The sequence below is a fragment of the Homo sapiens genome, chromosome 2 (genome assembly GCF_000001405.40).
Source record: "Homo sapiens chromosome 2, GRCh38.p14 Primary Assembly".
Lineage (NCBI taxonomy): Eukaryota > Metazoa > Chordata > Mammalia > Primates > Hominidae > Homo > Homo sapiens.
The window spans coordinates 35,359,606-35,431,694 of NC_000002.12; the positions used below are offsets into that span (position 1 = coordinate 35,359,606).

A 72,089-nucleotide genomic window follows, 5' to 3' on the forward strand; every position below is an offset into this window, starting at 1 on the left:
TGAAAATATTTGTTCATGCCAAAACATATACATGTATATTTACAGCAGCTTTACTTATCATTTCTAGAAGTTGGAAACAACCCAAATGACCTTTAAAGGGTCATTTGTATAAACAAATTCTGGTATATCTATACCATGGGACACTATTCAGCAATGAAAAGAAACAAACTGTGGTCACAGGCAGAAATTTGGAAGAATATTAAGAACATTGTGATGAGAGAAATCTGTCCCCAAATTTGAGAGTATCAAGGAAGCAAGTACTATTAAAGACAGCATAGGTTGTGGGGGAAGAGAGGGGGGTGTGTTTGGGAAGAAGCATATGGGGTAGGAATTCTGGGGTGGCTGGCAAAGTTTTTTCTTGACCAATATGATGGTTGCAAAATTATTTGACTTGAAACAGTTTATTAAGGTATGAATTGTGGATTTGTTCTTTTCAGTTCAGTGAGTTTTGCTTTATATATTTTATAGCTTTTTTGTTCTATTATACACATTTAGGATTACTACATTTTGGCAGATTGATCTTTATTGTTATGTAATATCTCTCCCTTTTCTTGGTAATTTTCTTTGAAGTCCACCTTATATGATATTAATATAGCCTCTATAACTTCCTTTTGATCAATTTTCCATGATATGTATTTTTACATTCTTTTGATTTCAAAATATCTATATCAAAATATTTGAAGTGAGATTCTTGAAACAATACATACTTAGTTGTTAAGTGGATTTCTTGATCCACTCTGCCAATCTCTGTATTTTAATTGAGCAGTTAGGCCATTAATATTTAATGTAATTACTGATTTGTTAAGATTTAAATCTTCCCTTGTATGTTTGGTTTGCCGATTGTTCTCTCTTAAATTTTCTGTTATGGAATTCTAATAATTTCTTTACATGCCATAACCTCTGAGAACATTCACCTCACATTATTAGTATATGAGTAACATGGTTAGTGACTATAAAGGAGAAGAAAGCTCAGGATTACATAGACTTTTTCACATTACCTGGTGTGGAGGGGAGAAAGAGTGCAACATGCAGGGGTTTCTGTTGCACAGCTAAGACAAACCAAGACAAAAGGCTGTAATGTTACTTAATTCTTAACTGCTAGGACTCCAAAATATTTTCTAGTGAGAATGAATATGATACTTCGATTCTGAATAAACTGACCTCACATCAACTATATATCTAGTGCTAATTCTGTGGCCCTCCACCTAGAAATATTAAGATGTTGTTGCTCATTCAGAGACCAGTATATGGTTTAGACTTCCTCTTTCATAGGAGGCTCATAAATGTGTCAGACAGAGGGAGGCACCTGATTTAAAGTAGCCAATCAATAATAAGGTTATTTGTTTATAATAGCCTTAGAATGAGAAGATGAATTAGCCCAATTAGATTTTATTTCTTTGAAATCTAAATATAGTGATTAAGAAAAGAAAATAGAAACACAAAGTTATGAAAGTTAATTAACTTTAATGAGCTTATATTAATAAACTATTTTGTATCAAAGAAATATAAGAACATGGGAAACTAAGTATAGATTAAGATTTGTTGATGATAAAAATAGGGTATAAAGCATTAAACTGCTTAAAACTAACGTGTTCTCATATCGATATATCTACAGAAAAATAATGCTATTTGGGGTCATCTTACATGTAGGATAATGAGGATATCTGCAATAAACATGAGTTTTCTAGACCTTCTTGAGACCACTTAACCTTCATTACTGTTCACCTCTTTTCTCCATTATGCTAATTAAGGCAGCAAATTAACTTAAAACTTTTAATATTGTATAAACTCCAAGAGTTATTTAAAAACGTATAAAATCAATCCTGGCACAGTGGCTCACGCCTGTAATCTCAACACTTTGGGAGGCTGAGGTGGGCAGATCACCTGAGGTCAGGAGTTAGAGAACAGCCTGGCCAGCATGGTGAAACCCCATCTCTACTAAAAATACAAAAATTAGCTGGGTGTGGTTGTGGGCACCTGTAATCCCAGCTACTTGGGAGGCTGAGGCAGGAGAATCACTTGAACCTGCGAGGCAGAGGTTGTAGTGAGCTGAAATTGCACCACTGGACTCCAGCCTGGGTGACAAGAGTAAAACTCCCTCTCAAAATGAATAAATAAATAAATTAATTAATTAAATGAACATATAAAATCAGTGCAAATCTGTACTATATCGTCATACACAGTTTATCTTTGACCATTAAAACCAATCTCCTCTTCAAAGATTGTATGTCTGAGGTAGAAAAGGTACAATATATTATACAAACATAAAAATGCCTATAATAAATAATACCAGTCTTTAGGGAGGATCCATTAGCTTTTCACTGTGCATGATTCTAATAAATTAATGGACTTTGTTTTCACTTATCTTTTAATAAATGCATTGCATCAACTTTGAATGTAAATATAAGAAAGTTGATCAAACGCAACTTTGCAATAAAGGTTATTTTCATTGAGCACTTGAAAATTATATTTAAATTCTTAGTCAACACTGTAGAGAAAAAGAGTTAATTGGATAATTACACTCTAAAAATATGAGAATGTAACTCTTAACATGGCACATGATTTAATTATTAATAGGCATAATATATTTAAGGAACTCAGTTTTCATTTTGAAATATTTCAGTTTTCAAGATGACTTCGCATTGTTAGCCATAGAGCGTCTCAAGTAAGAAAAATATAAATTTCCATTTCATGTATTTCTAAGGGTATATAAAAATATTACATTAAAAAAATAAGAACTTGTCAAGTGTTGTTACTTATATTTTTATAGATCTTATAAAGTGAGATATCCCTGGTTCATTTTCTCCAACGTAGAATGCATGGAACTAATTTGTTTGCATGAATAGTTATCTGTGAAATAAATATGTGGAAGACATAGGCATGAATATTTTTTCAAAAGAAGAATTTTACACTGCATAATTACTATTATATATATTAGAGCAATGAAAGCCTTTGAAGTCAAATCTCTAATCTACATAATCACAACAGCTTCAGATGATTTACATGCATATAAAAATTGATTATTTATATTATTGTATGTATTTCTAAGTAGTTGTCAATACTATAAAGCCTCCTAAATTATATTAGAAATATGCTAATATTGGTTTTATTTTTATTCATTTAGCATTCAAAAATATGCTTTGAAAATCTACTTTTTTCAAGCACAATTTTTTTTTATTTATAGAGGACAGTGTTTTGGTTCCAAATATAAATAAATATTTATTTAATATTTGCTGAGGCAGATTCTCCTTCCCACAGTTTACTCAATTAGGCTCTTTTAGGGACTATACTAAAATGTATAGAAGTAATAAGGAAGATATTTAGTAAGTCTATGTTTTAATGACATAAAACCTCTCTGGCAAAGAACCAAATAAGCAGTCTTTATGCTGCCTCAAACATCTGCATAAATGCATAGTTTCTGAGCTTTTTAATTTCTTTTTTCTGTAGCACTTTGGCAAGGTGAGTAAATAGCATAAGTTGGCATTTTTTGAGTTTAAAATAAATGTATTTCATGTAAAAATTATTTGAGAAGCTTTGAGTGTGGGACCCCCAGTTCTAAGTGAGGTAGAGAAGGCAAACTTCCTTCTCACTGAATTCAAATATAAAACCTGGACAGGGAGCTTGGAACACATAGTTGAGGACTCAAAACCATCTAGTGGATTGGAGAAGAGCAACAGAATTCAAAGTACTACCAATGCAGCTGTCCTTCCAACAGGCAAGGCCAATTCTACTGATTTTTTCTCTCTCTCTTCCCCTCCCCCACCTCCTACCTTCTCTCTCCACCATTTATCACTCATCTTACTTCTTAGCCCCAGACACAAAATGGTAATTCCATAATGTTGCTTATGAACCCATGATTTTACCTCCTTCCCATAACTTACTCAATTATGCTTCTTTAGGGACTGTACTAAAATGTATAAATTGACCTCTCTAGCTGCATATTTGTGTATTTGATCCTAATTATTATACCAAAAACTCTGGGAACTGAGCTAATGGATGGACTTCCATCTAAGTCCCAGGCTGACCAACAGGTATAAATTAGTAATAGCACTGCAAAGGCTTTGAAAGCTTAACTAGCTTTCAGTGTGGGAACCATAGAGCACAGAAGGTGGGTTGGAATTTGTAGCCAAATCTAAACAGGATAACTGGTGAATAAAACAAAAATATTAAATCATTTGTCACAACATAAAAATTTCATATGTCATTTCAGTAAACATAAATGCAATTGCAGGTCTTCTGCATTTACAAAACTATTAAGTGTTCAGAGTTGAGATGGGAACCCTTGGTCTTGCACCCTAGATAGAACAAGATGTTTTGCCAGTCAATAGCAAAGGGAACCAGGCCACTGCCTGCCTTTTATCTCACCTTGTGCTTTAAATTTAAGTTGAGCTTCTTGATGGTGATATTAATTCAATTCCTTGTGAAATATTTAAATTGGCATCATTTGATATATTGTTTCTCTATATGCAGATGATTTATTATGGTTGTTTGCATACTCAGAATTTTCTTCTGATCATTGATTTCTCAGGTCACAAATAGCTATTTTTAAAACAGAATTTACCTGTCAGTTGGAATAAAATTGAAATCCCATTGCACACTGTGTTTCTCTAATGGCTTAAACTTGTCAGAAACTTGTATATTCCACTGAATTCTTTACTGCCATTAGTTTCTCACTGGTTTGGATTCCTTCACCTCTTCTCTCTCAAAATAAAACAAGGATTTGAAATCATCTTTCATTCTCATCTCTAAGTGAAACTGTTAAAACACACATGATCAATATGTTTGGTCACATGATTTTATTAATAGGTTTTAAGATACTTTCACTTTGCAACTTTGAAATGCCACTTAGATTTACTGTCTTTCTTGGACTACATTAAAAAAAATTATGGTGCATGTTTCTTTTCCACAAGAATTCTCATTGAATTATTGCAACTTCGATGTTATTGTATCAAAACTTTCTTCACTCACTTTTTTGACCATGTATATTTGCTGGCATTAAACCCAAACTCCCAATACTCAGAATTTTTCAATGACAAAGTTGTACATTATATACACTACTTTTGCTGTACTTGCATAGTAATCATTAGATTAAACATTTGTGTCTTCTCTAAGATACATGAAAAAATTTCTTTTGGACAGAGTCCAAGATTTTTCATTTTTGTTTGCCTAGTTCACACCACAGTGCTGGTGAATAGTAGGGATTTAGTAATTGTGGCTCAACTGTAAAGGATTTAACTTACAAATATTTATCCCCTGACTCCATTTTATACTTACTTTATTTTTTCTGTTACTACTATCACAAAGTGTTCAGATATTTTAGGCAGTATTATTATAGTTATCTTTCCATTATTATATATTATACTTAAGACGATTGTTCATGAGAATATATTAAATATACAAAAATTCATTAGTACAAAAAAGAGCTACATGAGCCACCCAAATTAATCAGATTTTCTACCTAAGTAGATCCTTAGTGGTAGCACCAATTAAATATGATGTGATTATAATTCTATCAAGACATTTATGAATACTCTGCTTGTTAATGGCTCCTAAGTTTTCCCAGACTCTAGAAATGGGTAACATTCCATTTCCATTCTGCACATGGTTTCTACACACATCCCTGCATATCTTCCTCTAAACCCCTAACTAATAAAGAATGATCCCATTTTGGGCCCCAAAGAAATACTTTCTGGTATTCAGGCCACCATATAGTTACTATGGTATTGCCTCTGATGCTCTCTTAGAGATACAGTCATGGGTCCTGAGTTGTGGCAGACCAAAGTGGGCACAATCTTCTCATTGATAGATAGATTCTATGGCCCCTCTGCTTAAGTCTGGGTAGGCCCTGTCAAAACTTTGAACAATATAGTACAAGTGACTCTGTGCTACATTTTTTTTTTTTTTTTTTTTTAGACAGAGTCTTGCTCTGTCGCCAGGCTGGAGTGCAGTGTCTCCATCTTGGCTCACTGCAACCTCCGCCTCCTGAGTTCAAGCGATTCCCCTGCCTCAGCCTCCCAAGTAGCTGGGACTACAGGTGTGCACCCCCACGCCTGGGTAATTCTTTTTTCTGTATTTTAGTAGAGATGGGGTTTCACCATATTGGCCAGGCTGGTCTCAAACTCCTGACCTTGTGATCTGCCTTCCTCAGCCTCCCAAAGTGCTGGGATTACAGGCATGAGCCACTGCACCCAGCCTGTGCTACATTTTTAGATGAAGATTTAAGACTGTTAATTTCTATTTCCTGTCCTTTTGAACACTCACTCTTAGAACCCAGATGCTATGCTTTAAGAAAGCCCAAGCAGCCTCATGAAGAGGTCCACACAAAATGTAACTGAAGTCCCTAGCCTATTGCCATTACTAAACTCCCAGGAAGCACCAGTATGTTACCCGTATGAAAGAGGCCATTGTGAAAGTGAATGAAATGATTCACTCCTATTCCCATTTCCCAGCTTAAACACTAGATGGAGCAGAGGAAACCATTTCCTATTACATCCTGCTTACAGTGCAAATTTAGGGTCAAAATAAAATATTGTTGCTGGCTGCAGACATTTGCATAAGTCACGGGGAGCAAATGTTAATCACCAAGACAATGGAGAAAATGTCTCCAGGGCATGTCAGAGACCTTTGCAGCAGCCCCTCCCATCACAGGCCTGAAGGTTTAGGAGGAAAAAATAGTTTTGTGGGCTGAGCCCAGGGTCTGTCTGCTGTGTGCAGTCTAGGGACTTGGTACCCTGGATCCCAGCTTTCCCATCCATGACTAAAAGAGGTCAAAGTATGGCTAGGGCTGTTGCCTCAGAGGGTGGAAGCCCCAAGCCTTGGCAGGTCGGATGTGGTGTTGAGCCTGCAGATGCACAGAAGTCAAGAATTGAGGTTTGGGAACCTCCACCTAGATTTCAGAAGAAGTATGGAAATGGCTGGATGCCCAGGGAGAAGTTTCCTGCAGGGGCCGGGCCCTCATGGAGAACCTCTGCTAGGGCAGTGTGAAAGGGAAATGTGGGGTCAGAGCCCCTACACAGAGTCCCTACTGTAGCACTGCCTAGTGGAGCTGTGAGAAGAGGGCCACCATTCTCCAGACCCCAGAATGGTAGATCCACTGACAGCTTGCATTGTGCGCCTGGAAAAGCCACAGACACTCAATACCAGCCTGTGAAAACAGCCAGGAGGGGGGCTATAACCTGCAAAGCCACAGGGGCAGAGCTGCCCAAGTCCTAAGGAGCCCAATTCTTGCATCAGCGTGACCTGGATTTGAGACATGGAGTCAGAGGAGATAATTTTGGAGCTTTAAGATTTGACTGCCCTGATGGATTTCAGACTTGAATGGTGCCTGTAGCCCCTTTGTTTTGGCCAATTTCTCCCATTTGCAATGGCTGTATTTACCCAATACCTGTACCCCCATTGTATCTAGGAAGTAACTAACTTGCTTTTGATTCTACAGGCTGATAGGCAGAAGGGACTTGCCTTGTCTTGGATGAGACTTTGAACTGTTTTAGTTAATGTTGAAATGAGTTGAGACTTTTGGGGACTGTTGCGAAGACATGATTGGCTTTGAAATGTGAACATATGAGATTTGGGAGGGGTCAGGCGTAGAATGATATGGTTTGGCTCTGTGTCCCACTGAAATCTCATCTTGTAGCTGCCATAATTCCCACGTGTTGTGAGAGGGATCTGGTGGGAGATGATTGACTTATGGGGGCGGGTCTTTCCTGTGTTGTTCCTGTGTTTTGAATGGGTCTCATGAGATTTGATGGCTTTAAAAATGGTAGTTGCTCTGCACAAGCTCTCTTTTTGCCTGCTGCCACCCATGAAAGATGTGACTTGCTCCTCCTTGTCTTCCACCATGATTGTGAGGCCTCCCCAGCCACGTGAAACTAAGTACAATAAACCTCATTTTTGTAAATTGCCCAGTCTTGGGTATGTCTTTAACAGCAGCATGAAAATGGATGAATACACCAATGAACCTTACTTTTGCTTTAAATGCTCACTGAGAATGTTCACTGAAGGACTGAATATGTACATTGCAAAAGGTTAAGTTAGAAATTTAGGATGTTACATTCTGGGAACCTTTATCTTTTCCCATTAAAAGCAGGGTTACTATGTAAAAAATAAATAAGATTTTCATCACAGAAGGAGCCCAAATTATAAGCCTTAGGATTTTACATAATTGCTAAAGGTGGATCACATATTTGCTTCTAATCTATTTAAAAACTACTGCCAAGATATTTAGAGCTTGTCACAATGGCACATTTTTTAATACATTAGCTATTACATATATGTGTTTCTTCCAGTGGACTTAAACATCATGAGAGAAGAGGCTGTGATTCCATATTTTTACTTCCACAGGGCTTGGTTCAGAATCTGTCATATAGCAAGTATTTGCCTGATGGACTAAATAAAATTCATACTTGTATGTAGTGCATCCTATATATACCTCTCTTATTTTCAGTTTAGGAGAAATGTAATCTTACTATTATCATAGAAAGACTAAAAACAGCTTTTGCTTCATATTTTAGGGCTTGCTTTCTTTGCATATAAGTCCAGTGGATTCTTTACTTTGTAGTATGTATGTGTTCAGACACACACACACACACATACACACACATATATACACACACACAAACACATGTGTATGTGTTAATTATACATTCTTACAGAATTATTAGTACCTGGCTTGATAAGGCATTTTTGTTAGTTTCAACTCTTGCATATATTCTGCAATTTTATTCCAACATTCTGTTGTTGTTGTTGTTTTTGGAGAAAATACAGGTAATTTTAAATAAGGTTTATCTTTTGTATTTTTTGTAACAGCATATGGTAACAGAATTGATATTTTCTAGTCTCTATTCACACCTTGACCTAACACAAAGAAATTCATATCACACATTTTAACAGTCCCACATTACATGTTAATCTTAAGGTTTTACCCCCTGTAACTCACTAGTTTTAGTGACTAATGTGAAGTGCCCTGAAAACAAACCCATCATATGGTGACTGCCAATAGTGTAGCGTTATTCTCCCCTACATACCCCGTTACATTCTGTAAATTTAAAGGGAAATTCTAATGCTAATTATCTGAGCCTAGGACTTTAAATTTAACATACAAATACGTAGATACTTGTACTTGTTTTATGTGTATTCAATTACCAGGGTTCTGACTATATTAGATTTCCAACTACTATCAGTACTGAGTATTAATATGCTGAAATATAAGCTAGTATATTCTAAATTATTATCTCCTCTTATTATTGTCTTTAGAATATTGTATGGATTTTTTTTAACCATGTATATATGCTAAATTATGTAAGAATTTTATTTCAGGATAGTAAAGATAACTTTATAAAAATCGCTATAAAAGGAGGTGTAATATTTAATAAATTCCTATAAAATGAAACCTTAATTTTTTTTTCTAAAATCAAAAGAACCTGAAATTCGTCTTTTCATGACCCATTAGGCTTTGACTGCAACCTTCTCAGTCCCTGGGAGATTCGCATTGCCAAATCACATCTAATTATGTTGAACATACCTATACGTGACTATTTTTACAAGTCTTTGAGGCTTTCTTTGGCCACACTGTCCTTTGTCTCTTTGACTCCTATTGCCACTTTGTTGTTTACTTTCCCACTTCTGAATTCCTCCTTCAAGGGCTCCAGTCCAATCGCCAGTGAGACAATTAGCCTCATTTCCTTTGGCCCCGCCCATTCTGCGTTTCTTCTTGCTTTCATGTTTCTCTTCTGTTCTTTGCTATGGACTTCAAGATTATGCATATATAAATATTTAGAAGCAACAAAGATCTTATTACCTTTCTTCAAAATTCATTTCTTTCTGCTATGTTCTGGATTGCTTTTTAAAATGTTTATTTCTAGTATTTTATTTTTATTCTTTTTGTTTCGTTTACCACAACCACCATATGAAATATTAATAAATTTTATTTTTCTCCATTTATTGCTAAAAGTCCCTCCTTCATGTTTTCCTTCTTTTGAAGGTCAAGTAGCTTCCCTGTCATTGTTTTAAGAGAAGCCATCAATTCCTGTAATGCCTTTAATTTTGGCTGACTGCAGCTGCCTTTCTTGGGTAGGATTGGACTTTTTTTATTGTACACTGTTCTTTCAGATATTTTCTATAGAAATCAAAGTTACAATTATGTTCTCACAAAAACAAAATGCATTGCATTCAATTCATATCTTGGGCAACATCTGATGTGTCTTTGAAACCCTTTTATACATTACATCATATTTCCTGCCCATAAAATGAAAACACACGTCAAAACCTCAGTTAGTCTATGTATCTTGGTGAGACTCCTAGCATAACACGCTATAACTAGATTTTTTTCCAGGCAAGGGCCTGGGGGTTAAATACCCTGGGTGGATGGAGTTGGGTATCAGTCCTTCTGCTGCACTGAAATACGTTTTTTCTTAAGGATGATGTTAGTTAAATTTTTATTGTATCTATCCCCACATGGATTTATTTTCATCTCCATAATTATATGGGAGAAAGGCAGGGCTAGACATTGGCATGGAGTAAGATAGGCATGCTATTTATTTGGAGCTCCTCCTAGTCTATATTTCATAAATATTCAACATTAAAAATAGTCCAGGTGTTATATAAATAAAGAATAACAGTATTCAAGTTGTGAACTTTGTACCAGCAATTTATCTTTAGCTCCAACATGTTTATCAAAAGTGGGACGGTGAGGTGGGGAGCCCAAAACTTGGCAGTTAAGAAGATCCATCTTCACGCAAAACAGACACTCACTGTACCTCCTGCCAAAGCCAGTACTCATGCCCCTCAGTTGTGACTAACTTGGTTCCGGCTTTGTTTCTCTTAGTCAGCACAACATTCTACAAACTCTGTGATCACACCATTGTATACCTCCTTCTCTCCCCAGGTGGTTTTACCTTTATCTCTTTTCACTCCTTACCTCTAGCTATGACCATGCTGACTCCTTCGCAGCAAGCATGACCTCCTCACAGGAAGAAAGGCATACTCATCTATAAGGTAAATAAACCAGCAAATGTATTCCTATTTTGTAAATGAGTCACCTGTAGTCCAGAAATATTAATTGACTTTTGTATCAAGATAAATGACTTTAAAAGAGGAGACTAATTTCTCAGACTCTAGGCTCCTTAAAATACTCTCTTCAAAATAGTCATTTAGCCCTATGATAAGAAAATCAGGTAATCTGAAGCTCCTTCCAATAGACTGTTTTTCATTTTCTTCTTCTAGCTAGGCAATATACAGTTCATGGGTAAGCCTACTGTAAGATAGACATAAATTGTCATACATTAATTATATTGTGATTATCCAGTGTTATTGTGTGTGTGTTAATGAAAAGTGGTTGTCAACTAGACATTTCATAGAAGTTCAAAAGTGCAAAATGAATTAAATCTTCACCTACCCATTGTTCAAAGCTCCTCTATTTTCTACAGAAAAATGAAAATGTGTGTCTGGAGGAGGGATGGCCAATATATATCTGCAAAGAGATGACAACTTGAAGCATTTCTCCTGAATAATATAGAACATAGACACAAGGGACATACTTTTCAGATTATTCGGCATACAAAAACTGAGCTCATTTATTCACAGAATTATCAAATGCATATTGATTGGCTTATAGTTGTATTCCTAATGGTTTCCACCTAAAACATCCAAATTTCCTTGTAAAGATATTACAGTGAATATTAGAAAATAGCTGAGGATATGTGTATGGAAAGTAGAGTTACAAGGAGAGAAGCCAATGGGCAGTTTTCGTCTGTCATCCCTGGCCACAGTCTGTTCTGATGGGTAGGTTTCTTGATATGATATCCAGAAACTGAGAGAAGAAGCTGAATTCGGTTAAACACGGAATTATTCTCTCACTGTCCTGCAAACACAGCTTGTACATTTTCACACAGCTGCCTCCCCTTCCCCTACTCTGATTGTAATAAATTCCCTTGTGTCTTTTATTCTTCTGTATCCTGAGTGAGTATTTCAGAGATTTACCTGAGTCTTACTTCCTCCAGCAAGCATTTTCTACATTCTTTTTAGAGAATGCTCTCTAGCTGATATGGTTTGGCTCTGCGTCTCCACCCAAATCTCATGTTGGATTGTAATTCTCAGTGTTGGAGGAGGGTCCTGGTGGGAGATGATTGAGTCATGAGGCAAGACTTCTCCCTTGGTGTTCTTGTGATATAGTTAGCACGAGATCTGGTTGTTAGAAAGTGTTTAACACTTTCCTCTTCTCTCTCTCTCCTCCTGGCCATGGGAAGATGCTTCTGCTTCCTCTGTGCCTTCTGCCATAATTGTAAGTTTATTGAGCCCTCCCCAGAAGCTTGTACAGCCCATAAAAACATGAGCCGATTAAACCTCTTTTCTTTATAAATTACCCAGTCTCAGGTATGCCTTTATAGCAGTGTGAGAACAAACAAATAATAGAAAATTGGTACCAGAGAAGTGGGGCATTGCTATAAAGATACCTGAAAATGTGCAAGCAGCTTTGGAACTGGGTAATGGGCAGAGGTTGGAAGAGTTTGAAGGGCTCAGAAGAAGACAAGAAAATAAAGGAAAGTTTAGTACTTTCTAGAGACTTGTTGAATGGCTGTGACCAAAATGTTGATAGTAATATGGACAATAAAGTCCAGGCTGAGGAGTTCTCTGATGGAGATGAGTAACTTCTTGGGTGACTTAAAGGTCACTCTTGCTATGCTTTAGCAAAGAAACTGGTGGTTTTATCCCTCTGCTCTACGTATCTGTGGAACTTTGAACTTGAGAGAGATGATTTATCATATCTAGTAGAAGAAATGTCTAAGCAGCAAAGTATTAAAGATTTGGCCTGGCTGCTTCTAACAGTGTACACTCACATGTGCACAAAGAAAGTATCTCAAACTGGAACTTAACATTTAAAAGAGAAGTAAAGCATAAAAGTTTTGAAAATTTGCAGCCTGACCATGTGATATTAAAGAAAACCCATTTTCTGGGGAGGAATTCAAGCCTGCTGTAGAAATTTGCATAAGTAAGGAGGATCCAAATGTTAATAGCCAAGACAATGAAGAAAGTGCCTCTGTGGCATTTTGGAGACCTACACAGCAGCCCCTCCCATCAGAGGCCTGAAGGCCTAGAAGGGAAAAAGGGTATCATGAGCCAGGCTCAGTGTTGCACTGCTCTGTGCAGCCTCAGGACATGGCACCCTGCATCGTGGCCACTCCATTTCCAGCTGTGGCTAAAAGGGTCTAAGGTACAGCTTGGGCCATTCCTTCAGAGTGTGCAAGCCCCAAGCCTTGGTAGCTTCCATGTGGTGATAAGCCTGTGAGTTCACAGAAGGCAAAAGTTGAGACTTGGGAGTATCTGCCTAGATTTCAGAGGATGTATGAAAACATCTGGATGTCCAGGCAGAAGTCTTCTGGAGAGGCATAAGCTCTCATGGAAAACCTCTACTAGGGCAGTGTGAGGGGAAGATGTGGGGTTGGAACCCCCACAGAAAGTCCCCACTGTGGAACTGCCTAGTGTAGCTGTGAGAAGAGCCACTGTACTCTAGACCCCAGAATAGCAGATACACCAGCAGCTTGAACTGTGTACCTGGAAAAGCCACAGGCACTCAACACCAGCCTGTGAAAGCAGCATAGGGGGCTTTACCCAGCAGAGCCACAGGGGCAGAGCTGCCCAAGGCTTGGGAGCCACCCTTTGCCTTAATGTGACCTGGAAGTGAGACATAGAGTCAAATGAGATTATTTTGGAGCTTTACGATTTAGTGACTTCCCTGCTGGATTTCTGACTTGTATGGTGTCTGTAGCCCTTTTGTTTTGGCTGATTTCTCCCTTTTGGAGTGGGAGCATTTACCCAATGCCTGTACTCCCATTGTATCTTGGAAGTATCTAATTTATTTTTAATATTACAAGCTCATAAGTGGAAGGGACTTGCCTTGTTTCAGATGAGACTTTGGAGTTGGACTTTTGAGTTAATGCTGGAATGAGTTAAGACTTTGGGAGACTGTTGAGAAGGCGTGATTGTGTTTTGAAATGTGAGAAGTACATAAGATTTGGGAGGAGCCAGGAGCAGAATGATATGGTTTGGCCCTGTGTCCCTACCCAAATCTCATGTTGAATTGAAATTCCTAGTATGGGAGGAGGGGCCTGGTGGGAAGTGATTGAATTATGGAGACAGACTTACCCCTGTTCTTGTGATAGAGTTCTCATGACATCTAGTTGTTTGAAAGTATGTAGCACTCCTCACTTCTCTCTCTCTCTCTCTCTCCTTCTGGCAATTTAAAGATGTACCTGCTTTCCCTTTCACTTCCACCATGATTGTAAGTTTCCTGACACCTCCCCAGAAGTAGAAGCTTGTACATCCCACGGAATCATGAGCCGACTAAATCTCTTTTCTTTATAAATACCCAGTCTCACGTATGCCTCTATAGCAGAGCAAGAAGACACTAATACACTAACTCTTGATTCCTTTGAGATGTGAGTAGGAGGTTCTGTTAGTCTCTCTGACTGACTAGTGAGCAGTCAGGTTAAGAGTACCTACATATGATATATAAGCTCTCCTCAGTTCTAGCACATTCTTTTCAGATTGTCATTCCTTTCCTTTATTTCATGTTTTCTTTTATTTCCTTCTTCACTACCAAATCCTTCAGAAAAACAAGTCTACATTTACCATCTTCAGTAGGGAACCACCTCCTTCTGCATTCTTGGAAACGAGTTTCTATCCATTCCATCATACTGAAGCTATTTTGTAAGATAAAAATGTGTGGTGTAATGCAAGTGTGAAATGAATATGAATTCTGTATGAGATACCAGGGTTTGCCTGTTGGCTCGGCTTGTACTAAATATGCAATTTTGAGCAAGTTATTAATTCTAGATGAGCTTCAGTTCTTTTATTTATCAAAAAGGATATAGTAATAATTCCATACATATATAAAGATAGGAATGCATATATATTTCTTGCCAATATGAAGTAATCAAAATGAGGTGTACTCTCCTGCCTTAAACATTTAAAAAATTTGGACAAAATATATATGAAATAGTAGTTTCAGCACAAGGCAGTGATCTGCAAGAGAAAAGAAACTAACAAAATGGTTCCTATGATTGTTCCACACTGCTGCCTGGAGACAATTTCCAGGCAAACTGGGGGAAACATACAGAACAGCACAGCAAAGGGGAACCCAAATAGGGCTGGCAGATTCTCTCAGTTGATAAGATACATTTGAGATGTCAGAAAGCTAATTTGCCTAGAACTTGCAGAGCACAGTACAAAGAGGACAGAATTGGATAAAGAGGAAAGAACCACATGAAGAAGAAAGTGCTGCATGGAGAGAAACCTGCAAGAGCGAGAGCCCTTGAAATATGCAAAGCGTTCTTCTTGAGGCCTCAGTTGTGTTACACGTAAATTCGGTGCATATAAAGAAAATACTCAAGACTGTGAAAGAAGCACCAGAAAGGACAAGGTGACACAGTCCTCAGAGCTCACAAAGGGCTGAGAATAGCTGAGGTTCCCACCAGCTGTAGTGAAAAACCTCATCATACATAGACCATTAAGTAGAGTTCTCAGAAAGTTTTTTTATCTCAGTAGTGGAACAAAATTAGCCCTAGACTTGAAATCACTCTGGTTCCACTTACCAGATTTTAAAAGCATGCCTCAAATGGCTTGAAATGTTTCCACTTAATTTCATATCAGTCAAAAGCTTACTATCAAAAGAACCTGCAAAATTATACAGTATCCAGAAGGATAATAACTAATGTCTGGCATCCAATTAAAAATTACCAGATATTAAAAGAATCAGGAAAATGTAACCCATAATAAGGAGGAAAACCAAGCAATAGATTTAAACCAAAATATTAACAGCTGATAGAATAAGGTATAAAACAGGTTTTATAGCTATATGCTGTATATTCAAGAAGGTAGAGTGAAGCATGAAAATGTTAAAGAGACATGGAAGATATTTAAAAGACCCAAATTGAACTTCTAGTGATGAAATAGCAAATACAAAATCATTCAGGTTAGTTGCCTATAATTCTCATTTATCTCAACTTCTTAGCAGCTTAGAGCATACATACTAAGATTTATTTAAAATTTCTTTTTCCCTTCAACTTTCACAGACCTCTCTGACCAATACTGCAAGTACCTTGGGCACAGGAAGTAATGGCAAGCTTAAATGGTCCCTGGTTGGAAACACAAGTCAAGATCAGCTTCTGAGTTAAATATTTTATTTATAGATTTAACACAGTGTCTGGCACAGTGTAAGCATGCAATAATATAAATGAAGTGAAAAAAAACTGATAGAGATAGGGATAGGAGTAAAGGGATACAGAAAAGAAAAGAAGTAAGAAGGGAAGGCGGTTTGACCAAAGGAAGGAAAAGGAAGGGGAGAAAGACTGCTGACTTAGCCATAGCACATACAACCACTTCCATTAGTTTTAAAAGCTCAAGAGAATTAACTTGTCTCATAGAGACCTAATGTAAATGTATAGGTTCATTTGCAAGACCGGATCAAGCAAACATATTTAATTATGTCATCTTCCTTAAGTGAAGGCAAATTGAAAGTATTCATTATGCAGTAGTTTAAATTCATTGAGTTAAATACCAAAGTGATATGTAATTTAAGTGTGGAGCACTCTAAAATACTACAAAGCATATGCTGAAGAAGCAGTAAATAAGAATTTATAGAGAAAAGCAAAATCTTCAGTGATGGATTGGGCACTTCAATTAACTAAATCACTCAAAAGCTAGAATTCAGTACACAAGAGAAACATACCTTAATAAGCTACCTATAAACATCCTGACTCATGAAGATGGACCATCTAGAGACTGCAGAGGCTGCTCTATTGAACAGGAGGCATATTTGAAATAACCGAAGAGCAGTCCTGCCGGAAAATAGAAGCAGGAACTTGAATTGATCTCTTCGGGCTTGAAAAACCCTTTGGCCAGAATCAAAATGGTGTTTCGCTCTATTATCCCTTTTGTGGAGGAAGAAGCAAATTATCATAAATCATGCTGTGTATGTTTGTCCCATAAAAAGAGGAGGCATCACAACCTCGCAGGGGGCACTGGTGCTTCCTCAGAGCGACTTCAGTGGGAAATAAGAAGGGAATGAGAGAACAATCACACAACACAAATCTTTAGCAAGCTGATAGCTGAAAAAAACTGTAAACCATATCAAGTTTGGGTACAGTACTCACACTATCATATTAGGGCTTATTTTCTCAAGATTGTGATACTTCACCCCAAAACCTTCTAGTGACTCTATACCTCTATTTTTTATACATATAATTAAGGTATATTTCGAGCTATAACAGGGCAATTGTTTATTCCAGAAACATTTGCTGGGTAAATAACAGTAGGTAAACCCTTGCTTCAGGAATGTTTTGTATCTTAGAAAGTGTTTTTAACATAAATTTTTAAACACACAGAAAATTTGATAAAATAGTATATTAAACACACTTATCAAAGAGTTATTAATATTTTGCTAATCTTGTTGCATCTACTTTCTGCCCTCCCACCTGTCTTCTTTCCCTCCCTCTCTCCCTTCCTCCCTCTCTCCCTTCCTTGCTTCCTTCTCTCTTTGCTAAAATATTTTAAAGTGAATCCTGGGCCGCTTATTGTCAATAAATTACTTCAGGCTATCTTTAAAAAAATGAAGACTTTCCTTAAAGACAAATCCATAATTTTTAAGATACACCTAAAATAATTGATCTTCATTCCTTAATATGCAATAACCAGTTTATAATAAAATTACCATAATTGTCTCAAAGAATATATTTTTGTTAAGTTTGTTCAAATAAGGATAAGAACAAAATATACATATGCATTTGGTTACGTCTTCTAAATTTTTTTAGTTTCCCATAGCAAATTTGTAACTAGTTTATTTGTTGATAAAACTAGATCATTTGGCCTGTAGGCTTTTGCACTTCCTAATGATTACAATGTTATATATATATATATATATATATATGTATAAAATCTATACTTTCTTTCTTTTCTTAACCAGGTAGTTAGATCTAAAGGCTTAGTGATATTTAGGTTAAATTATTTTTGTAATAAGAGGTGTCGCTCGGTACTTCCAATTGCATCGTACCAGAGAGTATGATATCTTTCTGTCTATTTCACTTTTAATGATTTTGACTTTGGTCAGTGGACTTAGGTGTTGTCAGCCTAATCCATTCATTATAAATTAATCACCAACCATTGCCTTAATGGTTTTACATCTACTTTTTTTTTTTTTTTTGAGACGGAGTTTTGCTCTTGTTGCTCAGGCCGGAGTGCCTCCCGAGTAGCTGGGATTACAGGCAACTGCCACCAGGCCCGGCTAATTTTTTTTTGTATATTTAGTAGAGACGGGGTTTCACCATGTTGGCCAGGCTGGTCTCGAACTCCTGACCTCAGGTGATCCACCTGCCTCAACCTCCCAAAGTGCTGGGATTACAGGCATGAACCACCATGCCGGGCCACAACCACTCTTAATGACTGCCTAGATACATTATTTTATTAGGAGTTAAAAAATGGTGATTTTCTAATTCCTTACTCCTTCTGCATTTATTGTCATGAGACAATGATTCATGGGTTTCCTGCATTTCTTCACATTTTGAGAGCAGTTGTGCAAATACACCTTTGCTCCAAAATACCTTTTCAAAGATGTATGTATAATGAACAGGTTCAAAAGATAGGGATGACAACTTTGTCTGGAGCATAGAGCAGGGTTTTTTTTGTGTGTTTTTGTTGTTGTTGTTGTTGTTTGCTTTTTGGTGTAATAAAGATAATGACTTCTTCCGTAGCAAAAGTTGAATAAGTTTGTTTGAAGTCCATTATAAAAGATCATCATTTCCAAAGCTTGAAGTGCCTCTCTTTTAACGGAATTCACTGTGTATGCTGACATCACCTGACCCTCATGACATTACTCTGTAGAAATTGGAGTTTGGGGAACCAATGTAAGAAAATAGCTACTGCTATTGATTAGAGTAATCAACTGTCCTTTTGGTGTTCCCCAGGAGACACTTGTCTCCTGCCAGCAGCCCCAAAACTGGCAGGCTAACTTCTGGGATTTCAAGTAAAGTATCAGGTCTTTCATAATTCTTGATACTAGCTGGGACTCTTCTACAAGGAAGAACTTTATTTTATCACATATTTGGTTCCTCTAGTGGAAGTTCCTATAGAAAAAACAGGATTATGTTTATTTTTCCATTTTTATACACAAGTTTTCAGAATGAAGTGCTATGCATCAAATCCCCAAAATTATCTATTAGTTTTCTTTTATATTTTAAGTTTTTTAGTATCACTACCAACTCGTGAAATGTTATATATTTCAGTTGTTATCATTGAAAACCATGGTTCTGATGCCAAATTGTCCCATTTTTGGCCAGTGGGGACCATTGTTAGTTTTGGTATTCATCTGATGTAATCCCATAGCTTTGGATAGATTCCTTGCTTTCTGGTCCAAATTTCTTTTTATCCCTTTCCAGTCACAGTCCTGAAATCAGTTATTTCTCCAAAGAACATGTTTGTATTTGTGGGAAATTCTACTTGGAGATTACAACTGAGATGCTAGATGTTTTTATTGCTAATGCTTTTATTGTTTCTAAATAATAAAATAAGTGAATATTTTTAGAAAAATATATGAGTTTATAATGATATTTCCAGATGAATACATTAATATTTTAGGGATTTTATTTAACTTGGATGATTTTATTTATATTTGTGTGTATTTTCTCTTATGCTAAAAATATTGGTTCCTAGTCAAATTAAATTAACTACTGATATACTATGTGTACTGTAGGTAAATGACAGATACATGAATTTTAAAATAGCAATATTAATATTACTCTAAAAATAATGCTACTGAATAAAATTTTAAAATTCTTTGTTGTCCTTTTTTTCTTAAGATATATATTCAAAACCTTATATAGTCTAACCCTAGGTTTTACCATGAATTGAAATAATTTTATGTGAATAAGATGCCAACTTTACATATAATTAATGTTTCTATTTATTTTTAATTTTCAAAGATTTCATATGGTAAATTTTCCTTTTTTGGTGTACAGTTACATACGTTTGTACACAGGCATTGATTGTTTTAACTACTATCACAGAAAGCATATAGAATGATTCTAACATTCCCAAAGAATTCCCTTTTTTACAATCAAACCTGTGCTCCACCCCTAAACCTGCCCCTTAGATATATACTATTGAACTGATTTTCTAACATGTGAATTGCAGCCAATAACAATATGTCTTCATCTGTTGGGTTTGTTGGGGGTACTTTGCTAACTATGTTTTATTTACAATGTGACTTAGGGCTTATTTTTTCTTAGTTCGTTGTGTGTGTGTGTGTGTGTGTGTGTGTGTGTGTTGTTTTTTTTTTAAGGAGAATTTAAGAATATTCTAACAGTTACACCTTTGCCTCTATCTTGCATCTGTTTGAACACCAGCTATGTCGCACTGGAAAAACATCATAGTCACAGCGCACCTAACTTACTTGAAAACATGCAGTTTTCTCCCAGGCAGTAAGAAACCAGAAATATTTGTGAGGTGCCTATTGTATGCCAAACATTGTGCCAAGGATTTATGCTATAGTTTGAATGTGTTTTCCAAAGTTCATATGTTGGAAACTTAATCTCCAATTTAACAGTGTTGGAAGGTGGGGCCCAATGGCAGGTGTCTAGGATATGAGGGCTCTGGACTCATGAATGGATTAATGTCATTGCCATGGGAGTGGGTTTATTATAACGGTGAATTTGGGCTTCCTTGCCTCCTCTCTTGCGTAAACTCTTTTCCCCTTTGGCCTTTGCCGGGATAACCTGGCAAACAGGCTCTCACCAGATGCAGCCCCTTGATCTTGGACTTCCTAGCCTCCAGAACTTGAGCCAAAAAATGTCTATTTACTATAAATTACCAAACTTCAGGTATTCTGTTAGAGCACCACAAAACAGACTAAGATAATTTACTTCAATGTATTATCTCATTTAATTTTCATAATTAGCCTTTGAATTTAGCATTATTAAACCAATTTAATGCTAGCATATACAGTCTTGAAAAGATTAATTAACTCAGAGTCACGTAACTATGAAAAGTACAGCCCACATTCACAATGATATCTGTCTATATCTCTCTAGTTTCATCCCTCATATCTTCCTATACTTCTTCCTGTAAGGTTTAGTTAAAATTTGAACTATGTCTCTGGTTGGAGAAAAACTAGTAAGCAACTTAAAATCATTGAAATGATAATTTGTATATTAAACCTATAATTCAATAAATGTTGACCTAAATTAAAAATGTAATCTGTATAGCAAAATATCCTCCAAAATCTATATTAAGAAATACAGTTGATCCATTAACAACACAGGGATTGTGGGCACCAAACCCTCACTCACAGGGTCAAAAGTTCATATATAACTTTTGATTCCCCCAAAACTTTACTAGTAGCCTACAGTGACTGGAAGCCTTACTGATAACATAAATTGTGGATGAACACATATTTTACATGTTATATGTATTACATATTATATTTTCAGTGTATTCTCTAGTAAGCTAGAGAAAATAAAATGTTATTAAGAAAAGCATAAGAAGATAAAATATATTTACTATTTATTAAATGGAAATGATCATCATAAAGGTATTTGTTCTCATCTTCACGTCGAGTAGGCTGAGGAGGAGGAGGAAGAGGAGGGGCGGCAGAGGCAGAAGAGATGGAAGAGATGGAAGGCGAGGCAAAAGAGGCAGGCATACTTGGGATACTTTTTATTGAAAAATATACATGTATAAGTGAACTCTACAGTTCAAACCCATGTTGTTCAAGGGCCAACCTTCCAGATAAAGATGATTACTCATAATAATACCTCATTAATAGTGATAAAAATCAGATCATTGCGTTGGGTAAGAGTTAGTGAAAGAAATTACAAAGAGGACAGGGAGCTTTCTGGAGAGATAAAAATATTCCATAGCCTGATTATTGTGGTACTTACATAAATGTACACTTAATATTTGTGAAGTTTATTCTGTGCAAATTAAACCAAATTATTTATGATGCTCTAAACACAATATATGACTAGAGTGTTTACTGACTTCAAGGCCAATAAAACTCCATGGAAAATGAAAACTTAAGCCTACTAGCAAAAATAAAGTATATTGTTCCAATTGAAGTGATTTGAATTACAGTAAATCTTCTACCATTTTTGTAACTCCTCTGATTAGGGAAAATGGAGAATGTCATAACTTAATGGTTTTTGAAATTAAAGATAATAAAAATGAATAAATTCTTACAAAATTAATTTTGTGATAACACATGAATAAATGAAAGCATAAATATAGCAAAAAGTATTAATCGGTTAATTTAATTATGAATAATAACATACATATATAATTAATTTTTAAATAAGCAAAATTAATGTTTTAATTAGAAAATGTTATTTACTAAAAAATGGGAAACCTGATACATGAAACTTACAAAACTATCAAAAATTAGATTCAAAATAATATTCTATGCCATATAATTTTATTGGCAATTGCTTTTCAAATGTTTAAAAAGTGATTATTCTATAAGTGTTCCTAAACAGAAAATATAGAAAGCTTACTGATTCATTGTAGATACAGAATACAAAAATCATTCATATCAAAATAAAAATATATGCAGTTATGTGGATTTTCTTATAAAAATGCACCACAATATTAGAAAATCTACCAATCTAATGTCACATTAATATATTTAAATTTTTTAGTAAGCATCCAAATCCTGTAATTCCAATGATAAGTCTCTATATGGAGAAAAGACATGAAAAGTCTGGCTAATATTTTGTAAAAATTATTTTCATTTATTTCATTTTGAAATGAGAAGTTTCACTTCTGATAATTGCAGGGTAGCTTTTGTAAGGATTGATCCTCCCATGAAAAGCATTATAAACTGTGGACAAAATATAGAAAGGCAAACACACACATACACACTCATATCCCCCCACCCATACACACTCCAATTCACACCTACCTCTATTTGAAGATACTAGAGAGTGAACAAAAGCAAGTACAATCCGGAGAGATTTTGTTCTTTGAAAGAAGAAATGCCAGTGAGGGATTGAATGGCATACTTACTTCACAGGTTTTCCCCAAGAGAACTCTCCAGTTCACATGATCCAGCATATGAAGAACTCAAGCAGAAAACTTCAGTCTTACTGTCTTCAGACTTCAGGAGACAAAGTTCAAGATTGCCTGAGAAGTTAGAAATTGAAGAGGAGAATCCCAGTAAGGAGGGGGCCATGGATGGAGAGTTCACAAACCTACTTATAAACTTTCTTCCAATTTTTAGTAGTTCATGAGTTGTGCATGTGAAGGGGGTGGATACTATGAAATCTGATGTAATACACCCCCTGGAAGGCTGAATAAGTTAAGCAGAAGTTTCAACTGTCATCAATCTCAGAAAAAGAACAGATACTGTCATTTCAATGCTACCAAGTTAAAATGCCTTGGTAAATATCTCATGCTTTGCATTGAAATATTGGAAGTGACATGCTACAGGAGTAAAGACTACATTACACAATTAAAGAGACCAGGCCTAACAAATATAAAATCAAGCCTCTATAAGTTCAAGGTGATAAGCCAGTTTATTAAGTGTTTAATACCAAAAAATTTAGTATTGTTAAAAGGACAATAATAGGTTAAAAGATGTCTACAGCATATCATCCATTCTGTCCATTATAAAGTAAAAATTAAAGGATATATGAACTACCGTAAAAATGTGACATGGACAAAAGTACCTATAAAAATAGACACTGGGATGACCCAGATTTTGAAATCAGCAGATGAGAACTTTAAAACAGCTATTATAAATATGTTCAAAGAAAAAAATATTATCAAAATGAGTTAATAGGTGTAGAATATCAGCTGAGAATTAGGAACTGTAAAAGGAATCCCAATAGAAATTTAAACTGCAATATAAATCTTTTTAATTCCATGGATTGGCATAAATAGGAGATTGGAGACTGTAGAATTAATGTTTATTAAACTTTAAGGCTGAACAATAGACAATACTTTGGAAAACACAGAGAAGGTTAAGAATAAAAGCTTTGATTAACTGCTTTTTTTTTTTTTTTTTTTTTGAGATGGAGCCTCACTCTGTCACCAGGCTAAAGTACAGTGGTGCAATCTCAGCTCACTGCAACCTCCACCTCCCGGGTTCAAGCAATTCTCCTGCCTCAGCCTCCCATGTAGCTGGAACTACAGGTGTGCACCACCATGCCCAGCTCATTTTTGTATTTTTTTTTTTTTAGTAGAGATGGGGTTTCACCATGTTGGCCAGGATGGTCTCGGTCTCTTGACCTTGCGATCTGCCTGCCTTAGCCTCCCAAAGTGTTGGGATTACAGGTGTGAGCCACCGCGCCCGGCCCCTGCATTTTAAGATATGTGTAATTTGATGTGTAGAGGAGAAAATAAAATGGGGGAGAAGAAACAATTGAAGAAATGATAATTGAAACCTTCCCAAATTTGGTGAAATATGTTACTATACAGATACAGAAATCTTAGCAAACCCTAAGCAGGATAAATACAAATACAACCACCCATAGCACATCATATTCAAAGTTCTGAAAATCAAAGATGAAAGTAAAATTGTAAAAACTGATGGGATAAGAGTACAATATACTATATAATGAGGAATAAAAGTATAATTCTTACCCAGATTATCAATAGAAGCAATAGACATATAGGACAATGGAATGACATATTTAAAATGAAAAAAGAAAAAATAGCCTACAATTCTGTATTTAGAAAAAAACTGAACTGATGTTGAAATATAGATATGTTCAGAGTAATAAAGTCTAAGATGCAAACAACACTTGTTTTTGAAAAGTGCTGAAAAAGATCTTCAGACTGAAATATCACAGATGATATCATTATTTGTGTAGAAAAATATAAAAACAAAACTAATAAAACTAATAAATTGTACAAAGTCATTGTGTACCAGGACAATATAAAAAATAATTGTGGTTTTTACATTCCAGTGGAAAATCATTTTCAAATGACAATTAAAATTTTTGACCCATTGCAGTGGGTCATGCCTATAATCCCCGCATTTTGGGAGGCAGAGGCTGCAGAATTGTTTGAGCCCAGAAGTTTGAGACCAGGTTGGGTAACATAGAGAGACCTCATCTCTACAAATAATTTTAAAAATTAGCTGGGCATAGTGGCGCATGCCTGTGGTCCCAGCTACTCAGAAGGCTAAGCGGGGAGAATCACTGGAGCCCAAGAGGTCAAGACTGCAGTGAGCTGTGATTGTGCCACTGCACTCCAGCCTGGGAGGGAAAACAAGACTCTCATCTCAACAAAATATATATACATATATATTTATATATTATATATTATATTATATATTTTATATATAATAGAATTAAAGAAAAGTAAAATACTTGGAAATACAATTAACAAAAGTCTTGCAATGCTCCTACACAGAAACTGAGAAATTGCTGAGAGAAATAAAAGATAACAAATAAATCAAAATATGTTATACCAATGGATTGGAAACTATTATATTGTTTAGAGGTCATTTCTCCCCAAACTGATATATAAATTAAATAAAATCACAATCAAAATCTCTACATAGTTTGATAGAAACTGGAAAGCTGATTCTATCATTTACATGGAAAATATCTAGAATAGCCTAGAGCATCTTAAAGAAGAAAAACAAATGTGGAAGCCTTGTTAGCTTATTTAGAGATGTGCTACAACCTACAGTATTCACAACATGTAGTAGTGAAATAAGAACAGTCATGTATAAGTATAATTGAATATACATACCAAAAATAGACTCACACTTACATAATCATTTGATTTTGTCCAAGCTGTGAAGGCAGTTTACTGGGAAAAGGAGGTGTTTTTAATAAGTAGTGTTGAAAAACCTGATAAATGTGTACCAAAAAAATCTTAACCTTCATCTTTGATATACCTATCTCTAATTCATAAGATAATGGTTATTTTAAAATATTCCTCTTTGAATATGTATATATATGTATATATATAAACTTCTTAATTACAAATATATGAGCTAAACAACTTTATTAGCAAAAAATGCCATTATGGTTATGCTAGCAGGAAATAAAGCAGTACATTTACCTCAAAGTGATATGTAGTAACTAGTGGCTGGCCATTATTCTTTCGGTAGTAACTAGAAGTATCTTGATAAATTACAAGAATCACATTTCTAAAAAACATCAGAGAGCTATGGAAACAAAAATGACTAGATAAAATGAAATCCTATAGAAGGAAGAACTATTCTTCACGGAGCTGAGATTGACAACCAGTTTCTCCTCTGGGGTCTTTGAGTGGCTGAGATTTGGGCTGAAATATGAGGACGGTTTAGCAGAGAATCTCTAGTGGAGGAAACTCCATCACCTTGTGGGGATGAAACTGTCTTGGAGCTTGACTGTAGTGATGGATATACAAATCAACACTGTGATTTAATTGCATAGAAGTGCACACATAATCACATGCACATAAGTAAATGTAAAACTAGGGAAATCTGAATAAGATAAATGGATTATATCACTATAAAATTTATTAGTTTTGATATTGTACTATAGTTGCTCATTTATAACCCACTGACCTTACTCCAGCCCATCTCGCTGTCCCCAGTCCCTGGCAATGACTAATTTTTCCTCCATCTATAATTTTGTCACAATATTTCTCCATTATAGTTTTTTATAATACTAAAACATTTTCTTTTATTTTATACCATAAATAAGCACAAAACATAATAAAATATAATGTTAGAAACTACTGTTCTTTTACTTGGTCTGCATTTGCATATTGGAATTTAATAAATTACTATACTCTATGTGCTTCTATTTTTATCCTATATCCAATGTGTTACGAGCATTATTATCCTCACCTATAGCTTTAACCACTACCAGGTCCTGGAAGTCCCTATAACTCTACCTTTACCGAGACACTTTCTTCTGAGGTCCTGACCTGTTTACCACATGGTCTAATGATCTCTTCATAGCTATTTCAAATACAACATATCCAAAATTGAATCTACCCTTCTCTGCTTTCTTCTCACCTCACATACCCCATACCCTATTTTCTACACATATAATATACATATATATATCTCTACATAGATAGATCTGCAGAAGTATGCAGATCTGTATATGGAATAGGGTATATGAGGTGTTTTATATATATATATATGAAATGAGGTATGTGAGTTGTACATATATATCCATATATATGTGAGTTATACAGATATATATTCATATATATGTATATGTATATGAATGTGAGGAGTGTGTGTATATATATATCTCCTCATGTACATGAGATATATATATATATATCTCCATACACACGGAGAGAGGCTCTAATGACTTCATGCCAAAGTATATGCCTTCAATCACTGTTATAGGTCCCAGTTTCTGTGAATTTTAAATATATCACTACTTGGACAGTAGCTCTAAGGATAATGTTAACTGTCCCTCATTGTATTAGTCCATTTTCACACTGCTGATAAAGACATACCCAAGACTGGGCAATTAACAAAAGAAAGAGGTTGAATGAACTCACAGTTCCACGTAGCTGTGGAGGCCTCACAATCATGGCGGGGGGTGAAAGGCACATCTCACATGACGGCAGACAGGGGCAGAGTGAGAGCCAAGTGAAGGGGGTTTCCCCTTATAAAACCATCAGATCTTGTGAGACTTATTCACTACCACAAGAACAGTGTGGGGGATACTGCCACCATGATTCAATTATCTCCCACTGCTTCTCCCCTGCAACACAAGGGAATTACAGGAGCTACAGTTCAAGATGAGATTTGGGTGGGGACACAGCCAAACCATATCACTCATCATCTTTCTTATTTTCCAGCACATTGCGGGAAAAGCTCACTTCTTTTATGACAAGTCCGTTATTTTACTCCCTATTTAATCTTTTATGTTTCTTATTGATAAAATATTAATAATATAAATTCCTACAAAAAGAAATAATTTTCATGGATTTTTAAAAATGTCATCCAGAAATGCATTTCCTTGCTCTGAGTGTGTATGGTTTGGGGTAGGATTACTATACCTTCCATTTTCTTTAAGACAACTGTCTCAGATGCACTGATGATTTGCTTTCAATAAGAGCCATCAATCCTGTGCTGACTTTACCTCACTTTTTTTTCCCTTAAAATTTTGCAGAAAGAGGGATATGAATAACTAAGAAAATGCTGTGTTTTATGTTGCAATTATGACGATTCAAGGAAAATTTGGGAAGGATGGAGGATTTCATGATTTGAAATAATAAATTACCACAGAATACTTAAGTATAGACAAGAGGGACTTTGGGAGGCTTTCAAATACTGTCCATTGACATGAGCACAGCGAGGTCAAGGACATTAAATACAAAATGTGAGAAAGTAAATAAATTTAACAGGGAAAAATGTCTTTTAAAAACTGAGTAAATGAAATTGAAGGGCTGGATGTGGTGGCTCACACCTGTCATCTCAGCACTTTGGGAGGCCAAGGCAGGAGGATCACTTGAGTTCAGGAGTTTAAGACGAGCCTGGGATCACTATTGTACTATAGTTGCTCATTTATAAACCATAGCAAAACCCCATCTCTACCAATAATAATAATACAAAATATTAGCTGGGCATGGTGGCACAAACCTGTGATCCGAAATACTTTGGAGGCTGAGGTGGGAGGATTGCTTTAGCCTAGGAGTGAAGTTTGCAGCGAGCAGTGAAAGTGGCTTTCAAAAAAAAAAAAAAAAAAAAAAAAAAGAGGAAAGAAATTGAGAACTCCTGTGGGCTAGATTTGCTTTGAGAAATACTGGACTCTCTACATATATTATTAAATATTATTTAAAATAGGAAGTCAAACTCTGTTTTTTGTATATATGAGAAAAAAGTCAAATCAGTAGTGGAAAATTTTATTAATATATGTATGTAATATTAAGAGGTAATGTAAAAGTAATTTAATAGGAAAAAAATTAGGCATTAAAAAATTGCCTAATATGAATGGTATAGTAATTAGACTGGCTGGGAACATTTTCTAAAAATTAAGATAAATATTAAACTCCGTAACTATAGGTGGAGAAGATTAACAACTTATCTAGTGTTTAAACAAATAGAAGATATTTTTTTAAAAACCAACAAAAATGGATTAAAAATAATTCAATAGAAATTATCTTGTCTGCCGTACTAAGATAATTACCCCCAATTTCTGAAATAATTTACTCTTCTAGCTTTACAATCACTGTTCTATCCATTATATTCTTTTATCTTAAAAACAATTATTTGAGCAAGTATTGGCAGTACTTTTTTTTCCTGGCTAAAATAGTGAAATCATTGCTAAATATCTATAATTATTTTTTATTAGATTTGTTCAGAAGGATGGCCAAACTGGCTATTATACTTGCTTTACTGGAAAGAAGCAAATATAAGTACATTCAATTTGTATATTATAGTACTATTGCTAAAACTTGTAATTGTTTTCATTTTAGATGTTTTTAAACATATTGTCATTTTATTTGTTAATTTCTTCCTAATTTAATATAATTATACATTAATTCATATGGAAATCGCCATGTGTAGGAAAGTACAGAAAAATAACAAAAATAAATGTGCTACTTCATGGCCCAGCTTGATGCTTCATTAAATGCAGAGTACACAAAATATGAAATAATAAGGTGGCTGAAAGTTGTATCACTCCTGTCAGAGACCAGGGTTTGAATTCTGCCTCCACCCAATTATGAATTGTGTGACCTCAATACATTTAATTAGCTTTTCTAAGCAACCACTTCATCATTTGTAAAATGTGGATAATATTTTTTCATTTACCTTACTCATTGCCATGGAACTTCCATTTACCTTAAGACAAATAACACCAAAAGACACACATACACACAAACTAGGAGGGATAACTTGCTATAATAGAAACTTCAGATTGCTGTGAGTGGCTAGTCACAGAGTTTTCTTTGAGGAGGTCACATTTATATGTTAGTTATTCTGTGAGTGCTATTTTTAATGAAGATTAGATCTACCTGCTGGGATGCCACAATACACATCCCTCATAAAGCTAAAGTTTAAAAAAAATGAACGAAGTTTTGTCAGTGTTTTGAAAGTTTAAAAGATTACTCAAAATAAGCTGTTTTATGGGATATTAACTTCCATTCTTCACAGTTTCTCTTTCACAGATTATGACTAACTTTAAAACTTTCAACTTCTGTTGCATTTTTTTCTGTCCTCTCTAGACACTGTTTTGTTTGTATTCCAACTGTCAAGTTTAACCTTGTTCTTAAACCTGTTGCTGAGCATGGTGGCTCAGGCCTTGTAATCCCAGCACTTCGGGAGGCCAAGGCAGGCAGATTGTTTGAGGCCAGGAGTTTGAGACCAGCCAGGGCAACATGGAAAAACTCTGTCTCCACAAAAAATACTAAAATTAACCAGACGTGTGTGGTGGTATGTGCCTGTAGTCTTAGCTACTTGGGAGGCTGAGGTAGGAGGATCACCTGACTCTGTGAGGTTGAGGCTGCAGGGAGCTGTGATTGCGCCACTGCACTCCAGCCTGGGCAACAGAGTGAGACTGTCAAAAATAATAATAATAACAAAAAAAATCCTTGAAAAAATGTAAATTGAGAATGTACAATGAGCAACTATTAAGATGATGGTAGAACTGTATATATTTTCAAAAGAGAGTCAATTACAGTAATTACGGGGTTTTTTGGAATAAGAAAAGAGAAAATTTTAGGCAAACTATAATTTTCAAAAGATTTGAGGAACTGGCCATATCAAAAAGCAGGTATATATATTTCCTGTTGCTTATAATTTAAAGAAAAGGCTGAAAATTGTATATTATTAAGTAGAAAAATTTAAGTCATTATTAGGAAAATGTTGTTAAATAAGTAAGAAGTTTAAAAATTGAATAAAGTAATTGAAAAAATATGAATATTCTACTGTTACAGATTCTCAACCAGAAAACACATAATATTATAAAAACTACTTGGTTAAAAAAATAGAGAACAAACTATACTCTGCAGAGGAGGTACAAAATGACTTCAATATTGACTCTTAACTGCAGTGACCTATATCTTCATTGATACTTTGCTACTTATATTCACTGTCTCAGTAAGTCCTCTTAACTGTATCTACATAATGCTTCATATTTTCCCTTTCTTTTGCCAAAGTATAATTGCAAAAAAATTAAAATGTGACTAATTTACAGAATGAATATATGTCAAATATTTATCTAAATTATTGAGGATACCAGTTGAATGAAAAAGTTAGTTTAAAGAAGAACTAAGAAAAATGTGTTTTATATATGCTACCAAAAGGGACATACTAAAACAAGTTTGCAAAATTAGAGGCATAATTAGTTAATGCCCTACAATACACTCTAACTTTGGAACTAAGTTTTTACGGAACAGGGATCATTTGCATCTCGATTGGCCGGGAGGGCAGCTCCAGGCACAGGCACAGTCAATAGCTCCGTGAAAACTTTGGTTGGATCCGATGCACCGCAAACAGCTGCTGCAGGCACCCGTGTCTGGACGAGGGTAACACAGTGGTGCCTGAAAGCTTGGAGATGCTAGAAACCACAGAGCCCCCAAAAGGGTGTCACATCCCTGGCTTGAGGAGCCCCTAGGTCTGGGCTCCCTGAATGGTTGCAGCCTGTTCTCTCCTTCTCATCGCCTGCAACTTCCTTGGGGGGTGTTGGGGAAGGGGGGTGGTTTCAACCCTGTTTGTGTTACAGTTCTTTCAGTCCCAGCAGCCATTCTGTGGGTCCTAAGTTTTTGTCCCGCATCCAGGGAGAATGAGGTATGCGGGCAGTTGGACGGTGAGCAAGGCAGAGAGAAGCTTTATTGAGGAAAGTAACAGCTCTCAGGAGACCCGAAGTGGGTAAATCCGTTCCTCAGGCAGGTCGTACAGACAAGTGTCCAGCTATCAGGAGAGAGGAAATCCAGAGTGGGTACCTCCTATCAGAAGGCAGGTGGTCCCAACCAGGGTCCAGCTCTCAGCAGACAGGACACCCATGGTGGATAGCTACTTTCTGCAGGCAGATCACCTGACCAGTCGAGGAGACCTGAAGTGGGTAGCTCCTTCCTGCAGCTGGTAGTTCCCCTATCTGTATGAGGCTGGTTGAGTAAGGGTTTTTATGGGCTCAGAAGGGAGGAAGTGCATGCTAACTGGTCCATGGGCGGCTATGGGTGGCCTGGGAAAAGCACCGTAAGTTCTCACTCCAGGCTGACGACTCCATCCGAACTGGCAGCCCAGCCCTCAGGCTGCAGGCTGTTCGTGGCTTGAAGGAGGGGTTTCACCAGGGACCTCTCCCTTCCCACCCAGGAGGCTGTCTGTCTCCTGCCAGCATCACCATGCCATCCACAGCACCCCTGCTGACTGCCCCGAGGGGTGCCACAGGCCCGTGTTGAGCTGCCCTCAGCACCTCCTTGGTCTTCCTCCCGTGCTTGTCGGTACCCAAAATCCAGAGGAGGCCGAGGCAGCAGGGGGCTGGTCTGTCAGTGCTGCCCTAAGCGCATGCTCACAACAGGCCAGGTCGCCACAGTGCCTGGGCTCAGCTACAACTTTGCTCTGCACCGGAGTGGGGACCATGAGAGGGAAAGAGGACAGGGAGGGGAAACAGAGACTGCAGGGGCAGGGGCTTCCCGGCCGCCTGGGGTGCAGGGATGCCCAGGTCTTGGAGCTGCAGCTGGGTGGCTGCAGTTGTGCCAGAGAGTATAGGGCTCCTGTCCCGCTGACTCAGTAGGGGACAGGAGCCTGTCCCTGGCCCCGCTGGCGCAGCAGAGCAAGCAGCCCCCCGGCCGCACCTCCCCCGCTGCAGCCGCATCTTTGCAGCAGCGGCTCCTGATGGGACAACACTGTCATGGCTACTACCCAGGTTAAAAACTCCAAAATGTAAAGCAAGCGAAATATTCTTCCGTGCATCTATGAGCCAAATCCTCTCCAAAGATTATCAGTATTCTGATTTTTATCACCTTTAATTATTTTTGCCTATTTTTCACTTCATATAAATGGAATTACAAGAATTATTCTGTTTTTTACTTTGTTTCCTTTGCTCAATATTTTCTCTATGAGACTCATGTGATTTCTTTTTTCTTCTTTTTTTTTTCTTTTTGGAGGCAGAGTCTCGCTCTGCCGCCCAGGCTGGAGTGCAATGGCGCGATCTCGGCTCACTGCAAACTCCACCTCCCGGGTTCAAGCGATTCTCCTGCCTCAGCCTCCCGAGTAGCTGGGACTACAGGCACGCGCCACCACGCCCAGCTAATTTTTTTGTATTTTTAGTAGAGACGGGCTTTCACGGTGTTAGCCAGGTTGGTCTCTATCTCCTGACCTCGTGATCCGCCGCCTCTGCCTCCCAAAGTGCTGGGATTATAGGCGTGAGCCACTGTGCCTGGCCGAGACTCATGTTATTTCTTATGATGATAATTCATTATTTTTAATGCTGCATGGTATTCCATTTTACACATAAATTTTATTGTTTTTGGACAGTTGTTTCTTGTTGGTGCTATGATAACGCTACTATGACTAATACATTGTTATTTTTGCTATAAATTGTCAATTATATTTTATAGATTTTTAATGGAAAAAAGTTTTATATTTATGTACATATTTGCTATTCATTCTCCTCGTCATTCTGTTGAGTAGGTCAGAGTTTTCCATGTGCTGTCTTTTTCCTTAAGTTTCCTCTGATAGTACTTACAGCGTGAGTCTGATGTCCACTAATTCTTTTAACTTTCATTTGTCTGAAAATGTTTCCAGTTAAGCTTTTGGAAGGATATTTTATATTGGACAGGGAATAATAGACTGAGGTTGTTTTGGATTTTTTTTTTTCTCACAGTACTTCACAGATACTGTTCCTTTGTTATTTGCCCTGCTTAGGGTCTACCTAGACATCAACGAATGCTTTTATCTTGATTTTTTTAAATGTCTGATTTGTCTGCTTTTATGCTTTTCTTGTTTTCATTAGTTTCCAGAAATCTAATTTTTATGAGCTTATGTGTGGTTTTCTTTGTATTTCTCCTGCTTGACTGTGGTTGAGTTTCACAAATCTGTGAGTTTATAATTTTTTAGTACATTTGAAAAACTTTTGTTGCTTTTTCAAACGCTACCTTTTTCTGGGACACAGACGTTAGGTCACTTGATGGTATCCTGTAGGTCAATGAAACTCTATTAATTATTTCTTAGCCTTTATTTCTATGTTTCATTTTAGGTCGTTTCTATTGCTAGGTCTTCAAGTTCACTTCCACAGTATCTACAAACTGCTGATAAACCTATTTAGTACATTTTTATTTCAGATATTATATATTTTAATACAATTCATTTTAGGTTTTGTTTTAGGTAGTTTCTATTGCTAGGTCTTCAACTTAACTTTCACAGTATCTACAAACTGCTGATAAACCTATTTAATAAATTTTTATTTCAGATATTATATATTTTAATACAATTCCATTTTTGGGTCTTTTTATAGTCCCCATATATCACATTGTTTTCATGTTGTCTTTTACACTTGATCTTAGCCAAAATGCTGAGAAGCTTTCATGTTTTCCTGTAAATCCTCAAGGATATTTATTAGAGTAGGTTTAAAGTTTTTTTTTTGTTTTGTTTTGTTTTTCTGCTAATTCCATCATCACTGTCATTTGTGTCTATTGCTTGACTTTCCTCATGTTATGGATCACATTTTGCCCTGCACCCCTATCTAGAGTTCTATTTTCATTGAATTCTGGACAATGAATATGTTACACTGTGGAGTATTTATATTCTGTCAGCTTCCTTTAGAGCGTGTTATTTTGGTAGACCATTATGTCACATTCAGATCAGCTTGATGTTTTCAAGGCATGATTTTAGACAGGATGTTTCTACAGTAGCCATTAGGCTGGAGATTATTTAGCATTACTAATCATTACGAATAAGGTACAAACCCAACACTGAATGTCCTGGGCATTCAGTGAAGTTTCTCTACTGTGGCTGGTAAGAGTTTGAACATTTCCCATGGCTGTGTGAGCTGTGAAGATTGTTCAGGTTGCAGTCCCCAGCACTTGTTCTTTTCCTGGCCTCATGGAGTTTCATCCTACATGTGAACAGCTTTGGATTCTGTGAAAGGCTTAAGAGTACCTGATGAAGACTTCTAGAACTCTTTCTATGTTAGCTCCCTATTCTCCAGTGATCTGCTCCACCACTTCTGTCAAACCCTCTTCTAAATTTTATTTCTGTCTCCTTAACTCAGCAAGACTGTCATGTTCCATTTGATTCCCTGTCTGTGATACAGGGTGCAGAAAATGCCTCAAGTAAGAAAACTGGGATAATCATAGGGCTCACCTTGGTTTTATTTATTTTTATTTTTTTGGTTTGTTTTCATTGTCTCAGAAACATTTTCTTTCACTGCCTATTGTCCCATATCTAAAAAGAGTTGTCTTATGTATTTTTGTCCAGTTTGCCAGTTGGCTGAAAGCTATTGGTTGTTTTAAACTCTTTGTTTGCTAACTCTAATAACTGTATTAACTGAGATTCTGCTCTTATTGACTTTTTCATCTTGATTACTCATATTTTTCTGTATATTGATATATCTCATATTTTTGTAGTATAATGGATATTAAGTACAAAATATCCAAAAGACTAAAAGGAATATTTTTCTTCCCTGGGAGAGTACACCATTTATTTTTTCTCTTTGGCAGATAGGGGAGAGTTTGGTCAACTCAAGCTAAACAAAAATGAACTAGTTAGAGGTTGAGTGGAAAATAAAGTTAGACTCTGTACACTTATTTTCCAGTAGTCTGAAGTGCAACATTTATCATGTACTTGTCGTAGAATCCTCCTTTAGCCAGGTTATCTCCCTCAAGTGCCAAGATGTCATCTGTCTAATTTACTTTATTGCTAAATGGGAAGAAATTTTATGACAAATGTTGACTGGTGCTAATACTGATGATTATCAAGACATTTAAAGATCAACAAGGCCTAAGGAATTACCAATATGTTTATTATATATAATGTATAAGATAATACAGGCCGGGCGCGGTGGCTCACGCCTGTAATCCCAGCACTTTCGGAGGCCGAGGCAGGCGGATCACGAGGTCAGGAGATCGAGACCATCTTGGCTAACACGGTGAAACCCCGTCTCTACTAAAAATACAAAAAATTAGCCCGGCGCAGTGGCAGGCGCCTATAGTCCCAGCTACTCGGGAGGCTGAGGCAGGAGAATGGCGTGAACTCGGGAGGCGGAGCTTGCAGTGAGCCTAGATAGCGCCACTGCAGTCCGGCCTGGGTGAAAGAGTGAGACTGCGTCTCAAAAAAAAAAAAAAAAAAAAAAAGATAATACATAAGGAATCTGTATACTGTGGATAAGAGCCTGTGACATTCACAATGCATATGTCATCCAATTATCAGCCCTCATAATAACTTTATAGAGTATTTACTATTTTTTAGGTTTCAGTATGCTTACATTGTTTTTTCTCTTGATAGAATTTGTATTTCCGCTAAGGTTGTCCTAAGTTTTTTTTTTTTTTTTTGAGACGGAGTCTCGCTTTTTCGCCCAGGCTGGAGTGCAGTGGCGCAATCTTGGCTCACTGCAAGCTCCGCCTCCCAGGTTCACGCCATTCTCCTGCTTCAGCCTCCCGAGTAGCTGGGACTACAGGCACCCGCCACCACTCCCTGCTAATTTTTTTGTATTTTTCTTTTTTTAGTAGAGATGGGGTTTCATTGTGTTAACCAGGTTGGTCTGGATCTCCTGACCTCGTGATCCGCCCGCCTCAGCCTCCCAAAGTGCTGGGATTACAGGCGTGAGCTAACGCGCCGGGCCAGTTGTCCTAAATGTAATATGTTAACGGACAGGCTCTATTGCCTGATAGTAAGAATTGCTTGCATTAGTAAGCCTTTTAATACTTCTCAATTCACTCTCTGTAAATGGTTCCTATTCTTATTCTAAGTAATGGTCCTCAACCTTGGATTCACATCAGAATTACATGAGTAGCATTTTAAATCCTGATGTCTGTGCCACAAATATAACCAAGTATATAACAATCCTTGGGGGATCAGTAGTTTTAAAAGATTCTCAGGTGATTCCAATCTGCAGTAGAGGTTGAAAACACAAAACATTGTCCTAAACTTTCTTTTGTTCCTGTAGCTAATTTATATTTATATAGAATATGATTATTTCAGAAGCCATTGATAAACTTACTTTAAAGATTTGTTCCGATTCTGTGTATTGATTTGTCTCTCTAGAACTTTATACATGACCAGGATTTTGTGTATATTTATTTGCATGTGTTTGTCAATAAAAAGTTACTACTTTTTCACAGGTTACATATTGATCCCTGCACAGGATTGAAATTCATTGTCTTTGGGTTGAGTTATTTTTTCTTTTTATTCTTCTCCTGCTACCCCTGGTAAAATGTGCTGCATATTTTAGTAATTTATTTTATCATAAACTTAAGAATCTTTCTTACTTTTTAAAATTTACACCACATAGATTGTTTTTGCTGAATTCTCACTTGTTGAGAAAATTCCAAGGCTAGGTTTACAGACTTCTATGCTGGCATTTCCCAGTATATAAGAAAACAATTAGAGGACATGATACAAGGTCCATAAGTGTGATTCAGTGGCAATTATCCTGAAAACAGAATCTCTGAAGTAGATGGCATTCTAAATCCCTCAAGTATTAATAATAATAATCATAATTCTCAGATACAATCCTGCATTTTTCCTCTCTACTTCTTTCTAAACTGTACGTTTTTTACCATTATTTTATCAGAGTTGTCTCATGATACTGATTGAATTTCCTTCCTTTCACTTCAGATATCTTTAGATTTGGAATATCTTTAACTCATGATTATTTGTATTTCCAGAGTCATGATCTCTTTTTGGTCTTATGGTGAGGTAAGTATGCCGTATGTAATGATTTTCGAGTTTGAAAGATCACAAATTTCTTAAATACTCTGACTCAAGTTCAAGTAATTCTGAGAGCATGCTTGAAGAAATAGGACTTTTAGTGAGAAGCATTCATTAGGAGTAGCAGAGCTGAGAACTGGGAAGAAGTAGAGAAAATGTGACATCCGGCTGTCTCTAAAGAAAAGGTATTTAATTATTGGAGGTTAATAATTTACTTGTAGTTTTTTCTTCTATACTTCGTAGTATAGAAGTATATTTGCAAGTGAACAATTTTCTTCATTTGGCATTCCCTTCAATGTTTGGGTGAACATTCTGCACGTTCTCATATGTGCTTCAAAATATGGTGTTTAAAACTGAACAAAATAAGCATTTTTATAATCATTAATAATATAATGTTATCATATTATTAATCATACTAGTGTGATGTGCTGCCAAATGATGATTGTGTGAGATCTTAATGTCAGCTTCTATTTGTATTTTCAAAGCTCCATTGCCAAGATACAGTTCTTCATGGGAGCTCTCATATTTCTGCATGCCGAGCAAGCAAAAACTGTAATTGCCCTTTTTGTCCAGAGTTCCCTTCCTTCCTTTCCTTTCTCTTTCTTTCTTTCTTTCTTTCTTTTTTTGAGATGGAGTCTCCCAGGCTGGAGTGCAGTGGCAGTGACATGATCTCAGCTCACTGCAACCTCTGCCTCCCAGGTTCAAGTGATTCTTGTCCCTCAGCCTCCCGGGTAGCTGGGATTACAGGCGACCGCCACCACGCCTGGCTATTGTATTTTTAGTACAGATAGGGTTTCACCATGTTGGCCAGGCTGGTATTGAACTCCTGACCTCAAGTAATCCACCCTCCTCGGCCTCCTAAAGTGCTGGGATTACAGGCATGAGCCACCACCCTGAGCCAGAGTACTCTTTCAGGGATGTATGTATAGCAAATATCCTTTGAAGATATTCTGTCTGAATCCACATCCAGGAGCAGGTTTGTTTACTGTACATGATAAACCTCAGAATTTCTCTCCTGTAATGCAGCTCATTGAATGTGGAGATGTAGCCTGGCTCTCTTTACATCATCCTGTGAGAACTGGAGTTTGGGAAACTGTTAAAAATAATGACATTCTGGTCATTGCTACTGATGAGTAATAAACTAACCTTTATCTTTGATCTGGGTGTCTCTTGTCTTCTGCCAGTCCATAAAACTGTCAGGCTAACTTCTTGCTTGCAAATAGGAAAAGATATCAGAAACTATTTTTTCAGTTTTTGACACTCTTAACTTTACACATAGTCTTATTTTTAACTCTAGTTATTTTTCATAAATTTTCATGGGAAGTACGATGTGGTGATGATTCTTTACATCTTATGTGTGGGAGACTGATTGTTTTGACAACTGTTAACTTACTTCAGTAAAATCTCATCTTATGATTTTAGTCTGTAGTTTTATTCCACACATTTAGAAGGTTTTTCTTTTTTTCATTTATAATATGTGCACTATCTCTCAACATTTTGGCATTGACAAATATAAAATTCATATTTAACAAAACGAGTTGAGACATGACTGAGGAGAGAAAGCAGGCCTAAGGCTTGCCACTCAAAAACTTTCTTAGGGATAACAAAAAAATAAATGGATAATCTTCAGATGTGCCTGTCAAACTAGCAACAAAAGCCTCACCCAGTGTCATCAACTGCTTTTTATGATAATCTCTATCAATTTGTCATGTAAAACATTTCTACTGAAGTTAAGATACAATATTTCTAATTCATTCCCTTCATTTGGAAGTTTAATACCCCTGTTGTGAAAGGAAAATGAGGTTATTTTGCTATGCTTTGTCCTTATTGAACTCTTTTTTGCCTCAGCGTTCACATCTTTCGATGCTAAACATGACTAAACATCTGTTTGAAAATAGAGTACACTGCTTTACAGTGTTTAGAAAACATATATTCTCTTTTAGAAAAAGGAAAAAAGTATCCAAATGTCCTTATTATTCTGGCTCCTTCTTTTTCCATATGTGCCAGATATTTTGGTGAGTAATCAGATTGTAGCAGTACATTAAACCTCCAAACAACTCAATGCAATAAGTACAGTCACCATTTTTTATTTCCCAGATTAGGAAATTATTTTCTATGACAATGGAAAAATTTGCCATGGTAATACAACTACCAAGTGGTTCATGTGGGTTTTGGTATAGACATTCTGAGAAAAGAACCCATCCTCTTAACTACATAATTGTCACCACCATATTTTTTCTATTAGCCAGTTATACAGATGCATAATTCCTGCTCCTCCTGGACCATAGCAACATTCCTCCTGTCCTCTCTGTTTTCATTCTACCAAACTGTTTTGGAGGAATCAAATTCAAAGATTTCTTTCCAGGCAAATTATCTGTTCTGCTTATAATGCTAGCTTCTATTTCATATAATAAGATGTGCAATATGTAATTTAATGTGTAATATACAATATCATACAGTAGAGGTAAAATGTCATTATGCATTTGTTATCCCTTGATGTGACAAACTGCCCCACAATTGGGGCGTGGCTTAGCTGGGGGCTTGCTCAGTTTCTTTCACAAGGCTGCATCAAGGTGTCCACTAGGATTGCAATCATCTCAAGTTTGAGCTGTGGTAGAATTCACTTCCAGGTTCATTTGTGGAAGGCTTCAAGTCCTCATTGAATTTTGTATAAAGTTATCTCTAAAAAATCTAATTTGATGCCTTTTAAATTATTTTAATAGTCCTTCATAAACCACATTAGGTAAATTTAATGGAACAACTATTTGTAATATGCCATCTACCACAAATGTATTCTTTTTCATTTCCATAGATTTGGGAAACAAGTGGGATTTGCTTACATGACTAAGTTCTTGAGTGGTGATTTGTGAGATTTTGGTCACCCATCACCCGAGCAGTATACACTGAACTCAATTCATAGTATTTTATCCCTCACCCCCTTCCCACCCTTTACCCCAGAGTCCCCAAAGTCCACTGTATAATTCTTATGCTTTTGCATTCTCATAGCTTAGCTCCCACTTATAAGTGAGAACACACAATGTTTGTTTTTTCATTCCTGAGTTACTTCACTTAGAATAATTGTCTCCAATCCCATCCAGGTTGTGTGAATGCCATTAATTCATTACTTTTTATGGCTGAGTAGTATTCCATCATATATGTATATCACAGTTTCTTTATCCACTCATTGATTTGGGCATTTGGACTGGTTCCACATTTCTGCAATTGTGAACTGTGCTGCTATAAACATACGTGTGCATGTAACTTTTTCGTATAATGACTTCTTTTCCTCTGGGTAGATATCCAGTAGTGGGATTGCTGGATGAAATGGTACTTCTACTTTTAGTATTTTAAGAAATCTTCACACTGTTTTCCATAGTGGTTGTACTATTTTACATTTCTCCCAGAAGTGCAGAAGTTCCCTTTTCACTGCATCCACGCCAATATCTGTTATTTTTTTATTTTTTCTTTATGGCCATTCTTGCGGGAGTAACATGGTATTGAATTGTGGTTTTGATTTGTATTTCCCTGATGATTAGTTATGCAAAAACACAGATCTGGCTTCAAAGTACTGATAGTCAAAGATAGTAAGTAAAACAGGTGCACAGATAATTATAATATTAAGCAGATTTTAAGCATTACCATAAAAACTGTATACTTGAAATAGTAGTTTAAAAGAATTATTTCCCTTTTGAGGGAACTAGAAAAAGATACCCTATCTGTAATGGATAGGCATTGCACTGGATGTGATTGAGTGTACTGGTCAAACCCTACCCATTTATCTTCTGCTCTTCTATAACTTTTTCTTTCCCTATTTATTCTTTAGATTTCAATATTTAATCTGTAATATTTGTCTGTAATATTAAATCAATAATTTTTCTGGACTTAGAATATTTGTTGAAACAGTGGACTGACTTAATCCAACTGTAATGCATTCTGACTAATTATTAATGTACAAGTATACTTTTTTAAATAAATATGCCTATAGCCATTTAAAATCTCCATTTTAATGAGTGATTATGCTTTTGCCATTGAGATTGTTAATAAACTAAAAATTAAAAACTGTGGCTTGCTTAGAGCACTGCAAATTATTATATAGCACCTATTTTATTATACAATATTATAAATCACTATGATAATGAAGTTATACATATACTATATTTATTTTTGCACTCTTAGTACTTAGACTGTGACTAAACCAAGTAGATGCTTTTAAATAATTAGAAAAAGACACAAAATATTATTAAAGCAATTTTGGAATATATTTAAATAAAGAGCTTATTTACTGAACAATAAAAAGGCTTTAAAATTTATTTTTACAGAATAAACACAAAATTTTGAGATTTTCTTGGGAAACAAAAGGCCACAGTTGAAATTTTCAGTTTGTCATCCATCTGACTCTTGTTAGCACCTAACACCCACCTAGTAACATAGAAAGAACTGAAAAATATTTGGGTTCCAAGGTCATGGCCTCTGACTCTACAGTAATAACACACTGAAGAGGCATTATGTATAATAGTCAACAGCACATCCAATGCAGTCTTCCAGAATCCAACCCCAGTTCCAATGGTTATTAACTTTTTTGGCCTTGGACAAGTCATACCGCCTACCAAGCCTCATTTATCATACTTATAAGAAGCTACTCCTAATGCTATATGAAACAAGATGTGCAAAGTTCTTAGCAAACTATTCAGGACACGAAAAACACTTAGTATACGTTAACTGCTATAATTAGCCATAAATAAGGTACTTTGTGTGTATCTGGTGACCCATGCCTTTCCATCACACGTTGTTTATCCCCAAAGGCATATTTTGACTCGAAGAGAATAAAATGTATATGTCACGCTAAAGAAGACCACCTTCATAAATATTAAAGTATTGCTTACAACAGTATATTCTGTGTTATCTAGTGCTGTATGAGGTATAATTGCCACATTTTCAACCCTTTACAAACATAAATGCATGTGATAATTATTTTTTGGTATAAAGGTATGTATTTAGTGTGCCTACAAATACCGAATTATCATTCAGTGAGGTTCAATTTATGAAGAGCTCAGTTCACAATTTCTTCTATACCTCTGCTTTCATTCTTCAGGTGGCTGGCCTTATGAATCATATATCAGATGCTATGTGGCCCTATAATTGCTGGATGGCCTGGTTCACCAACAATTCAAATTAAGATGAAGCAGCCTAAGAATTAAGAGAATGAATTGATTTGACGGTACTCTATTAAATCAATTTAGGCTACTATAAAAGTACTTGTAAAAGAATTATCAGTATTTTATGGTTGCTAGAATTCTATGACCAGTATCTCTTGAGAAAATCGTAATGTCCTCTATATCAATGTATAAGTCTGTATGATATCCCAAATTCTGTTTCTGCCGCTTTCAACTTAGAGGCTGCAGGCTTGCTTTCGGTGAAAATACACAGAATATAAAGCTTTCCCTGTGTAGGATTCTCAAGGAGTGCACCTTTTAGATAAATAAGGGGTTTTGCTCTAGTCTATTTTATTTTTGCAGGGGTTCAATAAAGGTTTTCTGAAATATTCTGTTTCTATTCCTACTAAAAATGGCTACACACTAAATCTAAATTATAGATTTAGTGGAGATGGTAGATTTCAATCATGTAGGTTGCAAACTCAAATGTCAATAACGTCTAGGTAGGTAAGGTCCATGATTAAATATCTCTCTTTAAATTATTTTTTGCCTCATTTGAAAACGGGTGAGGGAGCACTGCTCTTCAGCTCCTTTCAGGTGTTACCATAGAGAATGTGGGCCCAGTTTTCTCAGAGAGATATCTGAAGATATACTATAATTCCAGATTTTTAAATGTTGTCTAACAAAACAAAAGGATACATTTTGTCAGGTTTTTCTTTTTGCTGTTGCTATTTTTCCTATGAGCTTTTCTAAAGCAAATCGTCTTCCAGCCATGTAAAAATGATGCTGGTTAATAAGACTTCATTGCAATGAATTGATGTTCCTATCAGTTTCAAGATTGGCATGACAGATGTTGTTTCTCTGAACTCCTCGCTCCCACACTCCTGGTTGATACCTCGAACAATACAACCTCAAGAAATGGCTATGTAGTCATTATATATAGAAGACTTGTTAATAAACATATGCAAATATATCATTTAAGACATGAATGTAAGGAAAAAGCAATTTAAAATAGATCATTTTCAAAGAATCTGAATTTCAAAACCTTACTAGAAAACAAATATGGCAGAAAAAATAAAAAAGAATTCCAGGGCTTAGACAAGACAGATAATGTCTTATCTCTCGAAGGTAAGTTCTTCTAGCAGAGGTTGGAGATTAATTAATATTTAGAAAGGATTATAAAAATATGCCAAAAACTTAAAGCAAGGTTTTCAGCATTGCATATGAGGGCCATGAGAATTTGGTTTCTTGGTGGCACATAATTAGCAACCCAAACTGCCTTCCAGTTCACTAAAATAATATACTGCTCTTCTCTAAATGCGCTATGATGACAGACCATCAGAATAAAAGAACATTTGGGGTCCATTCACTTATTTAATAAGCATATAATGAATGGGCCAAACACTGGACTAGGTGCTGAAAATATACCTGTGAGCCGTTTGCCCACCACACAAACATACACCAAAAGGATCTCCACCTTTGAAATAGTTAAATCTGAAACAAAGCATAATTGTGGCCTGGTTCACCATATAAAGACGATTTGTCTTTATGTCTTCTTTCTGGGAATTCAGCTTTGGAAATTATACTGGCTTTTTTTTAACCTGAGAACCCTTTTACCTGAGCTATAGCTCAACTTTGTAGATATCTAACACCAAATACAGCATTCTTTTTCTTCTAAATTTATACAGATAATTGACTAAATTCAGGAATTTATTAGTGATATAGCAAGGTATACCCATCAAGAGTAAGACTGTTTTAAGAGGGTAGGATTGGGTATAGTGATTGTGGAGAGCTTCTTCCAGAATCTTAGCTCCTCTGGAGATCTAATAGTTCAAGAAATGCAAAGTCTAGATAGATAGATGGGTTTCTTCTGACTTGTTTAAAGATCATCTTTCTGTGTACTATGTTGAAATATGTTGAAAATAAACTACAGGGGCCAAGCATGGATAAGAAAGTCCAGTTAGGATTTTGCATTAATCCAGGTGAGATATATGCAGTTTCCAAAAGTTTTGTAGCAGTGGAAGTGGTTGAAAAATTACAGAATTTGCTAATGTATTGCATGTGGACCACGAGGGAATGACAGGAGTAAGGGATGATCCAAAACTTTTAGCCTGAGAAACTGGAACTTGTGGAGAGAGAAGGAATTAGTTCAGGGCATGTTAAGTTGAGATGCTTATTAGACTTCCAAATTAAAAGGTCCAGTAGGCAGAAGTCAAACAAGCCTGGATTTGAGGGAACTGGTCTGGACTGGAAATATAAATTTGGCCCACAACAGGATTTCTCATATGTTTATTGAATCAGTAAATGAATATCCATACAGAGATAAGTTAATTCTGTAGTAACATATTCAATATTGCATAGTAAATAATAATGTAGCTGTGTGCCAAGATACTGATGATGTTGTTATGTTTTCAGAAGCTGGCTGGGAGGGTTTTAAAGACAATATAATGGGGAATCTGTCTGGACTATGAGCAGGAAGTGAATCTTTTAAATCTCTGATTCTAGCCTTGGGATACATTCTGAAAGTTGGGATTAATGAGTACAATTGTTTGTGAAGTACACTACCAATATGATTTCTAACAAAGGATGTATCGGTTTATATTCCCACTAGGATAGTACTCAAGTTCTATTTTCACCTTGCATAGGATCGAGTTTTATTATTGCTTTGGCTCATTTATCACTAAATTGACAATGAAAATTATTCATTAAGAGGTGATAAGGGCACTTTCTTTACTGTAAATACTCGTCAGATGTGGATAATATATATCTTAGCTCTGGCTGCCATAACAAAATACCATAGACTGAGTGGCTTAAATAACAGAAATGTATGCGTCACAGTTCTAGAGTCTGGATGTCAAGATCATGGTGCCCCCCAGTTAGGTTCCTTGCAAATGCACTCTTCCTGGCTTGCATGGTCATCTTCTCACTATGTCCTCCTCACTTGGCCCTTCCTCAGTGCTTGCACACAGCGAAAGAGAGAGATCTTTCTTTCTCTTCTTTTTGTCCTAAAGTCACTAGACCCATCATTAAGACCCACCCTCATGATGTAACCCAAACTTAATTACCCCCTGGAAGGCACTACCTTCAAATAACATCACACGGGGAAACAACTTTAGTGTATGGAATTTTTTTGGGGGGACACCAACATTTATCCCATAACAATATACAAACCTAAAAAATAAAAATTCATGGGTGTCCAGAATAAAAAGATGAACAAATTCTAATGTAATACAAGGAGAGAAATGCAAAAAGATAAAGATGACTACAGTATGATCATGTTGACCTCTAACCAGAATTAGGCAGAGGGAATGGAATCAGTACCAGAAGGGAAGTCAGGGATTTAGAGAGCCTCATAAAGAATGCCTTGCTCTGAAGCTTCTTCCCATATATTTGTAGAAAGGTTAGGAAAAGCCTGTGATTCGTTGCAGTCTGAGGATATGGCTTATTTAAAGCTCCTTACCCAGGAAGGTGGGAAGAAGCAGAGTCTTAAATCCAGGAGCAGGAACACGATACACTTCTTCCCACCTTCCTGGGTAAGAAGTTTTAAATAAATTCTCTCACGTGTTTCCCTTTTCTCATTAGCTTACTGGGTTTTTTGTTTTGTTTTGTTTTGTTTTGTTTCCCTCTGAATTACTTGTTTTCCAGAAAACTAACTTTACGAAAACTACTTGAGATATGAGATAAAGTTAATTTCTTCCAGAAATTTGCACTTTTTCTTCCAGGAGACAGAGGATATCAGAGCTAGGTCATGTTAAAGTGATTTCTTCCCTTGAATGTTTATACAGCACCACATGATATGTACTTGGGCCACAAATTGGGGGAAGACTCAACTGTTTTTCCAACTTCTTATGGTATTCTTTCCCTCCTTCTGTTCTTTTTTTTTTTTTGGATACTTGCTCTGTCGCCCAGGTTGGAGTGCAGTAACGCGATCTCGGCTCACTGCAACCTCCACCTTCTGAGTTCAAGCAATTCTCCTGCCTCAGCCTCCCAAGTAGCTGGGATTACAGTAGCCCACCACCACGCCTGGCTAATTTTTGCATTTTTAGTAGAGACGGGGTTTCACCGTGTTGGCCAGGCTGGTTTCAAACTCCTGACCTCAAGTGATTCACCTGCCTCTGCCTCCCAAAGTGCTAGGATTACAGGCGTGAGCCACTGCACCTAGTCTAATTCTGTTCTTTTTAATAACTAGATTTGAAATAACAAATTTTTCTTTTGTTAGCATCTGTAACGAAATTATTTATGTATTTGTTTTTGAGACAGAGTCTCACTTTGTTGCCCAGACTGGAGTGCAGTGGCACAATCTCAGCTCACTGCCACCTCTGTCTCTCGGGTTCAAGCGATTCTCCTACCTCAGCCTCCAGAGTAGCTGGGATTACAGGCCACCACCATCATGCCTGGCTACTTTTCATCTTTTTAGTAGAGATGGGGTTTCAGCATGTTGGCCAGGCTCATCTCGAACTCGTGACCTTAGGTTATCAGACCAGCTCATCCTCCCAAAGTGCTGGATTACAGTCGTGAGCCACCATGCCTGGCCTGTTTTTGTTTTTCTTATACTAATTTTGTAAATTTTGTATTTCCAGCTTCTTGGATCAAGACACTCACCAGATTCTCCAACTTGGGTGGACCTTCTTGTTTCCTCTGTGCTCTGAGACAATAAAAAACAAAACTCAAAGTCATGATTGTTTAGCACATAGCCTTAGAGTGACAAACTTGACCTAAGTTTCTACTTACCTAGCTCAGTTCCTGTCTTCACTTATCTTTTGATCTCAGAATTGCTTTCTTTCCTGCTAGCTCATTAATACAGTGAAAAGACTTTTAAAAAATTGTACCTTAGATTTTAGTTGATGCCAGTGGGACAATCCAGGTACATAGCCCACTATATTACTAAAACTGAATCCTGAGTTGAGAAGGAGAAAATAAATCTTTTAGTATCTGTCTGAACATTTCCCTTAGAGATCAAGATTGTAGCCTAGTTTCCCTTTGGGAAAGGAACAATGACAACCTTTTAATTTTTTATTCTTGTGGTCCGTTAAGCTTACCAACAACTCAATTAAAGATAAATATATAAAAAACAATTTAAAAAACATACTATGATGATGATGACAATGTTGATAAAAGTAGTAAATCTCAAACCAAATAGGAAACTTTTTCATTGTAATCACTTTTAATAAACATATAGTAATATATGGTTTATAACCACTGTAATAAGTACACGTGTTTTGATGGATTTTTAACATACTTGAAATGCGTAAGTGCTATTTTCAACATACAAGTATAGTTCAGTTTTCAGAAAAATAAAATAATATTGTGAACTTTAATATTTGGGAAAACAAAGTTCTTGCTTTTAAGTGTTGATTTATTAGATGTATAAAATGCATTTCAATATTCAAAAGACGATCACTTATTTTAATGTTTAAAGGAATATTAATTGTTCACTAGTCTATGAGATTAAAACATTGAGTGCTAACAATGCACAAGTAATCATGAATGTCCTTTGATGGCATGGAAACTTGGGATATTAGACAGGGCAACAGGACTCAAAAGACCAAGTCTTTGGAATATCCTCAGAAAGTGACTGTTAGTCTTGGTGATTTATGAAATTCTTGCATGGTCAGGGGCTCTGTGTGTCTGTGAGTTTGTGTGTGTGTGTGTGTGTGTGTGTTGGCTGGTGTTGACACAGATTGAGTTTTCATGTTTGAGTATTTAGAAGAGTTAAATTTATAAAGTCAGACTTTGGAAAGTTGGGTAACTGTTCAATATTCCATTTTTTAAAGAAAATGAAATAGTTTTGCATTTTTTTTTGTTGCTTTTCATACAGCTACCCATCTAAAAAAATGTTGAGAGCTTAAAATTTGCTTTGAATAAATGCACTCCTCATTGTAGTCTGGTTTCTGGGTGAGTTCCTTCATCTCCTGTGGAGAGCTCTTTACTGCCTGTAGGGGACCTCCTATAGGGATAGGTAATGTTTTACTCATTCCTACAGGAGGTTCCCCTTAGGAGTTCAGAATCACCATATTTTACTGTTCTAACAGAAGGTGTTACAATAAATATTAAGCAGCTGGATTTCACTCTTCATAATATGGGCACTATATTTCATCAGACTTATTGTTATGACTGAGAAATACTTCAATTTTAACTAACATCTGTAAAATTAGGACAAATGCAATCAAGTTGAATACAAGAGTATAGTTTGGCTAAGAACAATTTTAAATCATTAGTTGTCTTGCTTGTGAGGCCCAGCTCACTTTCAATTTCCTTATTCTATGATATGTGAATAGAGTACCTCATGTTTATCTTGAGTTTTGCTTTCCAAAGTTTTAGTTACCCATTGTCAACTGCAATCTGAAAAAAAGGTGAGTATAGTACAATAAGATATTTTGCAAAGAAACAGAGAGAGATCATGTCCACCTAACATTTATTATGGTATATTGTTATAGTTGTTCTCTTTTATTCTTAGTTATTGTTATTAATCTCTTACTTGCCTAATTTACAAATTAAACTTTATCATAGGTGTGTATGTACAGGAAAAAACTGTGTGTGTGTGTGTGTGTGTTTACATTTCAGCACTTTTTCTATGGTTTTCAGATGTCTGCTGGGGGTCTTGGAAGGTATACCGTTCTGACAAGAGGAGACTATTGTATGTGCTCAGAGTTATTTCTGAGCACCTGTATTGAATACATAGTCCAGTACTTCTAAAATATCTGTGCCATTTCTTCCCCCTAGAAGGTTGGTTAAGAGTTGGTTCAATTGTTATTTGAATGAAAGTAATAAAAGATAATGACAGTGACTTGTCATTTTCTGAATATTAATAATATGAACATGTATCGACAGCTTAGTATATGTCAAGGCTTCTGCTCATTTAATATCTTATTTTATCCTCCCAGGAACAGTATGAAATAAATACTTATTACTCTTTTACAAATGAGAGAGACTTAAGCTCAAAGAAAGTAACTCGTCTAAAGCCACATGGTTACCAAGTAAGGAGTCAAGACAAAAACTTAGTGTCTGTATGGTGTTAAAAAAAAGTATTGAATGACACTTGTAACAACATGGTAAGAAATACTTTATTTGGGACCATCCTGATAGGTATAGGGACCACTGAAACAGGGTCTTGCAGTGGTGAAGAGAGATTGGACTCAATTCTGAATACAGCATGAGTACGTGGGAATTTATAACCAAGGATCAGGTTGGGGGTCAGTGGATGAAAAATTACTAAGAGAAAGTCAGAGGTGATATGGTTTGGCTCTGTGTCCCAACTGAAATCTCATCTTGAATTGTAATCCTCACAAGTCAAGGGAGGGACCTGGTGGGAGGTGACTGAATCATGGGGACAGTTTCCCCCATGCTGTTCTCATGATAGTCAGGGATTTCTCAGGAGATCTAGTTGTTTGATAAGTTTCTGGCATTTCCCCTGCTCTCTCTCTCGCCTGCCACCATGTAAGACACGCCTTGCTTCCCCTTCATCTTCTGCCATGATTGTAAGTTTCCTGAGGCCTCCCCAGCCATGCAGAACTGTGGGTCAATTAAACCTCTTTTGTTTCTAAATTATCCAGTTTCAGGTGGTATCTTTATACCAGTGTGAGAACGAACTAACACAAGGGGTAAGAGGGATTCTGCCTAAAGTGACCTAACAGTATTCTTGCTGAAGACAAACCAGGGTAATTCGAATCACCTGGGGATAGTGGAAAATGAGGAACCTGATCAGATGTAAAGGGAGATCAGATATTAGGGTGGGATGTCTTGACAAACTGACTTAGCAAAGTCAGTTAGAATTGGATTGCTAAAATTGGATTTTACAAGGCACTACACCGATGTTCAGAGAATGTTCAGGAGCCTGACTAAGGTTTGGCTAAGCAGAGAATCTTTGTCAGTAGACGCAGTGCATTTTATCACTAGACTATCGTGTTTCTTTTAAAAACTTAATATGAGCAAAAATACCTGAATTATCACTGGAGAGCTTGGAAAGATGTTTGTCTTTTTTTATCTCAATCTTCTATCCTAGTTCTGGTATGAACTTCTGGGGAATCTTTCAGGCTCTGCGTCAGTGTGCTGCGCCCCCTGCTGGCTGGGGGATCCTTCTGCGTGTATTCTGACCTTGCTTTCTTTTCTCATAAAGTTCCATTTTTGCAGAGCCCACATATTTGTTTCTGAATTAATATTAATCATCTGATTATTTATAATTAGAAAGCTATTATTATAATGTCAGCAGATAGTAAGTGTACAGTGAATATGATCAGTTAGAACTGTTATGTTTTAACAAGGAATATAAGTATTTTAACAGGAAGCTATGGTTCCTTAATAGTAGAAATAGAACAGAACATGTAGAATCTTGACACAATATTCTCTCTGAATATTTTATTTCTAACTTATTAAGATAATTTATTAAATTTAATTATAATAAATTAATTATTCCTGGAAATAGTAATAGTCTTATTTTGTTTAATACTTAAAAATTTTCAAAGACAGAAATTCTAGTTTCCTATAAAAAATATCTGGAAGAAGTTAACTAAAACAGATGAAGAAGACATAGCTGGAGACGGAGGAAATTATAATATAGAAAATACAGTGCCCTTTTTATTTCCATATTTGAGTAACCTTTTCACTCTTGTGATTTCAATGATCTTGTGAGGCCTAAAGTATAGAGATAAAGGTCATGGTTGACTTCTGTTATAAGAAATAGAAACTATTTTATCTTAGAGAAAGTATCATGCTCTGTCAATATTTTTACCATAACACCCCTTAAAGGGTTCAGAGAATCTAGAACAAGCTGTCACATGCTACTGCAAAACATCTTTTCATTATCTTCATTTTAACTTTAAAGTTAATATAAACTTTACATTCTACTTCATGTGAATGTAATAAATATATCCTTGCCAGCCTCCTTGCTGTATCATTTTCCCCTTCTTGAATTCAAAATACAGTAGTGTAACAGTACTCTAATCCTTGGCTTCTATCTTTTCCAATGGACTATCCCAAAGCAAGCTCCAAGCTTAAATTCATTTTATACTGTTTATTTACCTGAAGATAATTTCTGTATTAGTTTTACTCTCTACCCTAGGTTTCACACTCATGTATCTAATATGCTTCCTGAGAGCTGCACTTTAACATCCAGCACATATAAGTAAAATATACCTACAAAAGAGCTCTTGACCATTTTACCTTTTATCATTACCCTGACACTCTTTCCTCATACCATGAAGTTATGTTATATTGAGAGTTTACTCAATATTCAATCCAACATTCTTTGATATTTTTTTTCTTCTCCTATTCCTTCATTTCTAATCGGTAAGTTTACTGATTCTAAAAGAGTGGCATCAATAGCTAATATATTTCCCGCTTGCTATGTTTCAGACTCCGTTCCAAGTGCTTGATAGAGAACATTTTATTAATCTTCATAAAACAGCTAGGAACTATTATTCTTTATGTGATAAGGATGAGAAAACACAAAGACACATTAAAGGATTTGCCTATGTTGAAATTTTAGTATGATTTAAAGCTAGATCTTAAACCCAGCCACTTTTATTCCAGATTCAATGATTTTAGCTACTACACTCTACAATCTCATATAATCTACAGTCTAATCAAGCATGTTTACTTTCTTTATTTCTGCTTCCCAGCACAGTTATCTCTCACTTAAATTGTTGTAATAGCCCATAAGCAGCCTCTCTGTTGACACTTTTTCCTCCTCCTCTCTGTTCCCCGACTGAGCAAGAATATTTTAAGCATATATCCTGTGACTTCCCTTTTTAAAGCCTTTTGAAGGCTTCCAACTCCACTTGGAATAAAGTCCACACTTGTCAGAAGACCTGCCTAGAGAGTCTTACATAATTTATTTTCTGCCTAACACTTCAAGTGTATCTTATGCCTACTGCCACTTCCCCTGACTCTACCTACCACAGTGCCACTCTTTTCTTTCCTTGATTAGCACTACCATTTCTCCATCTTCAGTCTTTGTACTTGTTATTTTCTCTCCTTACCAAAACTCTGCCTGGCCTGCTTTATGGCTTTTTGTCATTCTTCAGATTTCAGTTCAAAAACAACTTCCTCAGAAATATTTATCTGCCCAACTTAGGTAGAGGAGACTCATACGAAATACCCAGACTGTCATGTGTTATTTGCTTATTTTTCTTCCTTGCATTTATAATTATCAGAAATGATTTTTGAAATATAATTATGTATTCATTATCTGGATCCTGAAACTAAAATGTAAACTTCCTAAAGGTAAAAGCATATCAGTTCTAGTCATGATTGAGTCCTCATTGCCTAAAATGTTCTTCAACTGCTCATTTCATGAAATGGAACTTTTAATGCTAAATGTTTGGTCAAATAAAAATATAAAATTGAAGATGTAGGCCAGGCACGGTGGCTCACGCCTGTAAGCCCAGCACTTTGGGAGACCAAGGTGGGTGTATCATGAAGTCAGGAGTTCGAGACCAGACTGGCCAACATGGTGAAGCCCCGTCTCTACTAAATATACAAAAATTAGCCAGGTGTGGTGCCTGGTGCCTGTAATCCCAACTACTCAGGAGGCTGAGGCAGGAGAATTGTTTGCACCCGGGAGGCAGGGGTTGCAGTGAGCTGAGATTGCGCCACTGTACTCCAGCCTGGGTCACAGAGCAAGTCTCTGTCTCGAAAAAAAAAAAAAAGAAGAAGATGTAATGTTTTATTTTAAGACATTTTGTTTTCAATCAGAACTATAGGCAAGTAGAAAAGAAATAAAGAAGGAAAGGAAAGGAAGGGGAGGGGAGGGGAGGAGAGAGGGAGGGAGGGAAGGAAGGAAAAAGAAGGGAAGGAAGAAAAGAGGAAAGGAAGAAAGCCTTTATTATTGTATTTTCTGATTTCTTAAATTCTCTGGCAGAGCCTAATGTGCCTCTAAGGATAATCAATCCCTAATTTTGGAGGCTTGGACTAAGAAAGTAAAATGGTGCCACAATAAACATACGTGTGCATGTGTCTTTATAGCAGCATGATTTATATTCCTTTGGGTATATACCCAGTAATGGGATGGCTGGGTCAAATGGTATTTCTAGTTCTAGATCCCTGAGGAATCACCACACTGTCTTCCACAATGGTTGAACTAGTTTACAGTCCCACCAACAGTGTAAAAGTGTTCCTATTTCTCCACATCCTCTCCAGCACCTGTTGTTTCCTGACTTTTTAATGATCACCATTCTAACTGGTGTGAGATGGTATCTCACTGTGGTTTCAATTTGCATTTCTCTGATGGCCAGTGATGATGAGCATTTCTTCATGTGTCTGTTGGCTGCATAAATGTCTTCTTTTGAGAAGTGTCTGTTCATATCCTTTGCCCACATTTTGATGGAGTTGTTTGTTTTTTTCTCGTAAATTTGTTTGAGTTCTTTGTAGATTCTGGATATTAGCCCTTTGTAGGATGACTAGATTGCAAAAATTTTCTCCCATTCTGTAGGTTGCCTGTTCACTCTGATGGTAGTTTCTTTTGCTGTACAGAAGCTCTTTAGTTTGATTAGATCCCATTTGTCAATTTTGGCTTTTGTTGCCATTGCTTTTGGTGTTTTAGACATGAAGTCCTTGCCCATGCCTATGTCCTGAATGGTATTGCCTACGTTTTCTTCTAGGGTTTTTATGGTTTTAGGTCTAACATGTAAGTCTTTAATCCATCTTGAATTAAGTTTTGTATAAGGTGTAAGGAAGGGATCCAATTTCAGCTTTCTACATATGGCTAGCCAGTTTTCCCAGCACCATTTGTTAAATAGGGAATCCTTTCCCCATTTCTTGTTTTTGTCAGGTTTGTCAAAGATCAGATAGTTGTAGATGTGTGGTATTATTTCTGAGGGCTCTGTTCTGTTCCATTGATGTATATCTCTGTTTTGGTACCAGTACCATGCTGTTCTGGTGACTGTGGCCTTGTAGTATAGTATAAAGTCAGGTAGTGTGATGCCTCCAGCTTTGTTCTTTTGGCTTGCGGCACTACTCACAATAGCAAAGACTTGGAACCAACCCAAATGTCCAAAAATGATAGACTGGATTAGGAAAATGTGGTACATATACACCATGGAATACTACGCGGCCATAAAAAATGATGAGTTCATCTCCTTTGTAGGGACATGGATGAAGCTGGAAACCATCATTCTCAGCAAACTATCGCAAGGACAAAAAAACCAAACACTGCATGTTCTCACTCGTAGGTGGGAATCGAACAATGAGAACACATGGACACAGGACGGGGAATATCACACACCGGGGCTTGTTGTGGGATTGGGGGAGGGGGAGGGATAGCATTGGGAGATATACTTAATGTAAATGACGAGTTAATGGGTGCAGCACACCAACATGGCACATGTATATATATATATATACGTATATATATATATATATACGTGTATATATATATATATACGTATATATATATATATATATATATATATATATATATATATAACAAACCTGCACGTTTTGCACATGTACCCTAGAACTTGAAGTCTTGAAGTATAATAAAATATATATATATATATGTGTGTGTAAAAGAAAGTAAAATGGAAAGACAAAGATGTAAAAACCTCCCATATGCTGTCAAGAATAAACAAACAAGCAAAAAGGAATAGATGAAGAGATTCTAAAAAAATTTCTCGGGAAAGTAGAGATTAAACATGAAGTCAAAAAGATTTTTGTAGCTTTCTTATAACAAAGAGTCTTAAATTATCCCTTGGATTTTAAAGATAGATTAACTTTAATTTTGGTGTATTTATTATGATTTGTATACATAGGGATTAATCAGTAAAATAATTTAAACTCCAGTAACTTGATTTTCATTTATTAAACTCATCTTCAGGTAGATTATATCACTAAACTTAGTTTTTCCATTGTCCAGTGATGAAACACTTCACCTGTTTTTCTATGCCATGCCTCTCCTTTACTCTGCACCTGGTGGCAGCTACTAGAATTGCTGGCATAATGTTGAGAGGTATTAATATTTTTCTATTCTTATTCCTGACTCTTAATGACACCTCAACCATTTTTGTGTATCTTTCATAGTCACTCTATATAGATGTTCTTATTTCCTCGTGTATCTCACCCCACAAACATCCATAGAAATATCAGAAAATAGAACTGCCTCTTTCACATCTCCTTGCGCCACACTCAAGTATTCCTACAGCCAAGAAACGGGGTTATTTAAATGCAAAAATGCTTGCTAGGAGAAAACCGAACTGTGGAGAAGGAGTTCAATGACCAATTCCTACTTCTGAATTCAGTTCTCAATGTAAGCTCTCAAATAAAATCATACTTTTCTTTTGTGCTCTCCACTCTCTCTTTGAAAAGGAGCACCATCAAGGTGTCACTTATTTTCCACGTTTCATCTCCCAGTGACAAGAAAACTTGAAAACGCGCTACAGTCATTTCTAAAGGCATTCCTCGTTCCCTGTGCACCCCCTGACTCCCTTCCCCCAGTGTAACTCAGGGAGAAATATCAAATTGTCTTATGAGTTGTATGGAGTTCTATATTTTGTACATGCTAGCTCGTTGAGTTGCAGCTAAATGTGCTGCCTGTGAGGCACTGTGCTGGCAGTGGTGAGGAAATAAATCATTGCTCAGTGGGAATGATGAAGGTACCTGTGTCACAAGGAATAAGATTCATCCCTTTTATGAATGCTTTATAAGTTGTAAAGTTCTTATGTGCTAAGTCAAGCATTAAAATATTTTTTCCCACATGACAACTTCACAATACATAACATTTGAGGGGGTGGGGAATGTATCAATCAGCCAAAAGTGAGGTAGCCATTTATTTTTTACATTTTTATTCTTACCTATCTATCCTCTACACATAAAAATAATTACACCACAGTCAATTTTCATTTATCTAATTTTGCTTGTTATTTAGCCTGATGACATTCCCACTAGAAGAATCTTCAGTTTCAAAGACATTAAGTTAGGAATTGCCTTAAAAAGTTATCCCATGGAATGAATAAATTCTCTTTCCCAGTGTATAGCATCCTCCTTGCCAATAATCCTAAAGTATTGCCAAAACAGACAGATAAAACCACTTTAACAACAGCTAATATTTCTAGAGCAAAAATTTCCCTGACAACTGCTTTTGTGTGCATCCTAGCTGAAATGAACAAAAACAAACACATGTTTCTGAAGGAAGAGTACTTTCAGAAAGAACAATAAAAAAGAAAGAAAGAAATAAAAAAGGTCTGTTATTTGATCATAGCTATGTTGTACCTGAAACAATAATAAACGATGGAATTAAAAATCTAGCTTTCAATATATTTTACTTACAAAAATAGATAACGTTATTTTATTAAGCAAAAATAGATAATATTATTATATAAAGCACAGCATTCTGGCTTCAACTCCACATTTTCAGAGCCAAACAAAATCACAAGGGAGCTTAGAAAACATGTGTCACTTACTACTTTCTCAGTAAGTCCTTTGTGTATAACAAAGAATAATCTTTGGCAAGGGAAAGAAAATAGAAAATACTAAGATTCTGGTTCTAAAAGCATATGTGGAGGTGTCTTAATAGTTGATTTTCTTTTCCTTCATTGCTGTTGGGATTTTTTTCCAAAGGACACAGCAAGATTTTGTAGAACTTTGTTTACTTCAGCATTAACAGAGCACCTGCTGACAAGTTTATAATATTAAATTTTAGACTTTGAGGCTCCGTAAGTAACTACTAGCAATACAAAGTTGTTTTTTTTCCTTTGGTTTTAAGCCAGTGTGTATATAAATGTATGTGTATGCATGTGTGTCTATGTGCATACATCATTTAATTTAAGAACAAAGGGTAATCTCTTGTGCTTTTGTTATTATAAATTTAACAATAATTTACTAAGAAATTCTAACCATAGAGATTTCTGAACAGCTGTGTTATGTAATTCCATGTTAACATATACTGAAGGGCACTCTTGCCCTATCCTCAAATTGTTCATAAATCAGTAAGCAGATGGGCACCTTGTGGAGAGCAATATTCTGTGAACTTTCGACTCTAATCTGTGACTCAGCCAAACATAAAAGTATTATTTTTTCAATAAGTCATTTTTTTCCCTGAGAAAACCAGTAAATGACAGTACATGAGGTAACAGAGATTTAGATGAAGTATGAATATAGGGTCCTAAAACTGGATAGACATGACACAATTCTGCAGATGAGGAAGGAACTATAAGATTCAGGATACATAATTCTCCTTTCCAACTCTCCAAAATCTGAAGAAAATATATCACAATAAAAAAGAAAGAAAGAACATCATGGAGGAATAAACACAGTGAAGGAATAAAGGAGGGAAGGAAAGAGAGAGAGAGAGAGAGAGCAGTCACTAGAAAATCAGGCATCTTCATCTATATAACATTTGTATAGACCTCATATGGGTTACCTAACAATCTTTGTATTTATCCTTTGGTAATTCTGTTTCATTTTATTTATGTCCCATGAAACCAGTCCACATTTGTTGAAGTCTAATACTGTGCCATTCAGGACTGTTTCAAAATTTTGCTTAAGGACACTCTATTCAATAAATGGTGCTAGGGAATTTGGACAAATATATACAGAAGAATGAAACTGGGCTCTTACCTCTCACCATATACAAAAATTAACTCAAGATTGATTAAAGACTTAAATGTAAGACTGTAAACTATAAAAATCCCAGAAGAAAACCTAGGAAAAAGTCTTTTGGACAGTGGCCTAGCTAAATAATTTATAACCAAGTCTTCAAAAGCAAATGCAACAAAAACAAAAATTGGACAAATGTGACTTAATCATCTGCAGACCAAAAGAAACAATCAACACAGTAAATGGCCTACAGAATGAAAAAAAAAATTGCAAAATATGCATCTGACAAAGGGCTAATATGCAGAATCTACAAGTAATTCAAATAACTGAACAAGAAAAAAAAACCCATTTAAAAGTGGGCAAAAGGCACAAGCAGACACTTCTCATGCAGCCCACAAGCATACAAAAATATGATCAACATAGCTAATCATTAGAGTAATGCAAATCCAAATCACAATAAGATAGCACCTCACATTAGTCAGAATGGCTATTACTAAAAAGTCAGAAAATAATAGATTTTCGTGAGGTTGTGGAGAAAAAGAACTCTTATACAGTGCTGATGGGAATGTAAATCAGTTCAGTCACTGTAGAAAATGGTTTGGAGATTTCTCAAAGAGCTTAAAATAGAATTACCATTCAACCCAGCAATCCCATTATTGGAGATATATGTATCTATATATCAATATATCTATCTCTATATATATATATTATTGGATATATATATATAATTGGATATATATATATATATATACACCATGGAATACTATGCAGCAATAAAAAAGAATGATATCATGTCCTTTGCAGGGACAAGGATGGAGCTGGAGGCCATTATCCTTAGCAAACTCATTCAGGAACAACAAACCAAATACTGCATATTCTCACTTATAAGTGGAAGCTAAATGATGCGAACACGTGAACACTTAGAGGGAAACAACATACACTAGGATGTATTAGAGAGTGGAAGGTGAGAGGAGGGAGAGGATCAAGAAAAATAATTAATGAGTATTAGGCTTAATGTCTGGGTGATGAAATAACCTGCATAAAAAAAACTCTATGACACAAGTTTACCTACATAAAAAAAAAAAAACTGCATGTGTATCCTTTAACTTAAAAGTTAAATAATTTTTAAAAAAAACTACCATCAAGAAAGCCAGATGAGATGACTCAGTAGAAAATTAGGAGAAAACCTTGATCAGATATTTCACATGAGGATATCAAATGGACAATAAACATGTTAAGGGACTTCAAGACAGCCTCCAGTTAGCTGTCATTAAGTTGAGAAAGAACATCACACGGTAAAGAAGCGAAGATACACTATACATTTAAAACCTATATCTAAGAAACCCTACGAGTGATTACTGGCACATGGAACTACTGGAAAGAGATCAGTATTGTTTTTGCATTGTCTGAAAGATTTCATGTGTCTGATCTTTAAAAATCTAGTGTCACTTTGTACTTGTCTTTTTTTTTTTTTTTAAGAGCCTAAACCCCTTCAGAGGGCACAACAGTAAACTTTGGCCGTATCTGCATGTTGCTACCTCCACTGGTGCACAGAATGCACATCTGTGGGAGCACGGCTAACTCCACCTTGGTTTCAAAGGATGTCCCAGAGATTCTCAGGGCTCAGGCAGAGAACTGCCACAAAGCAGGGCCACTGCAGAGAGCTCCACTAAGACAATGCCTAGTGGAGCTGTGAGGGTGAGGCCACTGCAGAGAGTCCCCACTAGGACAATGCCTAATGGAGCCATGGGATCAAGGGTTCCTCTGAGACCCATACTGGTGGGGCCACCAGCATGCAACTCCAGCCTGGGAGAGCCTCAAGTATGCAACTGTAAGGTATGAGAGCTGCTATGTGGGCTGGGCCCAGGAAAGCCATGAGGGTGGGGTTACCTAAAGCCTTGGGGGTCCCAACCCCAGCCCTAGTTTGTCTGTGGAACTTCATGTCAAATAATATTGTTCTGAAGCCTTAATGATGGCCCTACTGGGTTTGGGATTTGGTACATACCTGTTCGTTTTTCCTTCTTTCCTATTTCTCCCTTTGAGAATGTTTGTTCTATGCCTATCCCAACATTGTATTTTTGGAAGCATGTAACTTGTGTATTTCACATACTATCAACTGGAGGGGAATTTGCTACAGGATAAATCATATCTTTGAGCCTTACTCATTTGTGATCTAGACAACATTTAGATGAGACTCTGAGTTTTAGACTTTTTAGTTGGTGCTAGAACAAATTAAGACTTCTGTGGCTACTGAGATGGAATGAATGTGTTTTGCATGTGAGAAAGACCTGAATTTTGGGCAAAACGTGGAATGTTATTCTTTGAATATTGTTTCATCCCCAAATTCATATATTAAAACTTAATCCCCAATAGAATATTATTAAGAAATGGGGTTTTTGAGAGATGATTAGGTCACCTCTCCCTCTCCAGAAATGGGATTAGTGCCTGTCTTTATCCATTTAGTGTTGCTATAACAGAAGACCTGAAGCTGGGAAATCCATAAAGAGATTCATTTTGCTCGTGGTCCTGCAGGCTGAGAAGTATGCAAGCCTGGTGCTGGCACCTGCTTGACTTCTGGCAAGGGTCGAAACATGGCAGAGAGGGTGATAGGGGAAGCAGACATGTGTGAAGGAAAAAAAAAGTCAGAGGGGTGTCCTGGCTTTATAACAACTGACTCACAAAAACTAATTCATTCCCATCAGAGCAAATGCAGTTCCCCAAAGAGAGAATGTACTATTATAAGAAGGGCACCAAGCCATTCATGGATCTGCACCCATGACCCAAACATCGCACACTAGGGCCTACCTCCAAACACTGCCACATAGGGGATCAAATTTCAACATGAGTTTTAGTGGGAACAAACAAACTGTATCCAAACTATAGCAGTACCCTCATAAACCAGGTATAAGTTAGCTTGTTTTTCCTTCTGCCATGTGAGGAAACAAAGAAGATGCCATCTATGAGAAACAGACCTTGATCTTGAACTTCACAGCCTTCAGAACTGTGAAAAGTAAATTGTGGTTGTTTATAAATTACCCACTCCAAGGTACTTTATTATTGCAGCAGGAATGAACTAAGACAGCTCTCTTCCCCTGTGTCTTCAAATGATCTTTCCTCTTTTGTCTATGAATCAATGCCATATTTCCTCTGCTTATAAAGACACCAGTTGTATTGGATCAAGTCTCACTCTAATAACCTCATTTTAACTTAATTACCTTTTAAAAGACTCTATCTCCAAATACAGCCACATTCTGAGGTACTGGGGGTTAGAAGTTCAACATATGAATTTTGGTGAACACAATTCAGTCATAAGAATCCCCTCAAAATTCACAAACTCCTTTCCCAACCTCAAATTTGAGCAATATAATAATGGATGGGGGAAAATTTTCAGAGAGTAGATGCAATCGAACAACACCAAACACAATGATTGGGGGAATAATTCCCAGAGAGCAAAATTGCACAACAGGTGAAAAGTATTTACAAAATTTGTCTAGCAAGATTTCAGACTTACTATGGACTGATAACTGCTGTGTCTCCACTCTCATCCTGTTTACTGTGAGCCACTATTGTTTCTTTCAGTTATGTTTTCTATCACTGTACATTGGTTATGTGCTGGAGGATCACTAGGCCACAAGAGTTTTGCAAAGGAAACTTATTACTCTTCTAGAGATTCTACACTTTGCAATGGGTATATTGACTTGTAGAAAGATGAGTATATTGACTTGCAGAAAGATGAGTATATTGGCTTGCAGAAAGATATCCTTATAGGAGGGGGTAGTTAAAGAAAGAGACAAGTATTTGGGGCTGGAAAAGGAGAACTATGACATGGATTAATATGTGTTTACCAAACCCCATTTTCTTTTCAATCTAACACACAGCTAGAATACATTTTCATTTTCCTTGTGTCATGTAATCTGGCCAATGAATTATAGATGAAAATTATGTATGACATTTGTGGGCCTGCCCTTCTACTCTTCCTCTGTAAAACCTACAATTTTTTTTAATTCAAGAAAAATAGCAAATTTAGCTGCATACATAATTTTCATGTAGAGTAGAAAATGGAATCACTGTTTTAGGAAAGTTAGGAAAATAGAGAGGTTATACAGATTGTGTGGAATTGGAGATGAGCTATAGCTACATTTAAGTATCGTTGGGAGTTGTATGCTATAGATGTACTCATACTTTTACTAGTACTTTAAAAAATATTGTCTCCATTTTTCATGGTTGTTCACCAGTAACATGGGAGTGAATGAATTGGGGAGGAGTGCTAAGAGAGAGGAGAAAAGAGGGTTGCCCTACTGGCTGGAGTTAAAAGTGACAGAAAAAAAAAAGAAAAAACTACCTATATATGGTTATACTGGTTTTATCTATGTCTTTGCTAAGCATCTCTCAGGCAGACCGAAGCAATTTAGGTGATATCAGGCCCTATGTAAACTTTGTAGAAACCTTGGAACTCAGATACAATTGACTTATTTAAGGTAATTCAGTGGGTATGTGACAGAGTACGGATTCAATTTGGGTCATTTGAGACGAATGCTTGCACTCTTTCTATTCAGTACCACACAATACTGAATATCCTAATAAGTTTATGTGCAGAGAGCTAAAGACATTCCTCATCCTGCTGAGTTAACAATATAAAGAGACACATGAGATAGTGCACAGATAATTCTTTGTCATCCTGAATCAATTTATCTGTGGTATCTTATACTATATAGTTATATACCATCAAATCACCCATTTTTCAGTTGAGGCTTTTCTTATTGCCATCAATACTTAGAAAATAGTAGGGCTAACATAGCAGCATGTGGCCATGTTTCATATATATATATATAGTCTGCCTTGCAGAGGAAATCACATTAACTTTGTGACAACTCAATCCAATAATTTTGTAGTGTTATAATAATTCAAAATGGTGCACATAAATATATCAATGAAAGGAGCTTGGGCTCTTCTTTCAGAAATACTATGGTAAGATTAATTCAAGTTAGGACATAGTTCAGAATGAGAAAAGCTGGTATAAGAGCATGGAACAAATGGAGCAACCATAAACCAGGAGCTGGGCATAGACAAGTGTCTAAAACAGGAAGCCCGGAAGTCCAGGACGCAGGAGAGAGCACACGGAGAGTCATCAACAATGAAGTATGGAGATGAAAGGGACTGACAATGAGATGAGATCAGGAAGAGGTGTTATCAGGAGCGTGTCTGGTGGCTTAAAACCACAGAAGTTCCTAGATGACTTCCATTCCCGACACAGTTTGTTAATTTTTAAGTGCTAAGAAACATGGATATAGGTGAAAGCCTTTTTTTTTTTTTAATAAAAAGGAGATACAAGAACATACTAGAATGATTATTTTCTTTCTTTGTTTTTTAATTTTTTAATTTCCATAGGTTATTGGGGAACAGGTGGTGTTTGGTTACATGAGTAAATTCTTTAGTGGTGCTTTGTGAGATTTTGGTGCACCCATCACCCGATCAGTACACACTGCACTCAATTTGTAGTCTTTTATCCCTCACCTCCTTCCCACCCTTTCCCCCTGAGTCCCCAAAGTCCGTTGTGTCATTCTTATGTCTTTGCATCCTCACAGCTTAGCTCCCACTTATGAGTGAGAACATATCGTGTTTGGTTTTCCATTCCTTGTGTTAATTCACTTAGAATAATCGTCTCCAATCTCAACCAGGTTGCTGTGAATGCCACTAATTCATTCCTTTTTATAGCTGAGTAGTATTCCATCATATATAATACTACAGCTTCTTTATCCACTCATTGATTGAAGGGCATTTGGGTTGGTTCCACATTTTTGCAATTGCGAATTGTGCTGCTGTAAACATGCATGTGCAAGTATCTTTTTTGTATAATGACTTCTTTTCCTCTGGGTAGATATTCAGTAGTGGGATTACTGGATCAAAAGGTAATTCTACTTTTACCTCCTTAAGGAATCTCCGCAATGTTTTCCATAGTGGTTGTAGTAGTTTACATTCCCACCAGCAGTGTAGAAGTATTCCCTGTTCACCACATCCATGCCAACATCTATTATTTCTTGATTTTTTTTTATTGTGGCCATTCTTGTAGGAGTAAGTTGGTATCATTTTGTGGTTTTGGTTTGCATTTCCCTAATCATTGGTGATGTTGAGCATTTTTTCATGTTTGTTGGCCATTTGTATATCTTCTTTTGAGAATTGTCTTTTCATGTCCTTAGCCCACTTTTTGATGGGATTGTTTGTTTTTTTCTTGCTAATTTGTTTGAGTTCCTTGTATATTCTAGATATTAGTCCTTTGTCAGATGTACAGATTGTGAAGATTTTCTCCCACTCTCTTTAGTGTTTGTTTACTCTGCTGACTGTTCCTTTTGCCATGCAAAAGCTCTTTAAGTTATCTAAGTGTCAGCTGTTTATCTTTGTTTCATTATTTTCTTACATTTATATTTACAAGTTAAATATTTTTTAGAAAGCAGTTTTATTAATACATTTTTTAAATAATTTTATTAATTTATTTTATTTTTATTAATAATATTAATGATATTTGCATTTAATTTTGTCCAAATAGTCTGTTATTTCGACCCACCATAAATAAATCCATAAGTGAACAAGCATTTGTAAAGAGCATCCTATATGCATAAAACCAAAGTAGGCATTATAAAAAAAAAAAAGGAGATTAAAATAAAGTTCCTATCATTGGAGACCCAAAGACTCTGAAAAAATATTAACTATGTGATACTGATTATAAACTGCAGTACAACACAATAGAGAGATTTGATCTGTTTGGATATAATAGTTTTCTTGCATGATTTGGAACTGGGACTTAGTGAGGATTAGATAGGCATAAAGTAAAAGCAAGTCAAAGGAAAATGTGCAAAAGCACCATTCTAGTAAAAGTGAAGCATGTAAACATTTCTGTCCCATATTATCCTACGGACAGATCTTTGTGAGCTTCTTTGATGGTTCATAGATGTTGTATTAGCCAGAGTTCTCCAGAGAGACAGAACTAATAGGATATATGTATATATGAAGGAAAGTTTATTAAGGAGAATTGACTCACATGACCACAATGTGAAGTTCCATGATAGGCCATCTGCAAGCTGAGGAGCGAGGAAGCCAGTAGTGGCTCAGTTCCAGTCCCAAAGCCTCAAAAGTAGGGAAGCTGACAGTGCAGCCTTCAGTCTGTGGCCAAAGGCTGGATAGTCCCTGGCAAACCACTAGTATAAGTCCAAGAGTCCAAAGGCCAAATAACCTGAAGTCTGATGTTCAAGGACAAGAAGCATCCAGCATGGGAGAAAGAGGAAAACCAGAAGACTCAGCAAGCCAGCTTATTCCACCTTCTTTTGCCTGCTTTTTCTAGCCACCATGGTAGCCAATTGGATGGAGGGTGGGTCTTCCTTTCCTAGTCCACTGACTCAAATGTTAATCTCCTATGGCAACACACTCACAGACACACCCAGAAACAAAATTTTGCATTCTTCAATCCAATCAAGTTGACACTTAACCATCACAGAGGTGCATCTAAGTAAAGAAGGGTCTTCCTCTATCTGGAAGGTTGCATTCTTCAACAAAGAGATGCACGGGGAATGGAACAGTTGGAAACTCATGACTGCTTTACAGCCAGCTAAGCAGAATCAACTGTGGCACAAATAACACGCACAAGCAATAGATTTACTATTCTCACTTCAGGTAGAACTTCAGAACAATTCCGCAATGCTGAAGGGATAGATAGGAGAAGCTAGTTCTCCCCTGGGAATTTAGTAAGAAATGTGTGAATAGATTATACAATAACTTGAATACCAGGCAGGGGAGTTAACATTTGATGAAATTACCCTCCTCTCCTCCACTCCAAAACAAATAAACAAAAACAAATTAAACAAGCCTTTTAACAAGAAGTCTAGACTTTTGCATGGGGTGGTGGCGGTGGAGTAGTTGTTATTGACTCCATTCTTTGCCTGAATGGATCTATTTATGTTCCAGTGTTCAGCAAGAAAGAATCTAAGGCTTCCATATATTATATCCCCTCTTTTTATATTAAGCTTTCTTGTTTAGAAGACATGTCCATTAGTCTTCTGTTATTGTTTTTATGAGGATTTGCAAAAATCTCTCTCAGTAGGAGATGTAAATAGCCCTATGTTTCTTTCTTCAGCTAAGCAACTCTACTTAACTATTCTGACATTTCTTCAAACTAATAAATTTACACTGTGAAAATCCAAACTTAGCATTTTTATTTGTACAAGAGTCCCATTTTATTTTGTTACCAGTTTGAAACATTTGAGTTCTTTTTAGAATGTTCCTTTTCTCTCTCTCAGCAAATCTGAGATTTTCTACGTTTATGTCTCTTATATGTCCTCTCTTAGTCCCAACTGCTGTTATCCCTGAGTGAATTTATCATTTTACTCTTGAACTAATGGTTTCTCACCAACAATTGGTGATTAATTAATGTTGAACACTTGCAATAATCTTCAAGTTTATCTCATCATAACACATTCTTTTCAATTAAATCTGTCCTGTACCATTCTGCTGGATTTTTCTTACCAACATATTACTGTCCACTTATTCTACATGCTTCCTTCCATACTCCTGCTCCTCTGAGCACTTCAGCAGAACTTTTCAAACTTGTTTTAACAAAGCACACGTATGTTTAAATGAAATATTACATTGGGTCCCTATATGCATGTGAACAGAAGAGAAAAGTTTCTGTGGATAAGATTGGAGATGGAGGCCAGGCATGGTGGCTCACCCCTATAATCCTAGCACTTTGGGAGGCTGAGGCAGGCAGATAGTTTGAGGTCAGGAGTTCGAGACCAGCCTGGCCAACATGGTGAAACCCTGTCTCTGCTAAAAATACAGAAATTAGCCAGGCGTGATGGCACATGCCTGTGATCCCAGCTACTCGGGAGGCTGAGGCAGGAGAATCATTTGATTCTTGTGGGAGGTAGGAGGAGAAGGAGGAGGCAGGAGGAGGTTGCAGTGAGCTGAGATCACAACACTACATTCCAGCCTGGGTGAGGGAGTGAGAACCTGTTTCAAAAAGCAAACAAACGAAATTGGGAATTGGGGATAGAGGAATGTTGATAGGATATACCTTTCAAAGACCCTCTCTCGTTTATGTCTCTCCTTTCCACTGCAGTACGCCAGGGGCATAGGTTAGAGAGTGTGCTATACAATGCCTGTAAAGCCAAATTTGAAAACAACTGAATTATAGCTCTAGTCAGATCAGTCCCACATCTTCTTACCAATTCAAGCCAGGTATTTACTCAACTAAAAACTCTTGCTCAAGTCAATCTTACTATTTTCTCTAGTCCTCCCCCTGATGCTCTGACTTATCCTTTTTCTAAAATTCATGGCTCTCCTCCTCTATGAAGTTGACTAAGGCAATCGAAGTTTTAATGACCACGTTTTTCTGTCAAACCTATATTTGCCTGTGGGCAGTAAATCTGAAGCATGTGCTACTTTGCATTGATATATGTAAAGAAGATAGATGATTGATGGATTGATTGATTGATAGACCCTATCTCTGCCTTTAATTCCCCACTGCTTTGAACATTGGCACTGCATTTCTTAACTCTTTGTAAACAAAATATTCAAAATGGTGTCAGTATAAAATGTGTTTGTCAATTATGGTAATGTTATTTTATTTAAGATTAGGCCAGCAGCAGTAGCCACATTTTTCAAAATGGAAAATACAAGTAAAAAAGCATATTTAGACATAATATTCATCTATGTAAGAAATAGGTGGTGATAGCAGAGGAACAGTTTGACGATCCTTAATGTGCATTATCAGGTGATCATAAAATGAAGTATCCAAGTAAATAAATTATATACAGTTGAAAGTAAAAGGAAAGCATGACACAATCATCACATAATGTATGGTTAAAAAGGTTCCTTTTTATATTTCTCAAATTGGTACATGTGTTTAAATTATTAAGTAGTGCTGAAAAGGTGCTGCGAACTAGGTAATCTTACAATCTGCCAGTGGCAGTGAAAGGTTATGGGTAAGACTCTTGGTAATGTGCACCTAGAGCCACACAAATATTTTGATTTCTGAAACCTGTAATTTTGTTTCTAAAAGCCTATGTAGTGAAAATAATCACAGATACAGACATATGTTTACATACAAAGATGATAGGATAGTATTATTTATATTAGTGACAAAATGATTTAAATATCCATCAATAGATATTATAACTGGTAAATTATGGTATATATAGTTAATAAAATATTATAAGCCTAATAAATATTTAAGAGAATTTTAATGACTTGGGAACAAATTCATAATAAAGTGGTAAGTGATGAAGCTGAATAATAAGTATTCGTTCAGCGTGTTCATAACTATGTAAAATGGATAGAAAGAAAACAGGAAGAAAACAAATGAAAATATTAACTGTGATTGCCTTCACGCAATAGGGTCTTGTTACTTTATATTTTCTATACCTTTCATTTTTTGTATAGTAAGCATGCATTTACTTATACCAAGACTTTAAAAAAAATTAAATCACTGCTTATAAGACTAAAGGGGAAGGAAGATTTCATATTCTCCTTCACTATAGTCCCACTCTGCAAATGATCAAATTACAGAAGTAAAGGATCAGCCTAACAACTTGGCAAAGATGAACAAAGGACCTGAAGAAAGCTCTGCTCTGCCCCCTGCTGGGAGGGAGTCCAACTCCAACCCATTGCTTCTTGGCCAAGCTGTACCAGCCGCTGGGTCAGAAACTATAGAGTCTTTCAAGCTAGCAAGGGGCTGGATTCTCTAGTTAATAATAATAACAGTAATTTTGGCTTTCTTTGTGATATTTGTGGTATTTGTCAGCTTTTCAACAGTTATAACTTGTTCATTATTTTTCTCATTCTAAAAAAAAAATATTCATTTCCATCCTCAATTTGGTATTGGTAGTTTTAAATTACTTTTTTAAAAAGGACCCTCCAAAGAGTGTAAGCACCAGGGCCCACAAAACCTGAATCCATTCCAACAATAGAAAGGAAGAAATTAGGCCGGTGGCTCACGTCTGTAATCTCAGCACTTTGGGAGGCTGAGGCTGGCGGATCACTGGAGATCAGGAGTTCGACACCAGCCTGACCAACATGGTGAAACCACATCTCTACTAAAAATACAAAAATTAGCAGGGCGTTGTGGCACACACCTGTAATCCCAGCTACTTAGTAGGCTGCGGTAGGAGAATCACTTGCACTTGGGAGGTGGAGGTTGCAGCGAGCTGAGATCCCGCCACTGCACTCCAGCTTGGCAACAGAGCCAGACTCCATTTCAAAAAAAAAAAAAGAAAGAAAGAAAGAAAAAAAGAAAAGAAAAAGAAAGGAAGAAATTATAGGACTGTGGCCAAAGACCTTGGAATCACTTTTATTTACACAAATGTAACCTGTCAAGGATTCAAGGTTGTGACAGGCTTAAGGCAAAGTGTTGGCAGTCACATGTAAAAAGATGTCAAGATGTGTGCTGTTTTGCTGGTTGTGTATTGTACTGTAAAATGTTGGGAAACAAAAAGAAAAACAAGAATTTCAAGAATACTCTCTCCAACTGTCAGTGGGATCCAAGTGGTATCTGAGACAGGAATATGTAGGGCCTTGTACACCATGGTATGATGTTTATTGATTCTTTTGCACATACTTGCAGGCTTTGCATTTATTGAACTATGTAATTCAATACCTTTTTAATCTTTTGGACTTTTTTCCCCCTGCGAAAAAGTCATCGCTGATGATATTCACATATGTGACAAATTAAAATGGAAGTGGTCAGAGCTAGACACAATTATTAGAGCAACAGCTGTAATTCTACCCATTTCTTTTTCACTCAAGTAAAAGTTACACTGAGTAATAATAATAAATAATGAGGCTCTTTTTCTCTAGTCGCTATGTGAGTATAATCCGTTGTTTTATTGTTTAATTTGAATTTGTCTCTCGTTGGCCAGAATTTTTTAACAATACTATAGTGATTTTAGGTAATCTATATCTTGTCCTAGTTTTAGTAGAGGGGATTGTTAAGAATAATGTGATAATTGTGTTTTAGAGAAACATTTTTATCACATTAGGGGTGGGTCTTTCAATTCTTAGATATCTAAGGACTATGTTTCCTCTTTTCTGAAACAAAGGCTGGAGACGTTGTTAGTGCCTTTGCTACATATTTCTAAACTGTTCTATTCTTACTATCATATACTGTCATATCATATACACATATACTATTATATACATATCATATGCAACTACCACATCCTTCTGTCAACCAGGCTATGTGTTAACCACGTTATGTCATTTAATACACTGGTTTTATGAATTAAATAGTATATACTTTTTTGTGGTCATTTCAAGACAGTTTTGGTTTTATAAGGAATATTTTAGTAAGTTTCCCTCATGAAAAACAAAGCTTTGTCAGTTAAGACTCAAGTCCTCACTTCATCCCAAATTTCTGTCTCAAATCCTTAAGTAGCTGTGGAAGCTTATACGCCTTTTCTTTCTACGAACTTTTATATATTTACATATATGACCATATAACATATTTTTATCATTATGATTGCTTACATTTTATATAAATCATATCATGTATATTTTATTAAAACAATTTTTGTCTTAAACATATACTTTGGGTATCTTTTCTGAATAGTACATGTACACATTCTTTATTCTTTTTAATTGCTCCTAAGTTTTCTATAGCAATTATCACACCACAGTTTATTGAAGCATTTCCCAAATTAGGCTGCTTGAATATTTTACCATAATAAATGTTACTAAAAGATAACTTTTTTGTTCATGCTTTCCTGTGCACAGGATCTATAATCAATATTGAGAAATGGTTTTACTGAGTCATAGGATATATTTATTTTTAAAGTTATTAAAATCTTCCAAATTGCCTCCAAAACTTATACTACCAGCACCAATTGAGATTACCAATCTCCCCATATTCTTGCCAAAACTGATATGATGAGACTAAAACCTTTGCAAATATGGTGGACTGAAAAATGATATCTGATTAATTTAATGATTGACATGATTCTGGTTACTACTAAGTTTCAGTCATATTTTCATTGACCCTTGCATTGTTGGGTTTGAATTGCTTATGCATACACTTTGCCCATTTTTAAATTGAAATATTTTTCCTTAATGAAATGTGTGAACACTGATAATTTGTCTGACATAGGTTTCAGATATTTTTTCAACTCTGTTCTCTTTTTAGTATTCAGATGTTTTAAATATTGAATTACATAAATTTACATATTTTTATCCTTCCTGTATTGTACTATTTTTATTTCTTTAGTTCTTCCCTTCCACAAAAGCCATGAGAATATTTTTCTTTGTATTCATTTAATATTTTCTTAAAGAACAAATATCTTATTTAGAGTGCTCATGTAAATGTTATCTTTTTTAATATCTATTTCAGTTGTTCATATATCTAGAATTTATTCTTATGAAGGTATTAGATATAAAGCTAACTTAATTTTTCCAATAGACGATTTTCCTAACACAGTTTGTTGACTAATTGATCATTTCTATACTAATGATCTATACTATTGGCCATTTCTGTACTGTACATATAATGTTTACATTAAATTGTGTTATATTTATGAATTTCTGAGCTCCATATTATGTATTTTCTT

At 36.2% G+C, this 72,089-nt stretch overlaps 1 annotated feature.

Moving 5' to 3' along the window:
* Positions 31,922 to 32,555: an enhancer, noted in NCBI's record as "H3K4me1 hESC enhancer chr2:35616593-35617226 (GRCh37/hg19 assembly coordinates)". NCBI's record gives its function as "activates a minimal SCP1, AML or CMV promoter by ChIP-STARR-seq in primed H9 embryonic stem cells {active_cell/tissue: H9 hESC(primed)}" and the evidence as "EXISTENCE:reporter gene assay evidence [ECO:0000049][PMID:30033119]".